Source organism: Beta vulgaris, chromosome 3, assembly GCF_026745355.1.
Source record: "Beta vulgaris subsp. vulgaris cultivar EL10 chromosome 3, EL10.2, whole genome shotgun sequence".
Classification (NCBI taxonomy): Eukaryota; Viridiplantae; Streptophyta; class Magnoliopsida; order Caryophyllales; family Amaranthaceae; genus Beta; species Beta vulgaris.
This window is the reverse complement of record NC_079204.1, coordinates 21,463,145-21,522,483: the sequence shown is the minus strand read 5'-3', so window position 1 is coordinate 21,522,483 and position 59,339 is coordinate 21,463,145. Positions and strand designations below refer to the sequence as shown.

Below are 59,339 nucleotides of genomic sequence, written 5' to 3'. Positions count from 1 at the left end.
AGTGTCACTAATATATTTAGTTGTGCGATATGTGGGGACAGACTAAGTAGAGTATTATATTTCTTTGCAACTTGTGAGTATTGGATGATATTTGTGATGAGTTGAATATTCACAATACAAAATGACTCTAATCAACCAAGGGCATCATAAGCTATTTAGCCTTTGTGACAATGGTAACAAAAAGTGAAGATTATAAACTTTTTTGAACCCTTGAAAAATAGGAGTGAATGAGATAATAATTGTTCTTCTTCTAAACAAAAATTGAAAATTAAGTACAATTTTCATTTTCAAAACCTGTGTAAAATATTTGGAACCACTAAATATATTCTTGTTTACTTTGTGCTTATTGATTCTCAGTGAAACATATAAATATAATTTCTGATTAATGGTAAAATAGATTATTTAATACGTAAAAGCAATGGATCGATCCAAGTGTCTAATAACTAGGGTATTACAAGCTATTTAGTCGTTTGTGACAAACGGGGAACACATGTACAATTTAGAGAAAAATAAATTATGATAAAGTCAAAGGTATATGTATTATATTATTTGATCTCAATATAAGAAGTTAAACAATAACATAAGTTTTATACTGGTCACATGTGGATGATCATGCCGACTCATTATTCAACCGGTAATTTGATTAATTGACCCTAGAAAATCTTCATTTGAGATGTACTTGAACTAAATAAGATTGTAGAATATTATATAAAAGGTTACTTTGTAAAAAATGATTGGTGTGGGTTTCATGATGTGATAAAGTTATGCTACAAAGCTTTTTAATAACAATAAACAATAAATGGAAATAAGGTATACTTTTTCGGATTTCTTTAGCTTTGTTGAGCCTATATTGAATAAGTCATTTTTTTAATGTGTAATGGCGTGTTGAAACCCTAACATCTTGGTTCTCTAACCTTTTTTTTTTTGAAGGAGAAATTTCATTAATTGAAGGCCAAATGACATCTACAATAGATATTAAAGAAAAACAAGATACAATCAAACAGGGTTAAATCAAATTCGTCTTCAAAAAAACTATAATGAACCAGATCGAGCAATATAGCGCAACTCCCTTGTATTTGCTGAATCAAATAACTATTGATGAGGAAGTCTATCATTCTGACATAGTTTGGGAAGAACAATCTTGATCGAGCCATGTTTACCGCATCCGAGATTCCAATACCTTCATGTTGAGTCTCAAACTTCAACTAATGAGAACAATTTCTCATACCTAAAAACAAAAAAACCATACTCACAACTCCCATAGGGGAGAAGGAGATCTCGACAGCAGAGATTACTAAATAATCCCATAAACAGATACTAATTTATTCAACAATAATAAAAGAGGGAGAGGAGTTACCATGGATGAAAACATCCATGGCAGCCCCCTAACTGATGAAGAAAGGGTAAGGGAGGCTAGGGTTTAGAGAGAAAAAGAGAGAGAGGGGGAAGGGAGCGCCAACATTCTTGGTTCTCTATCTGGTTGCAAAACTATTGCTACTTTTGAGCATATTTGTTTTTGAATCTTGCTAAACCCACTTAAATGTGCTTCTTATTCTTTTCTTCATTTTAAAATGAAGGTAAAAAATGAAGGTAAAAAAAAGAAGCTATGAAGATAATAAGACTCGAACTCGGGTGAGAAGCTGTATGATTGAGGCAGGGAGCAGACATATCATGTGACCAATGACCATGTTAGCATGAGTTTTTGATAACCCCTTGAAAAACATATGTGATATAAATATAAACATTTTGTTAACAATTAAATACTTAATATTTTTACGAACTTAAAAACCATATGCTAAACTTTCAATATGGAAGAGGGAAAGCTGGTAGCTCAGTGGAGTACCACCCCAAATTTCAAGACATTGTCCAGGGTTCGAATCCTCATCCCAACAATATGTTGGGTATTTAATTTTGAGTTGTTTAGCCTTGTACCCAGCCTTTGAGCTGGTGTGCCCTACAGGCTAGTAGCCTAGCAAGGATTGGTTTTCGGATCAATTATCTTTTCTAATAAAAAAAACTTTCAATATGGAAAATCCATATGTTAAACTTTCATCTATGGAAATTCGTATATCCACTTTTTAATCAATTAATTTATGGAAATCCATATAATCAAATTTGTTCATCAATATTCAAAAAAAATTTTGTTTAAATGTTATTTATGAAAATTCATGTAAACACTTTGTATTAATCTGAAGATTCATTTTGTCATTATAGTAAACTTTAGAAAAATTTGTAAGAAATAACCTTTTATAAGCACTTTTGTGTGAAAAACAACCTTTTACAACTTTTTTGGCATTTAACAACCTTAATTTTTTTTTTTTTTTTTTTTTGCGAGATCAGACCTCAAGGTTGTTTTCCAGCATTGATTCTTGTCTCGAGGCTTTGATCAACACGTTTTCTATGTGCAATCCTCGCACCTAAAGGTGTTAAATGCCTTGACCAACGCTTGTGATCGAAAATTAACGTAGGAAAATAGCCTTGAGGTCTGATCTCGCAAAATAAATTTTGGTTAAGGTTGTAAAACGCCAAAAAAATTTAAAAGGTTGTTTCTCACAAAAAGGTGTTTATAAAATATTGTTTCTCACAAATTTTCCTAAACTTTATGGAGTTTTTCTAAAAACAATATTTATTTTCTCCATATTCATATACATACCATCTGGACTATAAATATAAATAAATTTACCCTATAAAGAAATAAAGATAAAAAGGATTTACTCGTCAAAAGGATAATTTTGTAAATGTATATAATTTTCATATATTCATCCTCAACCTTTGATTTTTTTACTCATAAAAATTTTGGCAGATCCTTTTGTGGCAATTGTTTTTCACATCTCTAGGCAATTGTTTTTCACATGGCTAAACGAAAGTGAGAAAAGGACTTGAGAGGAGAGAGAAAATGTACCTTGACTTCATGTGCCCATATTTTTAGATCGGATATCAGGTACCCGATATGACATCCAAATTAGAAAAATTATAATATTTTAATTCAGTTGTTATAATACTATTCAACACTATATGTATACCAACATTATCATATGATTTCCACTACATTACTAGCACTTGTTATGTACTCATATTATGAAATGATCCCCTAATCAAAATAAAAATATTGTTTAAAGTTTAAACTCATTAAATTTTCATATATATGAATGCAAGTCCCAAATTCATTCAATTGTAGATGATTATCAGATAATTCGAGTGTCGGGTATTGTAACGCCCCGATCTCTAAGCATATTTATTAGGTTAATTAATATTGATTATTAGCAGCGGAATAAGACCTAGCCTTTGGTCGGTACGTTACTGCCGTACTTACCGTTAGAAAAATATAAGGCAACATACTTTCATAATTCTAACATGTAATAATGTGAAAATTTAAACATGTTAGATTATAAAAATTTAAGTAAAACAGAGCTAATGTTAATTAAACTAACTGATAACTTAGGTTACAAAAACTATTTTGGGAGTCATTTAAATATCAATTCCTCACTGCTAAGCCATTCCATCATCCCCATCGGTACCTAAAATAAAAAAAAACAAAACGGCATGAGCGAGGCCCAGTAACATACTACTCTAACAACGTAAATTCGTTTCAACTCATTTTATTTGCAAAAAGAGAGGAGAGAATATAAGTTAAATCATTTCATAATTCATATCAGGAATTTAAAAGAAAGATTCGTATTGTCATTCATCATTATATCATATTAATTATCAGAAATCTTTCTTTGGTTACTTGACGAGTACAACAGAAGGCTAAGCCACCGAGGAAATATGTCCCCCATCAGAAGGTGGCATAAAGCCATACATCATAACATAAGGCAAATCCACCGAGGACCTTTGTCCCCCATCAGAAGGTGGCATATAATGCCAAACAGAATACGGGTACCACCGAAGACGTTGTCCCCCATCAAAAGGTGGCGTTGCCGCTATATAATAAAATGACACGTGCACGACCCACATAACATAATACTGCCATAAACCATCTTTCACTTTCATTTATCATGTTTCGTGATTTTAGAGTATATTTCATTGAACATCTTATAAGCATCATGAAAACAGATTTATTATCATATCATCATAATCATTATCTAGCAAAACATTTCATATCCCGCAATCCATAAATACATATCATCAAAACATTATGTAAAAGCGTCATAAAACATAGTTGGAAGAGGAGTGCGGGTGTTAGCAAAAAAAATTACCTCAAGTCGTGATTATTATACTTGATAGCTGGGGGAGGCTTGTAATATCCCTTTTTCCTTTCTAATCTTTACTAGGTGAACTAACAAGAAGAACACAGACAGTGCAGGGGGAGGGGGTCGGAGCTCCGATTTCAGGTGGTGTGGTGGCGGCGGAGCGAACATGGTTGGGGGCAGGGGAGGCGCGATAGCAGCCCAGGTGAGGCAGAGAGTGCAGTGAGGAAGAAAGGAGGGGGAAGAGGGGGAGGAAGAAGGAATGGGGGTGTTTTCGTGCAGGCCGCGGAGGAGGAAAAGGGAGGGTGGCACGCTGCTGGTTGGCGCCGGCGAGGGGGCAGACGAGTGGTGGTGGTTGCCAGAATTTATGAAGGTTGTGTTTGAGATTTTTTTTTTTCCTGATTTTTGGGTCGAGATGAATAGTAAAATCAGCACACTATTTATAGTAATCTTAGGAACAACACTCAATTAAAATAATGTAAGCTTAATGGTGAAATATACTTGGGGAGCAAGGAGTTCTAGAAGCCTTGGAGAACAAGAAGAGAAGGCTTAAGGAAGAAGATGAATTGTGTGGTCATGATGATTTTTCTTTTTTGAAAAATTTCTAATTCTTTTGTATTTACTAAAATTGGTACTTTCCAATTTTTCTTTTGTGCATAACTAAAATAACTTAGTTTGTTTATTTCAAACTTGATTTAAATAAATAAAAGGAGTAAACAATTCATACAAAAATCTTAAAAATAAATTATAAACAAATTTATTTAGCTTTTTATTAACATTAATCAAGCTTAAATTTTCGGGATATTATAAATATTATCTTAAGGATCTTTCGCCAATTGCAGCCTTTTATAATAGTGAGTTTGTTAATTGCAGCCTATTTATTTCAAACTCTCCAATTGCAGCCTATTTATTTCAAACTCTCCAATTGCAGCCTTATAAAATCAAGGTACCTTTAAGTTGCAGCCTAATTTCATTTTCAGACCAAATTAACCTGATTATGACGTCATACTTAACCAAAGTCTCAATCCTTTTCCACTTCCCTCCAAAACCCTAGACTTTTCTCTCTCTCTCTCCTCTAACCTTCATTTTCTCTCTCATCTCTCTCCTCTGACCTTCATTTTCTCTCTCCTCTCTCTCCTCTGACCTCCATTTTCTCTCTGCTCTCTCTCCTCTGACCTCCATTTTCTCTCTACTCTCTCTCCTCTAACCTCCATATTCTCTCTCCTCTAAGTCTCAGTGTCATCTCCCAAATGTCCTTCTCCACTAGTACCCTCATTCGACACCCTACGATTCCGAGTATATTCATCCTCACAAATTGCATCAAGTTTTTTGTGCTTCTTTAGTGTTCTTACACCCAATCGGATTCCATTCCTTCCCTTATTAGGTGAAATGGATGTTGATTGAGATTTTCGCATGACAAAATACTTATAAAATAGAGCAAAGACACCTATTTTCGAAAATGCCAGCATATAGATTAGAGAGGAGAGAGGAGATAAGATAGAGAAAATTGTGGTCCTGGAGAGAAAGGAGAGAGAAAATGGAGGTCAAAGGAGAGAGAGCAAATGGAGGTTAAAGGAGATAGAGAAGTAGAGGGTTTTGGCCTGAAAATGACCTTTGGACCTTAACTATGGTTAACATGACATCATTTTTGGCCTGAAAATGAAATTGGGCTGCAACTTAAAGTTACCTTAGCTTGATTTTATAAGGCTGCAATTGGAAAGTTTGAAATGAATAGGCTGCAATTAACAAACTCGCTATTATAAAAGACTGCAATTGGCGAAAAATTCTTATCTTAATAGGCACACAAATTTGATCCGACAACTTTGATTTCAAATCCGGTTCCAGGACCCGGTAATTTTATTATTTGGTTATCCAATTATTTGGATCGATATATCGAGTTTTCAGATAGTTTTGTTCAGCACTAGAGGTAGTGATCCTGTTTGACAAATTAGCGGCAGTCGTATTTGTTGGTTTAACGAACTAATTTATTCATTGTTTGTATAAATGTGTTTGATAAGTAGCTTGCTAATTGTTATTCCCTCTATCCTAACTTGTATTGGTTGTTTCTCATTTTGCACGGGAATTAATAAAATTATTATTTGCTTTAAATATTTATATTACTTACATTAGGAAGATAAGCGTTTCCATTGAAAGTACAAATATCAAATGTGGCTACAACTTCTCATGTAAAAACGAGGACATATATTAAATGTCGGCCATGTGGCTACTACGTTCTATGCAAAAATGAGGACAAAACAAGACTAAAATTGTTTAATGAGGGTATTTTAGGATAAAGTACCATTTTAAAAATAGAAATATGAGAAATAGGATGAACATTTTGGAACATCAAAATGGAATACAAACACTATTTATTAGGACAGAGGGAGTACTTGCTTATTAAATATGACCAATAAAGATATATGCATAATCCATGATTGCATTTAGATTTACCTTGGTAAGTGCGGTCATTTTCAAGAACTTCAAGACATAAGTGTAATTTAGAACACTTATTTCCAAATTTTTAATGTAAAACAACTACTCCTCCAACTTCCAAAAACGTTTTTCTAAGAACTATTTCAAATATCTTTTTCTAAATACATACTCAAGTTAGAGCATGTGCAATAGGGTTCTTGGGAGGGCTCTCCAAAAAGAGAGAAAACGGGGAGCTACTTTCTATCCAACAATGATGCTCTTGGATCTGTCTTGACTCTTGAGTGTATCTCCATGAAGACACTTTGAAAATTGTCGCTTGGATGAGATACCATTTGAGTGAAATGAGAAATGGCTCTCCATTGCCTTCACCAATCAATTAGTAACACATGATATAAAGGAATGAATATGATTAATTGATATGAGACCGTGAGAAATAAAATAAAGAATTTTATTATTACTAGGTGTTTTTTAAATTTAGATTTTAAAAGTAACTTGAAAGAAAGAATAGTAAATGCTTCATTGAAGAACCATTACCATGATACATGTTAATTAGTCAAATCTTTTAACATGAGTTCAAATTTCTCATTTTTTTTCTCGAACCATCACCAGTACTTGGTCTAGTGGTTTGGTTTGTATCTCACAACCTTGATGTTCTGGGATCAAACCCCAGTAGAGGCACTTTGGAGGTGACGTTTTCCCTTACCATTTCTCCTGAGCGAGATTCCGATCCGATTAGGACGCCTTCTCCTTATCTTAAAAAAAAAAGAACATATCATGATACATGTTAATTATGTTGAGTTGAATTCTATTATCACAACATTTAACAAATCTTTATTAATAATAGGTAATCTATCTAGTGGCTAGACAAAGTTTATTTTTTTATTTTTCCATAGATAGTAGATAGTAGATAGTAGATAGTAGATAGTAAGTCAATTTGCAAGGGGAGTAAAGCAAGAATATGGGAATCCGTACTCGTCACGGGGAAAACGATGAAAAGGCTAAAAATTAGTTGAATCCTACAAACATGAAACAATAAAAAGTAGAAAATTAAATTGATTAATCTTGGTCAAAGCGAAAGTCTAATACATACACACTTACACACACTCTCTCTCTCTCATCGATGTCTCTCTTGTCCTCAGCGCCCACCTGACCACGTCATCTCCGCCATTAAAATCAGTCTGATTTCTCAATTTCACCTCACTGCTCAACCGAACATCCGCCAATCTCAACCACACTACTTTATTTGGCTTCCTTCCTTTCTTCCATTCACTGAGCTTGCATGTCCCAATTTTAGTAATTCACCATCCTCCAATTCAATTATCGAGGTATGTACCAAACCCTAGTTTTTTTTGGCTAAGTTTGTGATTGTTTTTATCCTTCATTTTGATCTTTTTGTTTTGATTTTGCATGCAAACTTGGGTGTGATGGGACAGTGTTTGTGTTTGTTTTTTGGACAGAGATTAGGAGAATTGTTGTCATTAGTAAATGGTGATAAGCTTGTGTTTTGGGTGTTTTTTCTCGAATAAACCTCACGTATGTTCCCCTTCTTGAGATGAGATGGCGTTACTCAGGGAATTAGTCCTATTTCGAAATCCTCGTAGCTTACATTTCCTTTTTATGGTGGTGTAGAGATTTCGAAACAGGGTTAAAGAAGGAGAAACTTTGATAAGTAGTTGAAATTTTCGAAAGGTAATGTGGGGGTACGTACAAATAAAAGTTCGATTGGACTTGTTACGGCAAATGGTGGTAATGAGAATGAATTTTATGTGTAATGTTACAACACCTTTAAAATCTTCATGGTGAGGCAATTTCAATCCCCAAGTTTGTGTTTTTTTCTCCATGGAAAAGCAATTTCATCCCTAAGTTTGCTTTTTTTTTTTCCTCCAAGGGGAAGCAATTTTCATTATCACTCATTACCACCTACAAGGTAGTATTGGATGGGAATTTCGGTTCAGAGAGCACTTTTTTCGTTAAGAAGAAAAATACACATTTTAGGATAAATTAGCATTATTATAGGAATGAACAATGATCTTCTTAATAAATTTATTCCCATTACCACCATTTACAACCAACTACCAAATTGTGGGTTAATGTTTTATTGTTCATCATGTAACTTATCCATTTTTCAAGTTTAACTAATCCCTTTTGCAGGTCGAATTATTAAAATGTGAAGGTTAAGCGATTCAGCTCATTACACTTTTTTTCCCTCTTTATATACGGAGGAATTCGTGCATTCACCAGATAATAAAAGTAAAAGACAATAATGGAAGCAAAATATCACCTTTTTTCTCCTACCAGGAACACTTTTCACATATATATTTTCAGGATAGTGGAGAAGTATGCAACATTACGGGCTATTTGTAGAAGTGGTATACTATTAAGTTTCGTAGGAGACGTAACCCCCATGCCACATAATGGCTGTAGACCTCCTAAAAAAAGACGCGTGTAGAGAAAGAAGTGGGTGTATGATGCAGCTATAAAGAAATGTAGAGAGAAATGATTACCGAAAATGATATGCGGCAAATGTTTTTCATTTGTAAGTATGTAACTGAAAAAAGAATACTAGGAAAGAGATGGATTGAAATTATGTAAAGGGAACAAAGATAACAGGTATGAAAGCCGCTTGTTGTTTGAAATAACAAATAGAGTATTAAAAGAGCCTGGATACTGTCTTGACGCTTAGAACCATTTATAAGTTACAATACTAGCATAAGAGCAATACTTTCTGCATCGATTGCAAGCCAAAAAATCTCATAATCAAATCTGCACATGTAGTTCTTTATAGTGAAAAATTCTAATGGGGGTTCAGCTGTACCCACCGTAACCTCCGGCATCTGCCACTGCATACGTATTTAGATACTTATAATTCTATACTTAGTAATGTCAAGCCTAAGGTCGTTTGTTTGATGAAAATTTTCGAGTTGGGGTTACCTCAAGAATGTTTGTAAGAATGTAGTACGTTTTGTGTAAGACCACCTTACAATAAAAATATTGTAAGTTTACTTCACTTTTTGTCATAAAAGATCACTTTCTAAGTTAAAGGTGTCACATTTTAAGTTAAAGATGTCACTTTTAGTCTCTTAGACAAGGAGTCACCGTTACCTTGAGAAGGTAACTTTTTCTCTAAGTGACTCCTTTGGGGAATAAATGTTACCTCCGTCTTACCATAAATAATTGTGAGATGGTCTTATATAAGATTTTGTTGGGTTATTTGAGAAGAGCACCTAGAATACTGGTTAATTTGATATAAAGATCCTAATACTTAATCATAGGTAATTTTCATAGATAACCTAAAGCATCAACATGAATTCTTCGGTAGCGCTCCCATACATGATAATGTTTCAATCATAGACAAAGTTGTTGACTCTACATTTTTAGTTGTTGGTATTTAGAGATCCCTACAATTGCAACAGAAAATTGAAATTTGACCTTTATCTTAGATTTAGAACTCTTTCCCGACAATCTGAAAAATTTGCAAAAAAAGAAGAGATTAATTTTCTCGAATATACTGAAACAAAAAGGAAAATAAAAAACAGCATTGTAAATGGAGGAATATAGTTCAGGTTTAAATGACCACTCCTGGCCTAGAAAATTGTCAAAGATGAAGGCTAGGGTTTTGAGGTAGAGGGAGAGAAAGGAAAGAGAAGAGAGGAGGTGTTTGAAGAAAAATTAGACATGTGTGTGTGTGTGTGTTGTGTGCGCGCGCTTGATTTTGGTCTCTATTACTTTGTCCGATTCTATTTTTAGCTTCTTCCGAATTTCGGTTACAAAGGAAGAAAGAGGTGGTTGGCTACCGATGGGTTAAGCATGGTTGTTCAAATTCCCCCCTCCAAAAAAAAATAATTTTGGCATTGCTTTCTACTAGTTGTTCTTGGAAATGTACCCGTCTCCTTAAATATTAACCAAAGAGCTAATCTACGCAAGACACAAGAGTAAAGTATATCAAGATTCTTATAAGTTTTGCTTGGCTATATTTCAGGGTTTCCTAGAGAGTGCTCAGATTGTGCAGTTTGGGATCACCAATTGCACATCCTGAGCACTGTTGTCTCTGTTGTATAATAAGATGGTATGTTGTCCTTATATTTCCTTACTTTGAATTGAAATATACCCATTATACCTGTCTTTATTTTGCCTATAATTCTTTCAGCCTAAGGTTATGGACATCTCCGATACAGAAAGTTTTTCTGATGGGGAAGATGAAAGTCACAGCATCCAGAAAATAGATGGATTGGGATATGGGATGGCATCTGAGGTGGCAAGCTCCAGGCATCTTGGGGTAATGTGATTCTTTATGTGATTCACTTAATCTAATTATGATTTGGAGACATTAAAGTTTGAAATTTGTCTCTCCTCTCACATGAAATTTCATGTCCTTCCTAACACTTTATTTGTATAAGAAGTTAGAAGCGTAGAGAGCTAGATAGCATGATAAATTCATTTATAATTGATTAAGCATACGAGGAGAAATTCAAAATTGAAGCGGGAATGCTTGGAATAGGAAGAAATATATTGAAAGTGGGATGTAGTATTTCTCTTAATAGCTCTTTTTGTGAATTAGTGTAGCATATGTACATACAACTAGTTTTTAACCCATATAAATTGTGATTCCTCCGTAACAAAATAGATGTTACACTTTCTAAAAATGGTTGTAACAAAATAGATGTTACACTTCCTTTTTAGGCAACAATCTCTCTCTATCTCTCTCCTAAGTCCTATCACACGGGTCTTCTTTTTTCTTTCTCTCTATCTCTTTCCTCTTCAAAAAATTGCCTAGTAAAGTGTCTTTTGAAAAGTGTAACATCTATTTCGTTACAGAGGAAGTATGACTTATTATTTTTCAACAAAATTCAGGAGGTTTTGATAGATAAAAATGGCATTACAGAAGAAAAAAGAAGGTTGATGACAACATTTACTTGCACAAGAAAATATATTTGGGCAATTTAAGTGAAAAAACTAATTTGTCAAAAACAAATAGTAGTTTGAGCTCAAATAATCAACTAAGAAATTCATTCCGAAGGCTTCAAATATAGGTTGTGTTTGACAATTGGCGGTTGGCTGTTTTAACTTTTACATGGTTGGTTTCACCGACTGTTCTATTGGTTGTTTGACTATTAGCTGCTTATAATGTGTTTGGTAAAATTAGTTATCAATTTTGGCTGTTTATTGCAAAACGAGTGCAAAATACAAAAACCAACAGAAAAAGCTACTAAAACCAACTTTTGGCTTTAAAACTGACTTTACAACTACCTAAAAACCATTTTTTCTAACAACAATTGAACAAAAGACAACAAACTAGGGCTATACAGCCATTTTCTTGCCTTCACAGCAAGAGAATGGGCTTGGTGGACTGCTATTCTATTAAATTTAATACATCAAAAATTATTTAGAGAAAGAAAGATGTTTAAAGTTTAGAATGATGCTTAAGATCTCTTTGCTTCCTTGATGTGAAGATATGATAGCATTAATGACGTCTTGACAATCGGTTTATATTTTGACGTTTCTTCCTTTTGTGGTAGCTTAACGTAGCCTTTCAAGTAATACATAGGCTTACAATAAAGCTATTTACCAAACTCTACTTTTTGTTATTTGACCACATGAAAATGCAAAAAGCCAATTAAAAACACCCAAAAGCCATTTTAAAACACCCTCATAGTGTCTTTTCTTGCATAATATTGTTATATTCCCCGTATCTTTGGGATTGGGAGAAGGAGTGCTTTTCTATCTCATTCTATGGTTAGCGAAGTTCTCTTCATCAAATAACCTCCGTTTGTAAAAGATTGTTACACTTTGACATATTTCATTGTTCACAAATTTCACTTTGATCTTCGTTTGTGATTTAACGTAAGGAACAATATAGTCATGTGGGGATCTTGTTCGATTCGTCTTAATATATATTTTACAAATATCTACTTCTTACCATTTGTACAAATACATAACTAGAGATATTAGTCTTCAAAGTTTTGCGTTCGCAAGCGTGAAAAGTTTAAGTGTAACAATCTTTTAGAAACAGAGGTAGCACTTAACAGAGAAGACAGAACAATAAATCTTATTGCTTGAAATTAGTAGAGAAGGCAAATAAATTGTAATTGTAATTAAGTGCAATTAGCAGGAAATATAAATAAACTGGAATTGAGTATCTATTAATTGTTATTTTAGAAAATAGATAGAAATTGAGAATAGTTTTTGAAAGGTGGCACTTCATTTGGGTGGTTGCTTATAAATATAAGGTATAGACGAGAACCTAAATTAGAAGGGGAGTTGTCTCTGCTATAAGTTAGTTTCTCCAATTCCTTTTCCGAAAATGACATCTTAGCATTGTGTTGCCTTTTTTTTCTTAGGTTAAGTATTTAGTGGCATGCCAATTACATTATATTATGCATGTGTTATATGTGTTTAGTTCTAAAATTTGAGTGAACTTGCTTTTGTTTGCTGCAAATTGTATTGATGGTTGCTTGCACAATGCCATTATGTGCTTCTTTTTCCTCGCGGTGATGCAAATGTTTGGATATTAACTCATGTTTTAGAATCAAAAGGTTCATCCCTGGACATATTGACATCTTCTATCTATTCATTGTTGCATCTTTCTCAGGAAAATTTTGCGAGCTCATCAGGAACTAACTTGAGATCTTCCTTCATTGGCATGGGATTTTCACCTTCTCTAATAGACAAAGTAATTAAAGAGAAAGGTACCAACTATGATTTTATCTTTTGGATTTTTTCTGCAATGTATACTGCAAGTTGCCAATTTGATTGGAAATGGAAGTAGCAAAAGAAAGCAACAGAGTTGGGATAATTATGCTTGTGAATGGACTTTTGTGATTAACACTGATGGCAATATCTTTCTGAAAATCATAGGGGAGGAAGATGTTAGCTTGTTGTTGGACACTCTCTTTGCATATTCAGTAAGTAAGAATGTTTTGTTAGCTCTAGCCTCTATTATTTCTCTCTTGTTTTTGGTAATTTAATTTTTATGTTTATTTGAGGGATTGTCTATCCGGTGCATCTGACAATCATAAGACATGATTCACGATTGAGGAATTTCCATGCATTGTTATTCTTCTTAGTTTGCTTATCATGTATTACATCAATACATTTCCCATTTATGGACCTATTATTAAAACCTGTTAGATTGACATTCTCATATGATATACAAAAAGATAAAATAAAAACAAAAAATATATAAATCAAAATTCACAATGTATTGAAGTTCCGATGCTGCTAGTATTACTATGTTGTATATGAAGCTCAGCTGTTCCTTATCTCTTTATGATTTCATCCTTTTCCAATACTTGCCAGATGAAGGTTGTGGAATAATTGAACTTGACTCACCAACCTACTGGTTTTTGGTTCACAAGATCACTGAACCATGAAAAATTGGTGAACTGGAGTTTGCTTACTATCTTTTCTCTAGTCTCTGGTTTTTTAGTACTTACCAGAAGAAAATTGTGGAATTATGATGTAGTATTTGAAGCTCAACTGTACTTTATCTGCTTATGATTTAATCCTTTTTCAATACTTACCAGATGAAGATTGTGGTATAAATGATCTTGACTTACCAGCATACCTCGCCAAATTGATATTTGGTTAACTGGACTGAACTGAACAATGAAAAATTGGTGAACTGGAGTTTGCTTTCATCTCTTCTCTAGTCTCTGGTTTTTGTTCAGTTAAGGCTTTTGTCTTTTTTGCCTCTTTGCTTTTAGATCAGACCCAATTCTCATTGTGGTATTAGAGAGGCAATATTCTTTTGTGGAATGTCTAATTTGGAAGGAGTCTTTAGGACTAGTCTTCGAGCGAGCTTGCCAACTTTTTGGGGGTTTCTGTTCTTTTTCACAGTCATCGGATCCAAGAATTTGATTAAGGGATACTTTTAATTTCTAAACACTTTCAGCAGTCTCCATATTTATCTCCTGTTTCCAATATTCAATTTTATTAGCAGATCTGAGGTCCCAGAAAAGTTAAGGCTTCATGTCTGCAACTTATTTAGCAAACAAACTGCACATTCTGCAGCCAGAGATGTTATGAAGCCATCGAATCTAAGAATTTGATCAAGGGATTCTTTGTTTCTCCGGTGTTTGCATTTGTTATGTCTAACAATTTGAGAGGTCTCCATAAGTCCATACTAGAATTTTTTGCACGCGATGCGTGTTTGAATTTTTTTTCGAAACAGAAACTCGATTTTCTTCGGCATAAGAGTCAAAATTTGAACATTTTAGAAAAAAAAAATTATATATCATTGAAAATTTCAGAAAATGTCATTGCAAACATAATAATATTCTGGAAATGCGCGAATATTGTTAATCTAATCATGACCTAAAAAGTTATTAGCGTTTTAAATTTATTTTAGTTTTTTCCCTATTTTGTTTGGAGCTTCTCTTGTGAGTTATAAAAAATTTATTAGATCGTAGTATTGTGCAGTTATAAGCCCATAATCGAATTCACGCAACCTGTATGATATATGGCACGAAATATTTTTTTTCTTGGCTGTGGGAACTGGATATAGTAACATCTTTTTGAGGGAAAAAAAAGGAGGAATACAGTTTGCCAAATATAGGCAACTCTTAAATTTAGCAAAGTCAAAGATACAAACACTATTTTGTAATTTAGAAAGAGAAGGGGGGCAAAATTGGCATTTCAAAAGAGGACACCATTGCTCCCCCCTTCCCTTATATAATAGAGATATATATATATATACCTCTTCAAATATCCAATCCAAAAAGTTTAGGCTTCATGTCTGGCAACTTGTTTGGAAAGACAAACTGCACATTCTGCAGCCAGAGATGTGAGTTTTTTCTGTATTGCATATATTATTTTTTTTAAAAATGTGATAGTAATCCAGGAATCATATTTTCGGTCTAGTCAGGTGTCTGTTTGACTTTGGAACTGATTGGTTGAGATTTTATGGGAGTTCCATGGGCATGTTAGCAGTTTGTGTTGCATTTTTTCGATGAGATGCCATGCACAAGCTCTGGGACTAAGAACTGGACTAGGGAAGGAGGTCCTTTACAGGAAGTATGAACCTGGATTTTATTTGGTCTTAGTGGTTGTATATGATATGTTCTACTATAGTCCCATGGTTGGTGGGTTGGAGTAGTCTATGATGTCTATCTTAGTACCTTAGCTTTTGGCTGCTTTACATGGTTATACCTTAATGATATAAAGTGAGATAGTGATGCTGGATGCCCCATTAAGTTGTTTGCGCTTCTTTACTTTACAAATAGGTGTGGCAATTTGGATTATGGTAACTAGCTTTCGAAGCAATTTAATAGACATGCTAAGAATGAAAAGAAGAGTACTCATCTGACATTAGTGTTCTAGCATTTTTCTTTTATTTCATAGGTGAAAAGTGATACTACAATTCCAACTATGGCAGACTGCTTCAAAATGTCCCAACTTTTGATAATCTTATAGCGGTCTCAACTTTTGGGGATGTCTTTCGGAAATAGTGTAAATGATGCGAGTCGAGCTCGAGTTTGGCTAAACTCGACTTGAAAACTTGAAATCAAGCTCGAACTTGACTCGAAAATTCGCGAGCTTGAAAAAAATCAAACTCGACTCGAAATCTAAACTCAAGCTCGAACCCGTACTCGAACTCGAATCAAGCTCGAACTCGAATAAAGGCTCAACTCAAACTTGAGTCAATCCGTGTATCTTGAGTAGTTGAGTGAGGTATTTGGAGTAGCCTTTTATAGAGGAAAAAAAGTTAAGTGTTTCATTGTCCAATCAATGTGGGACTTTATGAAACAAACTTTGGTATAAAACAATAGTTCCCACTTTCCACGGAGAAATGCAACAAATAGTTTCTGTTCCATTTACAAAAGAACACAAACTTAAACTTTTGTTTCCCAACCAATGTGGGACAAGCCGGACAACATAGATTCAAACAATAAGTATAGCTATAATAGTAACATTTTATGTAGAAAAAAAAGCTATTGTTTACATTACTAACCAATGTAGGACATTTAATATTTTACATGAAAGATCGTTTTTAATAATTTTTTGGTTTGTTCATGACCTTTTGAGTCGAACCAAGGCTAAGGCTCTCTAAAGATCTTGAGCTCGACTTGTTAATTATCACTTAAAGACAAACTATAATTAAAGTCCACCATGAAAATATTTTCTATATTTGTATTAATTTGATTTCATGAATTAAATTTTTTGAAAAAGTTTTAGAATTATTTATTAAAATTACAAGTATTATATATATTTTTTTCGAGTTTCTTGCGAGCTTTTCGAGTTCAGTAGGTAGTAGTAGCTCAGCTCGACTCGTTAGTTACCGAGTCGATTTTTGACCGAGTCGATCTCGAGTAGCTCGCGAGTTGTCTCATCTTTTACACCCCTATTCAGAACGACCACTTATGTTAGTCTTCTGTTGATTTGTCATTTATCTAACTTGTACACAGATATGTGACATCAATCCTCACATTAAACTGATGGTAACTATCATTAATTTGTAGGAAGTCATGAATTCAAGTCTTATCAGACTCCATATGTTCAACATCTATCTATATTCATCTTAGGTTAGAAAATAATGTGCCACACTTTAGTCACTTGTGTTCGTGCCTTTGACAGGAGGAGTGTTATGTGGCATGTAGGCATTGTTGACAACGCCTTCTAATATATTAGTATAGAGCAGCTGTCCTGTAGAACACTGCATAATCATGAAGTATTATGGTAAGAAACGCTTAGAAAAAGTGAAGGTCTTTGTTAAGTCTCTGGGATTCCCCAGTATCCTCACATTTCTAGTCGTTCTTTTGCCAATTTCGACCCTTAAGGGCCAAAATGACCTCCAAAAACCTTAATCGAGCAATTTTCCAGCATGTAAATTGAGGCGATTTTTTGGGCACACAAACCGAGGTATTAAATCTAACGGAAAGTTGATGGGGTTAACGCTTTTTTGCTTCATAGTGTCATGTTTGACATTGGACAATAACTGAGGGTTATTTTTGATAATTAAAAAAATCGGTTTACCATTGAAAATCAGCCATAACTCAGGGTTAACCAGTGGGAATTTCCCAAATATTTAACATAATTGACTCATGACTGCCACAAATAAGTCACATATTTTTTTTTATCATAAAGTGCTTTACCTAATGTTTTTGTGGTAGATGGCTTTGTCGAAATATTTTATGGGTGTTGAATTGTCATGCAATGACGGCATTTGTTGGCATGGGGAAACAAATACCTAACGCTGCTTAGGAAAAAACATAGAAGAAAAATACTGCATTCTGTGACCATTCATTTGATGTAGAGATTATTTCATCTAGTCCCCCTTGGTTGTTAATATTGCATTATTTGTCACTATGTAATTTCATTAGTATATTTCCTTTTTTTTAAAGATATAATGGCTTGCTACGCGTGTAATAACTGTGCTCTGTACTTCTATAGGCTCATGAAAAGACACATTCTGAATCATCAGATTCGTTGGGTCCATTGCTTGATGAAAATAACTGCAGTAGAAGCCCTCTTGGGTGTGATGCTGAGAGTCATTTGCAGAAGGTATGCTCCAACTGTTATCTCAGCATCTTGATGTTAAACATTGTGTTCTATAGGTGCTTAGAAATTTCCAGTGGACTTATAGGAACTTTCTGATTCATCATTGACATGGCGATGACTGATGAGCCAATGGTCACGTTGTACACCTACGCATGAGATGAGATTTCTGCAACTCTGTTGTCATGATTGCCATTGTGACCATATTTTTTTCTCTATGCTTCCAATCTTAAAATGACAGTCTAAATGAATAAACATATAACATATGGTTCTTAAAGTGACACACTTTGGGCTATAGTGCTTTTTTTAGTTTTTGACCTGTATATACAATCTTTCACAAGCATTGATGTCACCCTAGTGTTTCTTTTTTTGGTCACGAGAAAGAGCATTTGCTAGATGATCTATGTGCGGATTTCCTATCTAAACATGTTTCCTGCTTATCAGAAAGTGATCAAATAGTAAATTTATTGGACCTAGAAAACGATTCATGACGCTACACCTGGTCAATGATCATTGCTAAGTAGATTGTCCTGCCTTGATCAATTATTGTTAGGAAAAATTGACATGAATAATCCCAACTTTCATCGGTCTTCTCAAAATAATCCCAACTTTAAATTATTTTAGAATAATTCCAACATTAGGGTGTACATTCTCAAAATAATCCGAACTATTAATTTTCAACGTATTATAGACCTAAAATGGATTAGTGCCGGTAAGGAAAAAGATAGTTTGGCTTATTTTGAGAAGGTCCTCTCAAAAGTTGGATTATTGTGGAATAATCTAAAGTTGGGATTATTTTGAGAAGACGGGTGAAAGTTGGGATTATTCATGTGAATTTTTCCTTATAGTTATTACCTTGCTTTATAGCTTATAGGCTGATGAACCACTGTAAAGTTCCCGTTTGCTGTCTCATCTTTCATACTGAATCAATTTTATTTTGTGTCATACTCCTTTATTTGGTGTTGTTTTTGTTTTGCACAGGTTCTGCAAGGAACAAAATCTATTTCATCAGATTCGTTGGATAGCTTGCTCGACGATGACAAGGATGTAGAAGCCGTTAGGTCCATTACACCAGCTGCAGAGCTTAGTGCAAAACAGGTTATTTGGGGTTTTTTTTTATTCAGTTTATTATCTTCGTGGTGTGAATCAGTGCCTTATATAGTTTTTACAATGAGAAAGAATGGTTGTTATACCAACATAAGACCGAAGGGATAGGCCAAAAGTTATAATGCCCTTAAGGGAAGGGGATGGTGATGAATTATGCCATCCACATTATGATCGGGCCAAAGGCAGGGTATTTTACTTATTTACATAGTGAAGCGGATACCAACATTTTGATGTGCGGAGTTTGATTCATCCATTAATTTTGTGAATTGACCTACATAATTTACTCCATAAACAATGGCATCTTCTAAGCTATGTTGATTTTAGTTTTGTTTTGGGGGAAAATCCTTGTTATATTTGATGGCTTTAGGTGCATGGTTTATTTTAATATTAATTGATGGCTCTCCCTTTGTTCTTGTAGTTGGTATCTATAAAATACTGTCATTACTATTGCGGTAGTTGTTCTTTAATTTGTAATTATGTGGTTGATGGTTTTCTTTCTTGTTTTTATTGTTGTTATCTTTTACTTTTTTTTTAATATGTTTGTTCTAGTCAAGGAAAAAAATTGCGGATGCGGTCACGATCGCGGTAATGTTTGCGTTGTCGTGCGGGTGGCTTGTAACGGATGGATGGATCGCGGTAATTGTGTGAATTGACCTACATAATTTACTCCATAAATAATGCGTTCTATAACGGGATTTCGCAGAACGACAAATCCAAAATCCGTAAAGAACGGGAGAATCTGGTAGACTTTTCACATAAATATCAAGAAAAGTTGGAAAAATCAAGTGGAAATTGCCTTTTGCACTTCTGCTTTTAACAAACTATATAGAATTAATAGTATAGATCCATCCAACATGTATGGAACCTTTATCTATGTTACATGTTTAAGGAATTGATATCAGATTTGGGTGCATATCAAGGGTTCGACGTGCTGAAGGAAACTTTAAATTCGGGAGACTGTATTATATTGGAATACGGGGGTAGGGGTGCGACCTTATGGAAATTACGTGGTGTCTTCTCTTTTTGAAGTGTTTTTAGACACCTTCGATTGAAAGAATGAGTTGTGGTTGAGTTGTCGGATGTCACTTGGAGATTGAATGCTTCTAAGTACCACGTTTATAATAAAGTTATGAACTAGATTCTCTTCTTCATTGGTGGCCTTTGAGTTTACCAAGAATTAGCTCAATTATTTTTGATGCTATCTTGACAAATAATGGGACACTACTACATAGTGAAAGCGTCAAGCTTGGATGACTTGCTCTAAAAAATATATTGAATCAAGGATGAGGTCTTGCATATATGTTAGTTGGCTGTGTTAGCCTAAAACTTGAGCTATGAGGTGGATGAGATACTTCTTAATGGCAAGATGCCTCTTTGATCAAGAGTAGATATGTGGAGCAAAACGTTGCTGCCATGTCAGGCTTGGCTCACCTAGTCTACTATTCTTGCAGGCACACATGAGCAATACCAGATGAGAGCATGACAAGCTCTAATAAGCATGTGTGATGCACCTTGTGAGCAACTGCATAGGAGCATGATATACTAGATGTGAGGATGTGAGCTTGACTTTGAGATGGTGAGTAAGGCATAATTATGATGGATCATAAAGAAATGCCGTAGAAGGATTCATGACTGGATTTGCAGAATCCATCTCTAGCGGACTCAACGGGCAGGGCTTGATGCATATAAGTCTTTGGAAGTTTGCTAGGAGCATAGTTCGAAAATACTGTTTCGGTCGCAGTTGCGGTAACGGTCACGGTGATGCGGGAACGGGGATGATGGGTTGTCGTACCGTTGAATATCGGCTTAAACCATGAAATATCCCTAAAACCCGCCTAAAATGCGGTTTTTTTACACCTTTATGATGCGGGTAATATCGGTTCGGTAGATTTGAAAACCTTTGCGACACGAGCGATACGATACGATGCGGCCTTGTTTTGACACCATGGCTAGGAGACCTATTGACAGGGCTAGTCACTAGTGTTCAACTATGTGATTGTGATACTGTAAAGGAGCTAACACAATGTGTGGTGAATGGGGATGCTTGTGGTGCATAGAATTCTCGTAAGTGGATACTTTTATCTTTTGCTTCTTCAATGAGGGTACAACTCACGTGGCCATGCATATATAATAACTAGAGACCTTCCGTATCCACAAAATTTTTTATAGATCAGTGAAGTCATAATGACATGTTCCAAATAGTCCATTTCAATCCAGAGCTGTAAGTATATTTAATTGTTCACTTTTTATTTCTACTAATAACTTGGTTAGAGTGTGAATGGAATAATTTAACTCAGCATTAAACTTAAGAAAAGAGTAGAAGTCTTTATTAATGTAAAGGGAAAAGAAATACTGATAGTAATTTGTTTTTTTTGATTTTCTTTATCAAAGGAACAATCTGATTTCAAGGTAAAGGAAATCCCTTTAATTGTCAGAGCTTCTGTTCAGTCAGTTCATCCTTTTTTCACTGCTTTCCTCTCTGTTTTAGCCGTTATGCTGTTCGCACCAGCCACTACCCATTATGAACTCGCTGTTGTGCCCTTGCAAAATAACAAGCCTAGACGTCTTTCATAGGTGAATCAATGTCCTAAGCACTAGTTTTGTATCTTAGTTAGTTCTTTTTTACAGTTTTATGGGGTTGTTTAAAATCCCAATTCATGGTCTCTAATTACTGTTGGTTCTGCATATAACAATATCTAGTATCTAGCATTACGGAGAATCTTAGGGATTAAGTTGTCTATAACAGAACTCATCCGAGCCATTTCACATTATATCCTTCATTGTACATGATACTCTATTTTTGCCAATTGCAGCTTACCCTAACTAAAGTTGTATATGATTTGCTAAAATTGCTCCATTTATTGTTTGTTGATCTTGATGTAAGTCTAAAAACACCATCCAAAGAGTTGGATGATGAATCTAAACTTATGGGAACAAGAACACTCACAATTCAACTCAAAGTCACTCGAAACAAGGGATAGTGCCAAAACACAAGGACAAACTCAATGTTTTGGGGTTTTAGGCCAGAGGCAAGACCCACTCAACCTATCCTAAGCTTATTACTCAAGAACTCACTCAAAGTAATAAGGGTAAGTTTTCACTTGAGACACACTCAAAGCTACTTGAAAACACTAGTTTTTTTTTTTTTATGGTCACCCAAAGCTGATTTTCATTGATCCTTTGCTCACATTATATAGGAGAATGGAGCAGTAAAACGAAGCCAAAAACCCCCTTGAAAACTGTCCACAATGAACAGCCACAAGGAGTTACAAAACTCCTTAAATCACGGTCATCATTATGATCAATTAATGAGCTGTTACAACCATACTCCTAATTAGCTAATGATGACTAAATAAGCTCCTAATCACACTCTAAATAGCTAGCCAAATGGAGATACTTTAAGAGTAATATCTTGGCTTTATTACAAGCTAAAAATAAACAACAAAAGCAATTAAAACACTCCTGCCCATAACAGAACTATGGGTTGCTCATATTACGCCTATATCATGCTAAGCTTTGTTGTTGTTGTTGTTGTTGTTGCATTGACTTCAATCATTAACCCATGATGTAACACTCGTGACAAATTTGGGCTTGAAATCAACACTAAAACACCACATGCAACCTTGGATTTTAAGATGATACAAATCCAATAATTTGAAAGATCATCTAATTTTAATATCTTGGGTTGCCTTGATGCACATGTATAGAGCTCCACTTCTTTTTATTTTTAAGATCCCTTAAATTTTTTGTATTATCTAAATCTCCTTGGGTTTCTCCTTTGGTATTATTGTGTATAGGAGCCTGATGTAGTTCTGGATCTTGATGATGACAAGAGAGCATCATTATTGATGATGAACTTCCCTGTTGCTGAGGTTGACTTTGCAATTGATAAACTTGGTAAGTTGAAGGTTTTTAATTTTTGACTATACTGGAAAATGCTGTTTTTTTCTAGCTTCTGTTGATCTGTTCTGTTTGATCTTCTAATTAATTCTTTCAGTAATCTAAGCTTCCTTCATTCGAAATCTTTTTAGACTTTCTATTTGAGGCTGATACCTACTATATTCACTTGTGGTACTTCAAGCATCTCATAATTTCAGTTATCATAATTCACTCAGCTGATTTTCCTCTTGCCAACATTCAGTTTTTTTTTCTTTTCTCAGTTGTCTTTAATATATGCAGTTTTCTTTTCCCTATGTATAGGTGCATCCAAGTCCATGTCTTGTAGATAACCTTTCTTTTACAATTGATCCGTCTGGCTTGGTCTTTTTTTTTTTTTTTTTTTTTTTTTTCTTTTAAATCATTTTTCAGACCTACAACAGTCTATATGGATCTCTGGAGATTACCCCTGATGATAACAAAATCAATTATGCAGCTGAAATTTCAGCACTCTGAAAGCATTTTTAGCTGTATATCAGCATTAGTCAAGAAGTTACGCCCTAATACTATGTGGATTTATTTAGTTGGAAGGACTTTGAAGTTGGTATCCTTCTAATCGTCATAACTTGGTTCCATCATATACAATTCTGTGAACACTTTCGTTACTGTGAATCTGTACATCTGATGTTCGTGACCGGTCTAAAAAGAACCCTTGTTTGAGGCATTAGGATTATTTATAATAGTACGGACTACGGACAGTTAAACAGTACTACATCTATTATGTAAATAGGGTTTCTAATTACAGAAAGGACAAAAGCATTTTTATAATTAGTTTTCGGGAGAAGTAAGATATTGGGGAGAATGAAGCATAGTTACCAACTTTTCTTGCAACAGTAATCACAGTTCTTTTTCCGTTTGTGATCTAAACCAGGTAGAAGTGCTCCAATCAATGAACTGGTGGACTTCATTATTGCAGCTCAGATAGCTGAGAGTGAAAATTGTGATGACTTGCCAAATGATGTTCATGTCGACAGAAATGAGGTCTGTTGGTTGCTTATGCTGTATGATATAACTTTTAAACCTTAGGGTATTATAGGTCTCTCTTGGAAAGTGTATACAACTTATTGTTATGTCTTGGTGCTTTAGTTGCTCGTATTTGCAAGTTCATTTCATTGAATTATCCCTTATTCTAGATCATTGAGTCAATGATGCTATCTTGTGCTAATGATTCTTTGACCATGCCATTATCCATTTTGTTAGCCATAGGCTTTTATCGTAGTCCTTTTATTGTGATGTATATCTGTACTTTCAGCTATCCCTCATTCCCTCTGTTTCGCCTGGTGTTCTATTTGACAAAACATGTGTATTGATACTAAAACTGAGTGGCATCTTTGACTGGTGTTGTGCACTAATTTTGCATGATGATAATAAGGATATAGGAATTTCAATATGAAACACTCTCTACAGAAAATTGGACGAACAAGATGAAACTGGGAGAGTATCAATTAGTGGTCTAATGGTACTATATCTGTCATAGCAGTTTTAGATTTTCTGGAGCATCCCTAAGGCTTTGAATGACAATGTTCCAAAGTAGTGTCTTATTAAAATATTTTTTCTATTCAATAATTGTTTTGTAGTGGTTAACAATTTTGGGACTCTGCTTTGGAGTTTGGACATTGGACGGGCTTTTAAGATTTAAGATCATGGGATCTGCTGATAATATTATAGGCAATTAAAAAACATAATAATGCTGATATGCTGTCTTAGAAATAGAGTTCAAAATACATTCAAGTACAAATTTTATAGTGTATGGTCTCCTAATTTGCTAAGGTTCAAGTACTTAATTCTATCACTCACATTCCATGCATCAACACAACATATCAAGGCAAACCAACCAGAGACAAATATAGAGGAGGTCTTCTCATCCTTAGTACTGTATACTGCTAAGAAAAGACCCAACTGTTTCCCTTGCATTCTAGAAATCTTTTATTCGAGTTGGATGATGTCTATAAATGATTGAACAATTGCTGAATTTTGTTATTTGATCAAGATGTCCACTCCAATTGTTCTGTTGGAGTAGAATTGAAATATCTTATGAACATTAGATTTTGATAGGATTTGGAATGGCTTTCACTTTTGTGGATCATTGAATTACAAGATCCAAATTAAGACTTCAGCAATCATGTTTTGTATGATCAAAAGAGTTAAGTAAACAGTGCATTTCTGTTTCTACCTTGTCCCCCTTACCTCATCATGGTTGAAGCCTTATGCGTGAGGGTGGAAATAATTGACCCAACTCGTACCTAGCCCGAACTGGGTTTAGGATGTTTAATCCATCTAAGTAAATGGGTTGACATGAAAGTCCCACTTGGTTGTGGGGGTTCAGTTAAGGTTGACATATCAAAAACCAAAATTAACTTGCAGTGATCCATTTAGCTCATATGTATGTAAACATCTTAGGTAATTGTGAAAATTCGTGATAACTACCAGAAATTCTAAAGCTAAACCATAATTATTTTAGTAATTTCATTATACATGCATAACTTTTGTAGTAAATATGTTAGTCAAGTTTGTTTACAAATAGTTAAATTAATATGAATAATAATACTGATAAATTAATGGATTAAACGGGTCTTTGGGGTAATTGGATAATTAAAAAGTTGTGTTAGGGTAGGGTTTTCCAAGTCGTTTAATAAATGGATTAGGTTTGGGTTGTGGAATTTTTCAATTTTCGACCCGGTTATAATTGACACAGGGTAGATTTTAAGAGTTGGGTATCGTTTTTATTTTTATTAGTACTTTTTGAAATTTGAACCACAGGATTGCAATACGGAAGCTTTATTTGGAACCATGGACAAAACTCTGCAATTGCTTGAGATGGGATTTAACGAGCATGAAGTTTCATTAGCTATTGAAAAACTGGGTAAGTTTTTTGTATGGTTATTCCAGATGCATGGGCATTGTCCTTTTTGAAGAAATTAGCCGCTGGGGGGGGGTGCGGGATGTGTTAATTATTTTCTGTTAGCTTTCTATCTTTGCCACTGAGAATTCGAGAAGGCTATTCTATTTAGTTTCAAACAGAAGGTATATATATGCTTTTATGTGGTTGTGGAGCAAAGTAGGATTGTAATTCCAACTTTATCACGGAGAAGAGCAAAGGCTATTTTCTTTTTTGTACAATCCGTAGCTAAGTTCATAATTATGCCAACAACTATGCTGCTAATGCTGACTGTCAATTTTCTTGTTCTTTTAGGTGCGGAAGTTCCCGTCATAGAGCTTGCCAACTGCATTTGTGCTGGCCAAATGGGTGAATCGTATCTCCTGAATCCCAAGGTTTGTAATTTTTTTCCCTCTCATATTGTTTATGTTTAAAATGACTTAATTGTGTGTAATTGTGCAAAAACTGTGAGAACTTTGTTCATAGTTTGCTGCGGTATGCTTCAAAGGCCCTTAAGTGCACAGACAAGGTGGCCATGGGCCGGGCTGGCCCGCGGGCTTCCCGAGCCCGGCCCGTTTTCGGCTCGGCCCGGCCCGCTGGCCATAACATGGGCCGTGGGCCTTGCACGTTTGGAGATTTTAGATTTCGGCCCGGGCCCGGCACGAGCCCGTGGGCCTTGCAATTTTTTTTTTTTCAAAAACTGTGATTTTTGGACCAGGCCCGCGGTGAGCACGAGCCCGGCCCGTGGGCCGGGCCGGGCCATGGACAAGTTTCCTGGCACAATTTCAGCACGGCTCAGTACGGCACGAGTTTGATGGGCCACGGGCCTGGCCCGTCCCGTATTCCACTTCAGCCCGCGGGCCTGGCCCGTGGTCAGGCCTTCCACGGCCCGTGGCCAGCTCTATGCACAGTTGCTCTTTGCTTTAAAGTTCAGTTCATTTTTTCTTTTTCCATTTTGTATTTCCTAAATTTTGACTTCATTGGGTATGTTTCTGGAGGTTACATCTGTCCGGTTGTTGTTATTGGACTTTGTAAATTTGGGGAAAACAAGCTCATTGCAAAAGTAGTCTGTGACTTTGCTATGTGCTGAAGGATGCTTTAGCTAAAATAGAGACATGTATTAGAGGAGGTTGAGTATCATCCTAATTTACATTTTTAACCTTTAGAAGTTAGAGTTCATTGTTTAGTATTGAGTCAGATTATGAAGTACTACAGAGAGAGACGAAAGATCTGCACATCATTTTCATTGACTTAGAGAAGCATATGGCAATCCCTCAAAAAGTAAGCATATGGCAAGGTACCTAGGACATGCTTGGTGGCAGTAGAACGCCATACCACCTTAGTGTATTGAGGTATTGACCTAATTAAGGATATTTGCAGAGAAGAATCAATATTAGGACATATGGAGGAATAATGAAGGATTTCCTTTTCATGATTTGGGCTACAATAATAGATGTATTAACTTGGTCTATTATGAAGAGATACAGGGGTGTGTTGTTTGCAAATGATATTGTATAGGTGGATGAGATTGATCTGGGATTATGAAGCTGGTGTTATGGAGACCAAAGTTGAAGTTCGAGCAAAATGGGTGTATTGGAATGTCATTTAGTATTGATTAAGGAGTCAAGCAAGGATGTAGTGACATTAGGTGGTAAAGAGGTACTCCTAAGGGAGTGCTAGACCGTTGCTAACTTGCTATTATATGGTTCAAAATGTTAGGCATTTAGAAGGATCATAAGAAGATCGGTGTATTAGAGATGGATATTTTGAGATGAATTAGTGGAAAAAGTACCTCAAGGTATAGAACTCAGAGTGAATGTTCAGAATAAGGCTCGAGTTGTTACTATTAAAGATAATTTGAGGCTTGACTCCTGAGGGAGAACATGCTATATTGGTATGGGCACTTGAGACGTGCCAGAAGCTATCGGACCAGAATTATCGTTTTTAGTGGAACCGGTTGGACCAGATAATAAGGATTTTAGAGAAAGTTGAGGGAGAGTAGAGATACTTGGGCTCCGTGGGGTAGGGCGTAAAACATTTTCCTGGAAAACTGTTTTCCTCTATTTTCAGTTTTACATTGTTTGGTTTGCAAAGGAGTGTAAAACCATTTTCCTTTGGAGTAAAATTTCTCTCCTAATGATGGAAAACCATTTTTCTTTCAAAATGAAGGGAAAACTGTTTTCCTTCCTTTTTCTTGTATCTTTTGTACACTCCTCTCACAACCTCCTTACTTTTCCTTTTGATTTTCTTTCATTTCATCAATTTTCTTTCATTGAACCAAACAACGGAAAACTAATTTTGAAATTGTGTTTTTCATTGTAAATTGTTTTCCACGAAAATCATTTTACACTGAAAATGTTTTACGTCCAACCAAACGGAGCCTTGGATTAGGAGAGTTAGAAAGGAAATGAAGAAAGTGAGTATACAGATGAGATGATCTTTGTGGATGGAAGATAATTTCTTGGTTCATATGGCCCATCTCATCTTCTGGTATTAAGTCTTTGACGTTGTTATTGAGTTTTTCTATTATTACGGAAGTTCCTAGAATATGCCCTTCACTACCTCTTTCAATTGGAGCACCATGATTCGGCATTCGTGCGCTCGTAAGAGATTGAAGAGTTTATGAAAGGTTAAGAGTGACAGCGTATGAAATTAATTGCTTGTGATCCTAGATGGAAGGCATAGAATAAGATGGTCAGATCTATTTGTTTTTAGCATATTTAATTTACTTCTTTCACTTATAAATTGATGTCACTTTCCAAGTGATGTGGTATTCTAAGGAGCACTCAAGTAAATTAAGAATAGGATATTATATCGGTGGTTTGATAAAATTATCCCTCTTTCTGAAATTAACTGGAATCGGAAAGTAACATTCACTTGAGATTCATGAAGCATATCTACGACCATGTCTTTCATGTTATTAGGGCTTGGCAATATTCTTTGAGTATTCAAAATTTAATATGAAATCTGATTCCAAATTTTGGATACACAATCCTGAATACCTTTTCTCCTTCCTTAGTAAATAGTACCTATCACCAACACCTAATCAACAGTTTTTTCCCCCTTCTCTGCTTTCATCCCTACTTAATCTGCATGGCGTACCTAGGTCAATGGTAAACTTTGAGACAGGTTGGAGGTAGTAATTTTTATATATATGTTGAGGATTAAGTAGTCAGAATGTTGCTCGAACCTTCCATGGCCTGAAAATTGGAAATCTATGCATAAATATGTGTTTAGCCAATATCCGATGCTTTCCACTCCGAAATGTTTGGATATCTGAAAAATGATAGATTTGATAAAAATGCCTGATTTGCAAATTTTATAACACTGGATATCCGATTCATGGTCTGCCCTAGTTTTCTCTGATGTTAACATTGTGATAGGCTCATATAGACATGGCTTGTTAACTGACAAATTTATGGCACCCTTTCAAAATTAGGGTCACAATATCATAACCGACATTTTAAATGCCCTTGCAAGGCGAGATTGGTAAACTGTTCGGTCCGAGTTTGATTACTTATTTTGTTTTGCCTTATATTGCATGCAGAATACTTTCGTGCCCTCCAAGACAAAACGTCCGTCTCAAGATGGGAACTGGTACCATATCAAGGGAATGCCTGGCCACTGTATTGATTTATTTTCCATTAAAGCTGAGAAACTTGATGAAAACTATTCTTCTCAAAGGAGTAGCATGGGCCTTGGGAATATGTACGAAAATATAAAGCCAAAAGAAGAATATTATGATGATTATAACTTAGACGATATAAAGGGTAAAAGGCCAAAAGAAGAATATGAAGATGGCTTGAGCACTTTTGGTGGCTATACTCGGAAAAAATCAAGAACCCTGACTATTAGTAATAACCCATTACCACCTAGAAAAATGCCAGGTGACAAATATGGGATGCCCAAGTTAAATCCCACTGGGAGAAGTATCGATAAAGTGGTTTATGGACCTCCTTATTTCTTATATGGAAATGTCGTGAATCTATCAACCGATGGTTGGCAAAAGGTGTCTCAATTTTTATATGCACTTCAACCAGAATTTGTTAATACTCAAGACTTCTCAGCATTAAGCAGAACGGAGGGATACATACATAACCTTCCTACTGACGACCGGTTTCACATTAACCCACCATCTCCAATGACAATCGAAGAAGCTATACCACACACGAAGAAGTGGTGGCCATCATGGGACACAAGGAAGCACTTAGGCTGTATAAGTTCAGATGCTGCGCGGTCATCTTCGATATGTAGTAGCTTGGGAAAGATGTTGGTGGGCTCTCAAGGTGTACTTTCAGGTGAAAAGCAAACAAAAGTACTATATTATTGTCGTACTATGAATCTTGTTTGGGTCGGCCCACAAAAACTCGCTCCCATGGAACCTGAACATTTGGAACGTATTTTGGGTTATCCAATTAACCATACTCGAAATCCTGATATGACTCTGGCAGAGAGGCTCGATTCCTTGAAGAATTGCTTCCAAACTGATACATTAGGATATTATCTTTCTGTTTTGAAGCCTCTTTTCCCTGGCGGAATAACTATGTTGTCTCTTTACAGTGGGATTGGCGGAGCAGAAGTGACGTTGCATCGCCTTGGACTATATCTCAAAGCTGTTGTTTCTGTGGAGTCTTCTGAGACTAGACGCAAGGTTTTGAGAAGGTGGTGGCAGAACACAGACCAAGCAGGGGAGTTGGTACAGATTGAAGGCATCCAGAAGCTGACCAGTAACAAGTTGGAATACCTCATGAAAAAGTTTGGTGGTGGTTTTGACCTTGTTATTTGTCAAAACCCATGCACATATACAGAAAAATGCTCCACGGTGGTTCCTGGAAGTAGTGAGGTTGCAGCTTTGGACTATACATTGTTTTATGAATTTGTTCGTGTTCTACAAAGAGTTAGAACCATGAAAGGAAGAACATAATAAGCATTGAAGTTTTAGTTCTGCTGGACTCAGGTAATCTTTAAGATTATTTGCTTTGGAGTAGATTCAGAATGGTGTGGAAAAGCATTTTTCGGAGCTTGAGAACGTAATAAGCTTATGTAGTTTTTTGTGTTTTTTGTACTATGATTTTTTTAGTTTAGTGGTTAACAAAGCAAATGTAACAGTAGCATCACATGTTTATAAAGGAGCTGCTCTGCAATGTTGTTCAAAGAAGCATGCTCCCCAGTTTGCTAACGTATGTTTGACATTAGTTTGTACTATTAAATTAATAATTAGTTTTAGTTGATAAATTCAGATGTGTGATTCGGGGTTCTCTCTTTTTTTTTTTTCTTTTTTTTTCATACTTCCTCCATTTCACAATATTTGCAACAATTTTCAAACTGTAGACTTTGACGTAATTTTTCTCAAGGGGCGATTAAAGTGTTGGAGAAAGAATTAATTAGGTGGTGGGGACCAAAAGTAAAGGTGGAGTTGGAGGGAGAATTTTGGGACCATCAAAATTTTGAGAGGGAAACAAAACCCACGTGGCCTAGGGGGGGTTTTTTTTTTGCATTAGTACAGCTAGTTGGAGGGATAATTTCTCTCTAAAACATTTTACCCAAAAGTTGCAGCAGTATTTTTTCATTAGCTGCATGGGTTTTTGTTTTAGAGGGAATTGTTACCTCCAAAATCGAAAAAATTTGCTGATTATGCACAAAGTTGTCCAAAAATCAAGGCAGGAAATTTTACCTTCAAAACATAAATTATCCCACCAAATTCCTACATTTGGGCATTAAATTAACAACCCTATATAAAGACCACCCCAAGGAGGCAACCATTAATGTTTTACCAACCATAAAAACCACCAAATGTTTAAAAGAGTGTAATCCCAAAAAAATTAACACCGTAATTACAGAAAATACAACACTAATTTAGTCATTACCATCCCAAATTCAACAGAAAAAAAGACAAAATTATCGTCTTCAATTCCAGTTAAGGGCTAAATGCAGAGTCAGCAAGATGATGAGTTTTATAGTGTTGATCAGTTGTTAGAGGAGGGATGACATGCTTGTGGGAGCAGATATTCAACAACATGCAACACAAGAGGTCACAGTTAATGGCCCAACAATGAATGAAAAATTAATTCCAATGAAGAAAAGACACTTAGCGGAGCAACTGTTTCAACTTCAAAATGGTGATAAGTTACCTTGGGACACACAAAGAAAACTTTCTACAGAATTTTGGATACACAGAACTACTGTCCACAGACTTTGAAAACTTGCAAAAAAAATGCAAGGATCAAGATGTTCCACTTGATGTGACCTCAAAGAGAACATGCAATTGTGGAAGAAAGACCATAAATTATGTTGAGGAATGACTTCAGTCATGTCCCCTAAGCTACAAACCAACTATGAGGGCATTTGTAGGGTACCTTAAGGTTTCACCAGTATTATTTTCAGGCTACTTAAGAAGGAAAAACTTAGATCACACACTGTCAGCAACCACCCAGCCCTCACAGAGGCACATAAACTTGCAAGGATGAAGTGAGTTTTTTTTCCCACATCATACCTGCCACTGTAGCTGAACCAGCAGTGTTTGACCCCATAGAAAATGTGATTCACATTGATGAAAAATGGTTTTATTTAAACCCAGGCATGAGAAGGTTCTACTTACTGCTTAGGGAAGAAGACCATACAAATGTACACAGTCAAAGAGGTTCAAGATCAAGGCTATGTTTATGGTGTAAATTCAAGGGTCATTTTATGACAAAGAAGGTCATATGATCCATGATGGGAAATTTAGCATCTATCTTTTTGTGGAAAGGGTTGCAGCAAAAAAAAAAAACAAGCAAAAATAGAGTTGCAGGTACTATTGATACCAAATGAATAGAGAGAATAACCCAAGTGGTCATCAGAGATGTGATTATCAACCAAGTCATACTAGCAATCATGAGGAAATGGCATGCTCATCTCTCAAAAAACATTATCATATAGCAAGATAATGTAAGGCCACACAGAAGTCCAACTGATCCAACTTTCATGGAAGCAGCCATAAGAAATGGGTTTAACATCAAATTAGTATGTTAGCCTCCCCAATCCCTTGATTTAAACATTTTAGACCTAGGTTTCTTTAATGCCTACAAGCACGGCAGTATAGGTCATTTCTTAAGAACATTGATGAGTTAATTGAAAAAGTGCAAGCATCATATGAGTTATTTGACCCGCAGTTGTTAAAGTTTACATGGTTACAACTTCAATACTGCATGGTTGAAATTTTACAAGTGAAAGGGGGCAACAACTATAAGAACCCTCACCATGGGAAGATCAGATTAGAAAGGTTAGGGCTGCTACCTAAAAATGTGACAGTAGATCAAGAACTTATTGATGATGCAGTGGACTACTTGAGTGACAAGGTGATGTTGGTTGAAGATGATCCAATGGAGTTTTTTTGAAGTGGATGCAGACTTATGGGTGTATGTGCAATGGTGTGATGCATAGAAGAAGTTAGATGTAAGTTTTTGTTTTCACTGCTACACTATAAGGTTGACTGCTGCACAAACCTTATTCTTAGTGTGAAATTTGATATGCATTTTTTTTGTAAACTGAAATTGGATGGACATCAACATTTTGTGTTTTAAGAATGATTTAGGTTGATGCATACCAACTTTTGTGCTGTTAATGTTATGCATCTGAAGATAGGTAAGGAAAATCTTTTATATAGATTAGAGGTATGCATATCAACCTAAGTTTGTTGATGCAGTGAATTTTATTCAGTTTAAGTTTTTTGAAAAATGTTTAGTCCACTTTGTTCCTACATTAATCCATCAGGGTTATGGTTCTTTTACTCATTAAAAACAGGGTATGTTACCTCAACAAAGTTAACTCTGGAGCAAATCAGTCACTGTTTTAAGAGTTAATGAGTCCCTTCATCATTTGGATGTAATTTTGTACTGGGGACTGATAATTACAACTCTAACTAAGGCAGGGGTGAAAACAAACTCACATCATAGATCATCACTTGACCTCTAATAATCCATTAGGGATTTAAAACATTTAACTCATTGAATACAAGGTTTATTACCTCAACAGAGTAAACTCTGGAGCAAATCAAACCTTGGTTCAGAGTTTTGAGTCCCTTCATCATATGGATTGGGTGGCTATAAGGGACTCTAAAGTAGTGCATGTATTAGGGACAGTAAAAAGCCAACCATTTACATCATTAGCCAACAACCTCAGCACACAATTCATGGACTCATCACAATTGGGCCAATAAAATTAGGTATAGGGACAATCAATAATGAACCTTTAACATCATAAGCTAAAATCCTCAACATACTAACAAGCCTTACCCAACACAGTGAGATACAAAGTTCAGGGAGTCATCACAATTACAACCACAAATATTAGGGATAGTAAAAACTTAACCTTTAACAACATAAGCCACAAAGTTCAGGGACTCATCACAAGTAAAGCCAAAAATATTAGGGACAATAGATATTGAATCTTTAACAACATAAGGCATAAATTTCATGGAATAATCACAATAAAAGCCACAGAAATTAGGGATAGTAGAAATTGAACTTTTAACAACATAATGAACCTTTAACAACATAATCTAACTTTTTCAACATACTAACACAACCTTAACCAACACAGTGAGGCATAAAGTTCATGGAGTAATCACAAGTAAAGCCACATGAATTTGGGACAATACAAATTGAACTTTTAAAACATAATCCAACATCTTCAATGTAGTACTTAGAGACTCATCACAAGTAAATCCTTAACCAAAACAGTGAGGAAGAAAGTTCAGGGACTCATCATCACAAGTAAAGCCACAAAATATTAGGAGTAAGAAATATTATCAAAAACATTAAAGGAGTAAGAAATCACCAAATTAGGCTGTTGTTTGATGTGGGACTCATCACATGGAATGCTTCCTGAATAAAGGGACATTCCCCTTCATGAATTGCAACACCACTGAATCACATGCATCCTCATCAATTCCATTCCATGGCCCAACCCTATTCTTCCGGGGCTGTTGTGTTTCACAGGAGGGAGTGGAGTGGCGCTGCACTCCATTTTTCCTTTTTCTGGGAAAGAAGCTAAGGTTAGCTTCCTCTTCAATCTACCTGAGCCCAACAGTGGCTGTAGGGCTAGAAGCGCAAACATAACAATCCTTCTCCCACCATCAACAACAACCCCCTTCCCTTTACCCACAACTAACTCCTTCCCTTTACCCACATCAACCCCCTTCGCTTTACCCACAACAACCCCTTCCCTTTACCCACATCCTCACCCCCTTTTTTCATTAACATGCAGATCTCACTACAATACCTGAGCATATAGGGCCTACGCACTAAGCATCCTTGTTTCTTCTCCTCCACCACATCATGCTTAACTTCATCCTCCATAATTTGTTCTAACTTGACCATCCTCTCTAAAAACCCTAATTTTTCTTCTTCCTCCTCACTGTCAATTTCAATAAGCTCCCTCTTACCCTCAAAAGACGAGTCATCAAAATAATTAAATCGTCCAAGATCTGACAGTCACTACCCTCACGTTTTCCACAGCCAAATTGGGTGGCAATTTGGGCCTTGCCTCCCCCAATTCATACCCCTTCATCTCCTCTAACTGCTCATCCAACGTAGATTGAAGCGCCTTCTTTGCGCTTCAACCCATATGATGTTCCGCACTCCCAGACTAAAAAAAGGACGAGGCTAAAGGGATCTACGCTCAAATGAGACACATATGTGTTTGATTAACAGCGTCTCCCCATCGTCATCAGTCTCAAATAACGCATCAGTCAAGAGACTCAAATTGGGGATGAATTTTTCAGCCATAATCTCAATTGAGTGTTTAAGGAAGGAGATGAGAGAAAGAGATCTGGGTTTGGGTACGAGAAAATATAGGGTTACTGATTAAGGCTTCATGAACAGTGAGGAGAAAAGAGGAGAGACAGAGAGATGAGAGAGACGAGAAAGATCAATTTTTTGGGGGAGTTAATCTGAAATGTGTATGTATTGTGTGTGTGTGTGTGGGGGGGGTGGTTGATTTAATGTTGGGGGGTGTTTTTAGTTTTGGGGGTTTGAATTTGAAAAGTGGTTGGGTTCAATGAATTGTGGTAGGAATCATTAAATTGGGTAGTGTGTTTAGGGATTTATTTAGGGCATACAAATCAGGTTTTATTTTTTAAGTAAGGGTATTATTGTCTTTTTACACCCCTAAACTTACTAAAAAAGGAAACACTAGTGGAAAAAACTGCTTTTGCTGCTTATCAAATGCTCCGGTTGACTAATTAACCCGAGCATTTGTGAGTATTTTGAATTAAAATTTTCACAAATGCTCCGGTGGATTAGTCAACCCGAGCATTTGGACCCTCTCTCAATTCATGAAACCTCACATTGAACGTGCTAAAATAATTTTCATCTCTCTTCATCAGCCATCATTCTCTCTCTCCATTGTTTTCCCTCCCTCCCAAGTCCCCTGACTCTCTCAATTGGACCCTCTCTTAATTGAAACCTCCATCGTTCCTCCCTCCGACATCCCTCCTTCCCAAGTCCCCCTATCTCTCAAGTCCGTCGCAGTTCAATAGGTTGCATGACAAGGCGTCAACCTCGCTATTTCTTTAATCAAATTGCCAAGCTCCTTTAGGTTTGATTTTCTCCTAATTTCTAGGTTTTTTTTGAATTACTCGAATCAATTTTAGGGTTTAATCTAATGGACCAATCGAAGAGAGAGAGTATTGGCCAATCGAAGAAATCGAAGCATGAAACCCCAAATCAGAAGAAAATCTAGAGCACGAAGCATGAAACCGTAGATTCGAAAAGAAATCAAAACTAGTAAAAAAGCCGATAAAGAAAGGGAAAAGGAGAAGAAGAGACTCTGAATTAGTTGAACCTGTTGTTCATTTGAAGCTTAAAAAGCCTTAATTAATGGATGAGAGGCGGATGAAGAAGAAGAAGCGCAGAACCCTAATTCACTTTCGAATTTTCATTTTTTTTTACAGCCGTTGAAATATATTTTCCCTTTTTTAATGGATGGCCTTTGGTATGGCTATGAATGGTTGTGATTTGGTCGCTCGTGCGCGAATTGGCCAGGTTTGTTTTCATTGTTGTTCATTAGTTCAGTGATTGATTTTATGTTTGTTTGCGAAATTTAGTTTCTTCTTTTCTTTACGAAGTTAGTAGGATTAATTTTGGTTGAATGATTCTAACTTAGGGTTCAGTTTTTGCAGAACTTCTGGGACTACATATGCAAACATTTTTAACGAGTAGGTGGCTATCTGTCTGTTGCCAGAGATGCTTGATAGAGCTTGCAGATTACAACAGCAACAGAAGATTATTAGTTAGTGAAGATTGACGCATAAACTCTTCTGGTAACAACTTCTCTGCAAAGTGTTGTGTAAGTTATATAATGATGTTGAGAAACATCAAAGCAGTTATGTATTGCTACAAATTTGCAATGTGGATGTTGATTATAACTATTAAAATAATTTATTATGGGTTGCTATCTTGCCTACAGAGTCATTAATGTTCTCTTGCATTGTTATCTGGTTATGGTGGACAAAAGCTATTTAAATGAAACATGGGTAACCATACTATTTACCTAACTAGCGAGCTAAAAAATGAAGTATAAAACAACAACCTTAACATCAACCAACCTGTATAATACCTAGCATGTTTGTTTACGAGCAATTATTACTCTGCTAGTAACTTATAACTCGTGTTCGGTTATCTAAAATCCCTTATTCAACAACCTTTATACTACTAGTAACTTATAATTAACTCGTTTAAGTGTAGTTTATATAATGAATTTGATGGATGCGGCAAATAGAGCTAAAAATGACAAACTTTATACAACTACTTTCAAGGAGAAAGCAAAGGAGCCGTAAGAAGTAAAAAACATTTCTGGAATTCTAGCAATATGTTCAATTACTCACTTATTGGATCTTGATTCATACATCTCACTAGCTACTACCTTTGTATTAGCAAAATCAAGCCCCACTGAAGTCTCGCTAGCACTATATAACCCGAGTCCTTTGGTGGTGGCTCTAAGATTTTTTATGCTTCCAGATTCTTTTTTCATAATATTGCTAGAAGCTCATTCTAGTCTAATTATTTCACATATCCTCTAGTGTTTCAATCGCTAATTAATATTATTGTTGTTTCAAAATGTTAACACAATATATGGATTTAAGAACCATATGCTTGAATTGTATGCTTGGTGTTGCTGTTTCAATCTCTTACTAACATAATATTGTTGGTCTTGTTTGAGTGGACTCATAGTTATTGGTGCATATTAGCGTTTTATCCTCTTCACTCTCGATCGACTCCTTTAGAAAGCATGTCCAGGTTATTTCGTTCGAACTTTATTGCTGTATTGTAAGTTCGTTTTTTTGATTTCTGAGATTCGGGGATTTTTAGGGTTTTCTTTAATTTTTTTAGGATTTTCTTTCATTCAAAAACTTTGTCTCTCACCTCGATTCACCATTCTGGTATTAGATTCCCTAATGATGTTTGTGATTAAATTGTTTTAACACTGATACCTTTAAAATTAGGGTTTCTGTTTGTTTTGTGGTTCGTGAAATTAGGGATTAGGACTTGCAGTGGCTAATTTTGTTGATTCTTAGTAATTTTATCACTTGATCTTGATGCCTGAAAACCCTAATTTCATGTACCATTTTATTTTGATGAATTAGATTAAGAACAGACCTTGGAACGAAGTGCGAGTCAGCAGCGACAGCAGGAAGCGGCGGCAATGTTGGTGCAGCAGTAGCAACAGAAGATCTAAAGATAAGCCTAATTCTTGCTTTCTCTCTCCTTGTTCTTAGATCTAAAGGCAACCCTAATTCTGTCGCCTCTTTTCTGTAGATTTCTTATTGCTTCACCCAATTTATTGCGTAAAATTGTACATTCATATACTAATATATAATTTATTTTGTTGATTGTTAGGAAATTCATTATAGTGGATCAACTAGGATGCATTAGAACTTTCGATATAAGGTATGATATCATTAACTCATTTTTTCAGTGGTAATATTGGATTGTCTGTAAGTCCATCTTGTACGATTTTTTTGGTTAATATGGCTCTGCATATTTTATTTTGCTAAAGAGAATGCATTTTCTTTTGTTAGTATCATGTTTCTATGAATTTCTGTCATTGGATGATGCTTATGTGATGATTTGATTTTATGGCTGCATTGATATTATGTTCTAGTGAGGGTTCACAATTGGATCATTGCCTTACTAACATAATATTGTTGGTCTTGTTTGAGTGGACTCATGTTTATTGGTGCACATTAGCGTTTTATCCTATAAATTCACTTGATCATGCTATGTTTACGCTTGATGATACTAGACTTAGAACTTAATTTTTTTTTTAACTTTAGTAGTAGTTTCATAAGTGTTTGCAGTCCTGTATGATAAATGCAAGGTCTTTGATTCATTTTTCACCATGAGGGGGGGGGGGGAATCATGATCTCAAATCTCAATGAGCTATGTTTATGATTTACCTTCGGAGAAACCAAGTCATGGCTCGTTAACTATATATAAACTGAATTATAGCTTTAACCTTTAAGAACCATGTGTCTTGTATTATATTTTGTGGAAATGTTTTTTTTTTTTTTTGTCTTTTTTAATCGTAATATACTTATATTGACTATAGGGAGTCGCGATCTTCATGTTGCATTGCCTTGTGCTATAGCATGCTTCATACCAACCAGTCAACTTATCTTCTTTATTTCACCATCTTGAAGACTTGAAAATTTGGCCCACTACCTAAATGCATAGGATACCTTTGTTATCCATCACTTTTAGGGTTATGTTGCTCCTTGCATATGTGCATTATGCTGGAAGTTGATTGTTGTCTTTTATTTGCATGTAATTTCTTAAAATAGTGGATCCTACTTTGTCCTTTTTCTGTGTAGGGCTATGTTGTCATATAATCCTATAATTCTATCAACATTCTGAACCTCGATATTGTAAGATCGAGTGCTCTTAAGTCTTAAAAGAAAAACAAGTCTTCTGGAATTTGTTTCTCTTCTGATAAGCTGCAAAGATGGTTCCTTGTATCTTGATGATATGGTGATACCCTATGCTCTGACCATGTGTTTTGCTGACATGGATTTTTTTCCCCTTTATAGGTGCGATGATGTTGCTGCTGTTGATATTAACATGGGTTGTCCTAGGTCATTTTCAATCAGTGGGGGCATGGATGTTGCACTGCTGGCAAAGTCAGACATCATTCATGATGTACGTCACTGAGTTCACTCTACTTCATTAGCTTGTTGTCTCCACTTCTGCAAAGTAGCTTGTTTCTCGATGCTGTATCTTACTTTAAATTCATTCATAGCCTTTTCTCATTATTCTTGTCCCATCTTCTTTGGTTTGTTTTTATTATTTGTTGCTAATTATACAACATTGGCTCCCCCCTTTCGAATTTAGATATTGACAACATTAAAGAGGAACCTAAATACTTATGTGACATGTAAAATTTGACTTTTGCGAACATCTCATGACACGTGGAATTGGCAAGACGGATTAAGAAAACATGTGTTTCTGCTGTTGTTGTCCATGGAATGTTGTTTTTGCCTTCTTTGCATCTGTTTCCCCATCTTTGAGACTATATGTTACTGTTATACTAGATCATGTCTTTTTATTTAAGGTAGTATGACCTAAATCAAATTACTAGTAAGATATATGTCCTGGTATTGTATCTTATACCCCTCCCTTCTTTGTATCCTCTCTTTCAAATATATTGCAGAAGAGTTCTGGATAGACCAAGGAATCCTGCAAAGTGAAATGAGATTGCTGATGTAGTTGCTGCTTTATCAATTCTAGTGGTACCAAATGGAGATGTTTTCATTCATGAAGATATTCAACGCATCAAAATTTCTCATATGATTGTTAACTTTTCAGGGTCTTAAGGATAAGAAGAAGGCTAACTAGAAAATTGAGGAAGAAATTACTGCAACTATAATAACCAAGGAGACTAACGAAATTGCAAATTCAAATTCTGATGATTCTATTCCCCGTGCTTTAGAAGAGATTATTGAAACTAAAGACTCGAATTCCAATATAAGTGTCTCAGTCTTCTAACGGTAACAATAAGAGCCAACAGGGATGCTGCAACTGTTCCTCAGAGCCTATATGCACGGGTACATTGCTAAAAACTCGTCTCATTCTCAATAAAAAAATTAAATTTGTAGTTTTGCCGTTCATGATTTGCTAAACTTTCTTCTATTGGAACATTACAGAAGAGGAGGATGAGGATCAATGAGAGATTTAGAATCTTATGAAACCTGGTATGTAATGGAACCAAGGTAATGCACCTAACAGTATTGCGAAAAGTTGACCTGAATTAATCTCAGTTTTCACCCATGTTCTAAAAATATTATCGATCCCAACTTTTGATTATTCTGAGTAATTCCATTTTTTTGGCGATCTTCTAAAAAAGATCCTAAGTGTTATTTTTCTCATATTTGATCCGTCTGATCCTTTTGGGTAACACTTTGTATTATATTGAGAAAGGTCCTTCAAAGATTTGGTTTGAAAATAGGCTTTCCTACGAAAGGGCATATTAGTTGTTAATGTTTATCTGGGTTTGCAAGTTTTAGTGGTGTAAATCAGAGTTGCAATCTAGTTAAATATGCATGTATGACGATCTAGATCCTCTATGTTTAGTTGAATATATTTGTATCTCATATGATGTGTTGTTTTGGTTTTGTTGAAGCTTTTGTTTTTTTGCATTTTTATTCTTTTATTTTCCCGACCATTATAATTTATTATAGTAAATGTATCAGTTCATTCTTTATGTTCTTTCATAATTTATTGTCTTGATCGTCTTGTTATGACTAATTGATACTCCCTCCGTCCCTTAATAGAGTGCCCATTTCTTCAATGCGCGTTTGCCAATGCACGTTTTGTATCGTTAATATCTTTAATTTCATATTAGTAAAAATTATAAAAGTTTGATTTTCTTAATGTACGTAATGAGACGAATCAAACAAGACCCCACATGACTATGTTTTTTTTCTTATATATTAGAAATATTTTTTGAGGGTTTTCTTTACCTTTGAATAGTGTCCAAAAAAGAAATGGGCACTCTATTAAGGGACGGAGGGAGTATATGAATATATTATATAGTGACTTAAAATCATGTTTGCGTGCCTTGTTCTAACTTTAAACAAATGTATTTGCTGCTTTGCTAATGTAGTTTTGTTTTGCTGCTACCCAGCAGGTAGCTGGTTTTAATTTTTTTTAATTTAAAAAAGAGCAAATGCTCCGGTTGTTAGGGAAAACCGGAGCATTTGTGAGACCAAATGCTCCGGGTTTTCCTTTACAACCAGAGCATTTGAACTTTTTTTGCTACTAAAAGAAGCTCAAATGCTCCAGTTTTTTAAAGAACCGGAGCATTTGAGATACCAAATGCTCCGGGGTATAACCAGAGCATTTGTAAATGGTCAAATACTCGTATGACGTCTGCTACGAGCTAAATACGGAGCATTTGTGGGGGGGGGGGTTTAACCGGAGCATTTGAGCATTTTTCCACTAGTGAAAGAAAAAAAGTGTTGCAAATATTTTGGAACATCCCAAAATAAAAAGTGTTGGAAATATTGTGAAATGAAGGAAGTATTTATTTTGATAGTATTTGTTGTGTTTATTTGGTGTCTTCATGTTGAAACCTTTTTTGAACCAAGTTCACTTCGAATTTTGGTCATTGAAATATTATTACGTTAGTTTATGTTATTAGGTGTATTTGACAATTGGTTGTAATTGACTGTTTATTAGAGTTAATTTGACCAGTTGTTTGAACTTTGTATTAGTTGTTTATAAATTTGTTTGGTGAAATTAGCAGGTGGCGGTGTTTAATGAAAAAAGAATGCAAGATCCAACATAATATCCACAACGAAAATAAGACTAGCTATAAAATTTGATGGAAATTTGTCCTTTTATCTAACTAAATAGCCATTTAACGAACACTTTTTTTTGTTGTTTAACCACATGAAAAATTTAAAAGCCAAAGGCTAATGAAAAGCCACCAAATAGTTGTTAAACAAACACTGTAATTCAAGAAAAAATCAAAAGCCACCGAAAAGAGGTTAAGCAAAACGATGTCATTCAAGAAAAACATCAGCTACCCAAAATTAATCCGGCCATGACAGTAGCCCAAGAGTCATCTAGCTTCATAACTTCCTATAACATGAGTATGCTCCAAAAAAAAAACATGAGTATGATCAAGCTAATTCCAAAATACTAATATAAACTCAACATCCACAATACATATCCTTCTTCTTGCTAATTTCAACAATCCATCATCCTAATTACATTAAGTAGAGTATTATACTACTATATATACTAATAATACTATATACTTTTCAAAAAATAAAACCAAGCTAATTACGATATATGTGTACTTATATAATCAAACTCAAACTCCATCAACTTGGTTGGTGCGCTTGTTAGCCCTCAACCTTTTCCTTCTCTTTCCTCTTGCTCTTTTTTTTTTTGTTGAGATTTAGAAACAAGTGCTAACTAGTTTGTGTAATATAATCAACGATAACCAAGAAGGAACATGAAATTGAAACAACAACCACGTAACACTAGTGGAAAAAACCTTATATCTCACTTAGTAACAGAAGCGATTTTAGTAAGACCACATGCGAAAATCAACATTAAAAAAGGGAGGAATAGTTGGGAGTACAATCCGATGCAGTCCGCTTGTGGACCGCATCAGATCAAATAAACCGATGCAGTTTTTTTAAAATCTGATGCGGTTTAGTAGACCGCATCAGATTTGTGTGATTTTTTCGCTCATTTTGGCCCAGCGCAATAAATGCCCAACACAACAATAGCCCAACTCGCTGATTTTAAGAGTCCTCACCCATACCCCTAACTCCCTCTCATCTCTCTCTATCCTCTAACCGCATAACCCTAAGTCCCTCTTATCTCTCTCTATCCTCTAACCGTATAACCCTAACTCCCTTTCATCTCTCTCTCCTCTAACCGCATAACCCTAACTCCATATCTCCTCTAACCGCATAACCCTAACTCCTCCCAACGTCGTTTCTCTCTCCTCCTTCCTCCTTCCTCCTCCCTCCTCCCTCCTCCTTTAGCGTCGGTAATCGCTATAAAGAGTCTCAGAGCTTCTCGCCGTCGTCGTTCTTCCATCTCGGAGCTATAAAGCGTCGTCGTCTCGGAGCTTCGACGGACTGCACCTCTCGTCTTCACGAACTCGCCGTCGTTCTTCCATTTCTCGTCTTCATCATTCTTTCTTCCAGCTATCGTCTGCAACTCTCGTCTGCGCCTCTCGTCTTCACGAACTCGCCAGAGCCTTCATCCTTCAACGGATTCCAGATCTAGTTAGATTTTTTTGTATTATAATTTTCTTTTCGTTTTTGTTTCATTTTTTTATATTTCCTTTCATTTTCTGTAATTTATGTTTTTAGTTAGATTTAGTTCATTTTTTTTTTCAATTTTCGTTCATTTTCTGTAATTTATAGTTTTAGTTAGATTAAGTTCATTTTTTTTTTCAATTTTCGTTCATATTTTTCAATTTTCGTTCATTTTCTGTAATTTATGTTTTTTAGTTAGATCTATTTTGGTTTTTACTGTCATTTTCAATTTTCGTTTATTTACTATCATTTTTTTTCCTTTTTTTTGTAACTTTTGTTTGTTTTCATTGTTGAATTGGAATTGTGTATGCATTTTTAGAGGTATATATATGTATTGTTACGGTATATATATGTATAGAAGATTTTTTTTATACAAATCTGTTTTTCATCATATATATATTGTTATTGTGATGGCTGGGTATGAAAGTTGTTGTGAGATGTTGTGAGTGTTGTGATATGAAAAAGGTTGCAGACCTGCAGGTGGCAGGTCTGCATCTTTGTTTTTGGCAATCTGATGCGGTTTAAAAGTAAATCCGCATCAATAAATGTGATTTACTGATCCGGTTTTGGACCGAATCAATAAATAAATGGATCTGCTGTGAGTCTATTTGATGCGGACCAAAACCGCATTCGTAAGGCCGATTTTGACCGCATCAAATGTACTTTCTACTAGTGTAATGCAAAGAGGAAAGAAAATAAGAAAGAACACACCAAAATAAACGTGGGAAATCCGAGCTCTGGGACAAAAACCCACAAACTTGCACTATGGAATCAATGGTGAACATACAATTTCTCACAAACTCTTTCTCTCTCCTAAGACCCTAGAAAAGATGAGGCTTAAAGTTTGAACTTTGAAATATGTGTGTTACTCTCTCTAAAACCATTAAATTAGAGTATTTATACTACAGCGAACAAAAGCAATCCAACGGCCACAATTGAAACTTAAACCATAAAAAACATGTGCAGACCGGGTGGGCCGAAGAGTCGCCCGTTCGGGCCCAGTCGCCCCAGCCCGATGCAGGGTGTGAGGATGCATTCTACCTTTGAGGCAGAATTTAAGAGTAGTGTAGCGCCCGCTTGGGCTCATCACTGCCCGCCCGGGCTGCTGGGCCTGCAGCTCTTCTTGAGCGCTCCTTCTTCTCGAAGCTTGATCACCCATCTCCACCAAACCCAACAATCTCCCACTTGGAGATTAAATTAACCAAGAGAACATCCTACCATAAATACCCATGGCCATCACCATGATCTCTCCATATATTAGCCATAGCCAATCCCACTTCCTTTTCACCAAAGGAAAACAACACCCAGGTTTCAACCATCCCCGTTTCAACATCTCTCCAAACCCATCACAGTCATGCTCCCACCTAGACGAAACCCGAGCATTATCACCATCTCCCACCTAGACTAAGCATAACCATTATAAATCTCATCTCCTCTACACCAAGGAAATGACATTAAAGTTTGCACCAACTCCAATACAAAGACTTTAAGGTCTACACTGGCTTTGATTCTCAAATAACACCTCCAAATAATTGCACCATCACTCCATGAACCTACACACCCCCCTACCCTGGAGTTCGGATCACCAAGAGACAAACACAACCAAATGAGGATCTCTTCCTATACAACTAAGGAAGATCAACCACTTCCTCTCCAACCAAGGAAGACCATTGAAATCCCATCCAACTTTAATAAAGCAAATTACCATCTAAGCCAAATAAGTTTCTTATTGTTCTAAAAGCAAACTCACCTTGATCCCACCCGAAGAAAACACCCTTTGCTCCACTTAGGATTTCCGGCACAAAATGCTTGTATGCCACCCTTCACCTTGTGTGTTTACCGGTCAATTTGCCAATGGGACACCGATTCACCACGATTCTCATTCCTTGGCCCACTATCGATAGACTTACTACCGAATGACACCCTACACGAAGTTCCCACCCCAATTCCGAGCCCCTTTCTTGTGCTCCCAATGGTGTAAAGTGTTCCAATTCTTGTTCTCCTAGCTATGACCATAGCTCACTTGACAAGCTTCCAAGAACCACCATCAAACACAACCTTGTGACCCGATGTAGCAAGTTGGGTCACCGATATCAAGCTTTTCTTCAACCTTGGGATGTAGTTGACATCCATCAACTCTAATGAGCCACCATGAGTGAGTTTCACACTCACATCACCTTTCCCCATAACTTTCACTACCTCGACGTCCGCAAGATAGACTTTTCCAAGCTTTTCGGATTTGAAGTTTCTAAAATACTCCTTGCATAGTGAGGAATCATGAGAAGAACCCGAATCCAAGACCCATGATCCCGAGCACCCAACCAACTCTTACGGATCATCCATGCTTATCATCAAAACATCGAAATCGTACTCCAAAATCAAGTTGTTTGATGCATCTTCTTCATCATCACTTTCTTGAACCTTCTTCTTCCCTTTTCCATTCACTCTCTTTGGAAAATCTCTCTTCAAGTGCCCTTCATCACCACAACCCCCAACATACCACATGAGCTCTCTACTTCAAATGCTCTCACTCAAAATCAAGTCTCTCACATCATCATACTTCAACTTCTCTTTTCCAGAGGAGTTGCTAATTGCGGTCACCATAGTTTCCCATGACAAGGACAAATAAGACAATAAAATCAATGCCTTCACTTTATCCTCAAATTTGATATCCACCAAAGAAAATTGACCCAAAACCGAATCGATCTCATTGATGTGTTCGGCGGCCGAATTACCATCAACCATCTCCATATCAAACAAACGATGCATCAAGTATACTTTATTGATAGCCGACGGTTTCTCATACATACTTGAAAAAGTTTCCATCAAACCCGCCGTTGTTTTAGCATCCTTGACATTGAAAGCCACACTCCGGGCTAATGTCAACCTCATAACTCCAAGTGCTTTCCTATCATGAACTTTCCATTCATCCTCAAGCATACCACTTGGTCTCTTTCCCTCAAGAGGCAAGTAAAGATTCTTTTGATACAAAAGATCCTCCATTTGCATTTTCTAAAGTCTAAAATCTTTACCATCAAACCTCTCATACTCAATTTCCCTACTTCCATTGTTAAGTTTACCCAAAAAATTCAAAATTTGATTTTTCTACATCAAAAAATCCAAACTTTGATTTTTCAACCACAAATCCTAGTTTACCAACACAACACTAAATCACTTTCTGCAAGTTAAAACCTTAGCGCTAATACCAATTGTTGGTAGAAACAAGTGCTAACTAGTTTGTGCAATAATAAAAAATAACCAAGAAGGAACATAAATTGAAACAACAACCAAGGAATGCAAAGAGGAAAGAAAATAAGAAAGAACACACCAAAATTAACATGGGAAACTCGAGCTCCGGGAGAGAAACCCACAAACTTGCACTATGGAATCAATGGTGAACATATAATTTCTCACAAACTCTCTCTTTCTTCTAAAACCCTGGAATAGACGAGGCTCAAAGTTTGAACTTTGAAATATGTGTGTTACTCTCTCTAAAAGCAGAAAAATAGAGTATTTATACTACAACGAACAAAAGCATTCCAACGGCCACGATTGAAACTTAAATCGTAAAAACACGTGCAGACTGGGTAGCCTGAGGCCATCCTGGCCCAGTCGCTCGCCAGCTTAGTGCAGGGTGTGAGGATGCATTCTGCCTTCGAGGTAGAGTTTAGGAGTAATGCATCTCCCGCCTGGGCTCTTGTGCAACCCGCTCGGGCTGCTGGGCCGGCAGCTCTTCTTGAGCGCTCCTTCTCCTCACAGCTTGCTCACCATCTCCACCAAACCCAACATTTTCTCTTGCTTGATTCTCAAACCTGATAATCTTTCATGTAACAGATTGAGTTAGGAAGTTCACGATCAACAATCAATGTCCTAATCCTTTCGACGTACTCCAAGAGTATGTTGTAATGCATGTACACTTTAGCCTCTAGATTAGCGAGAAACAAAATCGATCAAAATTATGTGGTGCAAGTGACATTAAAGACGTCCAACTTTTGACTTCTAAAAACGTACCTTCAAATTGATAATCATAAGAAATTTAATACACTAAATTAACAACTATACAGTAATAGTAGACAAGTAAACATATTATACCTCTCATCTCTTACTATTAAGTCACGGATCCGAGCCTTCAATTCCTCAATTTTACTAACATAGTACAGAATGTACTCAAGCTTCTTTATGCGATGCTGCTGTACCACTAATTCATGTGTCACCGAACTCATAACGTTACACATTTCTTGAGGTGGTTGTAGCGAGTCTTCAAGCGACGTTGATAATTGCATGTGGTAATTAAGAGTTCATGGTGCTTTCGGACAAGATCAATGGTGGTGTCATGGAGGTAAATCGACGTTGGGTGATGAGTGAGAATTGAGTCTCAATCATGTGTATATTTTCATAGTTTTTGCATGCTATTTTTTGTATTTATTAAGTGCATTTTCTCCCTTTATTCTCCTCATTTTCATCCTCTGTTGGTGCATGCTAAGTATTTAAGGATCCCTAGCCTTTCCCTCTCCTCTTTGATTACTAACATCCACGTTAATGTTTATTTTTGGAAAGAAAAGAGCAAAGTAGGGGGCTCCTTGTAAAATAGGACCAGGCGCTCCCAAAAGTTGCAGGCCAAAGCACAACGAGGCTCGAGGTTTGGAGCGTAGGGTGAGCGACCAAGGAGCTGACGCTCTAAACATGAAGATGAAAGAAGCAGACGCCTCTTAGGAAATAGGAGCCGACGCTCCTATTCGTGCTGATTACTGAAGACCATAAAAAAAAAACAGAAGGTTGAAGCGACCCAGGAGCTCCCATTGAGCAAGCGTTCCTGGCGCTTCTTTACTAGGAGGGGGCGCTTTTTTTAACATAGCTGTGCACACAACCTATTGTCAGTAATCTTGGAGCGACCCATGAGCCCTCGCTCCATCACCTACATTTGTTAGGAGCGGACTCTCATAATTAACAAGGAGCGAACGCTCCCGATTCACAAGGAGCGGCCGCTCCTTGTTATTTCTGTCGACTTTTTTTTTTTCTTCTTTAAACGTTGTCTTTGTAAGTTTACATAATAATATAAATACGCTTTTTACTTAATGAGAGATTAACTTTTATTCTAGAAAACCATTTTTATAGAGTTTTTAGCTTAAACTAGCGAGAGAAGGTGAAACACTAGAGAAAGTAGATTGTCAAGGTTTTGTAGCTTGGATAATGACAAATTTCTGATTTTTATGCAAGATGTTCATTACTTCTTCCTAGTTTAAGTAATATCTCTTATTCTCTCCATCTTTTATTCTTTCATTTTCTAGTTTTCTTAAATTTGTTTTACTTAGCTTAACCCATGTTTAGATCTTGGTTCTATTAGCTTAATCTCTTGTTAATCTTTAATTTCTTAGCTTATTCCTATGGTCAATCTTGTGTTGGTTATTTTTAGTTGTTTAATCTTTCCCTTTTTCGTCCTTGTGTCAAGTAATGAAGTTTCATTTATCTGCCCCTTTGATTAGCGTTACTAAGATTAGTAGTGAGTATTTGATTAGTTAGGATTTGGGGGGGGGGGTGATAACCCATCCATGATTGAATTGGGCATTGAGATTAGATTTGGATTTTTACGTGATTAAATTATTACTTGTTTTGCTTTTCCAATCAATGTTGCATTCTAATTGATCATTTGAATTGTTGTATTGGATTAGAGTAGATTATTGATCTAGATTGGCATGAGAGCATGGACTATTGATTTCTATTATTTACTTGGGCTTATTTGAACCTCGGAATATGTTAGTAATGGACGTGAGTCCTTTTGATATCTTTGAGAATTTCTTCGCCTATGAGACTAGGATGGGAGTTGTATGTTAGGTCAATTAGCTAATGCATGTAGTGTTCGCGCATTTATCTCCATATTTATTATGTTTATGCCTATTTCATGATAGGTTGGTGTTTAACCCCATCTCCTAACGTTTTTATCATTTGGTATCTTGTTTAATCGTGGTGTGCGTCTTTCTAAAGTTTTAATTAATTATTTATTTTGGCTCTTAGCCTAGTATAACAATCCTTTTGCCTAAATCTTCGACTTAACTGGCAATAATATTGATGTTTGTCTTGCTATGCTTTGTGGATCTCGACCCTTGCATACGACTCTATTTAGATTAGTGGTTAGTTAGGTATTATAGCCTTAGGTGTTTTGTCCAACGACCAAAATATCCTTTGTCAAACTGGTGCCGTTGCCGGATAATTTTGCCATCGACGTTAGCAATAATTTTACTACTATAGTGAGTCTTCAGGCGACGATGATTATTACATGTGACAGTTAACAGATCATGGTGCTTTCGCACAAGAGCAACGGTGGTGTCATGGAGATAAATCGATGGTGGGTTGTGATTAATTGGCAGTTGACACAAGGTTTTTTTTTTTTTTTTGCTGTTTGTAGCCCCGTTTATGAAGTTTTGGCCTAAAGATGAACCTATAAATTGGGGCTCTAATTAGGTTATTCATCTTCCATGTGAACCAAAAAAGTAGACCAATGTTCGGTCCAAGCTTTTTAAAACTTTCGGTTATTTGTCTGGACTAGTTATACAATGTGCAACTTTAACTCTATATACTTAAGCAATGAAATTAACTATTTTTTATTGAAATCAACTCATTTTTGCTAAAGTTTATTTGAAAAAGTTGAAGATAACAAATCTTAAGCATATAAATTTAAAGATGCACATTGTACAACAAAAATAAGCTAAGTTCACCAAAAAGATAAGCAAAATTCAATGAAAATATGTTCGGTTCAGCAAAAATAAGTTCAATAAAAATACAATTTTTTCACCAAATACCACGAGTTTTCACAAAATTCACCGGGTACCCTCGCACTTTTGAAAATACACGGGGTACCGGCCCCTCAGTTTCAACAGAATACACCCAAATGCCCTTAATGACTAACGATGTTAACCGCCTTAGTCATTAACCCTAATTATCTAATTTAAATCCTAATTAACCCTAACCCCTAAACCTAAACCCTAACCCTCCTACACCCTCCCACCACGCTCCGCCAGTAACTCCTCCTCCCCATCCTTCTGCAGCTCCCCACCCCCGTCGACCCTCCCTCAGCTCCCCATCCCCCGTCAAATCCCCCCACCCACCCCACCCCTATTGAATTTCATCTCCCAGCTAATTTTCTCTTTTGGGCTGTTCACTTCAAAGAAAAACACCCACCTCAGCAGCCATGTACTAACGAAGAACAACGACGATGAGAATAGGATGAAACTATAACATCGACAAGGGGAGGGGGGCTGCGAGGGTGGGGGCTGCGATTGTGAGGGTGGGGGCTTCGAGGCTGCGGGGGGTGGGGAGGGGTGGAGGGCTGCTGGGGGTGAGGAAAGTGGGCTGCTTGGGTGGTGGGAGGGTGAAGGAGGGTTGGTGGGAAGGTGGTTAGGGTTAAGGTTAGGGTTAGGGTTAGGGGTTAGGGTTAGAAGTAAAGGTTAGGATTAGGTATCAACTAGGGTTTGTAATAGAAAATTAAGATTAATGACTAACGATGGTTAACGTCGTTCATCATTAAGGGCATTTGGGTGTATTATCGTAAAATTGAGGGGGTACCCCGTGTATTTCAAAAGTGCGAGGGTACCCAGTGAATTTTGTCAAAACTCGCGGGAATTTCTTGAAAAAATCGATAAAAATAATTTAAGTTCAACAAAATTAAGTTAAGGTAAGCAAAAGCTTAATAAAAGTTCAACAAAATTAAGTAAAGCTGTTGACCCAATATGGTTTTGATGATGACAAACTAAAGTAATTTAACTAACAAAGTTTATGAGTTTTATGTATGCAAGAATCATTGTAAAAGGTTGTGCCTATAGCATTGAGAATGCTTGTAATGAAAGGTGTGCGAGGTGCATTGTTCCTATGGATAAAGAGAATACTACAATCAAGGTTGGAGTGAAGAGGCTTGACTTGAAGATTGAAGTGAAGATATTCAAAGGAACAACTAATCCACATGAAGGAATCTTAGAATGCATGAGTTTGTATTTATAGAGTTCCTAAATGTAAAAAGGGAAATCCGGAAAGGTAAGGAACTTGAGTTATAAGTTGGAATGAAGGTTTAAAGTCTCTAGTTAAGTTCCTAGGTTTAATGAGTCTAAATGGTAAAAGGGTTGTGTCGGTTTCTATTAATTATGTCTACGAGTTCCTGTGGCATGGGAACCTAGTAGATGGGAACATGTTGTGGTAATAGAGGAACAAACACAAACACATAGGAACTTGAGTTAAAGATTAAGCAATGTTTCCAAAGTTTGAGAATTAGGCATTGAGTTTTGTTCCTATGTTGGGAACAGACGTTAGTACAGGTTGGGAACAGACTTAAAACGTCCTATGTTGTGCGCCTAACGTATATGAAGCGCTTAACTGATTTGTTTAGGAAACCTAGCTTAGTTTGACAAGATCCACTAAGTTAGGGATTAGTTAGGAGTTTGTTAGGAAAAGATTTTAAAATGATTTTCTGTTTTGAAAAGGATAATATCTTATTTTAAAATCTTATCTTTTTATTCTTAGTAAATCAAAAGATTTTCTTTTTAAATAAAATATGATTTTCAGTTTTTATTTAAATATTTTAAAAAGATACTTTTTCTTAAATCATTTATTTAAAAATGGTTTAATTGTTCTCCAAGCAACCATTAACTACGTAATGTTTGTGTTAACGTTTTATTTGTTTTAGTGGGTTTAGTGGTTGATATTATTTTCCCAAGTATAAATTAATTTATATGGTTTAATTACTCCCCAAGCAAACTAATATCACGTTTAAGCTTACTGCTACACGTTTACTGTTTGTGGAGTAATGGGCTTGATTATTTTATTAAAGCCTTAATTTATTTTAATTAGTTTCATTAGGCTTCAAGTTTTATAAACCACGGTATACTTTACAGCTTCTCCTATTAAGTTAAGTAGAGGGTTAGTGGTTATTTAATTCTCAAGTAAAGTTAAATAAAAACTAATTAATTAATTAAGTTATGGATATCATGGAGTTAGTGGGTTAATTAGTGGTAAGTTATTTCATGACTACTTATGTTATAAATAGGCGCTTAATATAAAGTTTAATGTGTTGGACTTTAAGTTATTCTTACATAAAGTGTCAAACTTTAGTAGTCCTTCCATAGTGTGTCTGACTTCGATTTTAATTGGGTTTAACTAAGATAGAGTCAGTACCGTCATTCCTTCAATATACTCTTGTGTTCCTTACGTATTTCCTACTTATTCCCTTATTGTTTTTATCGTTTGTAATCTTGGTTTTTGGGGTAAGGGGATTTTGAGTGAAATCCTGTATTGAGAAAAGCTTTGAGTAAAGCAAGAGAAAGGGAAGAAACTTGAGTGAGTTTCATTGTAAGTGTGAGAAGCTTTGAGTGAAGCAAGAGAAGAAAGAGAAAGAGAAGGAACTTCGAGTGAAGTTTGAGAGGAACGACAGTTGTGGGAACTGTCGTTGGGAACTTGAGTTTAGTAACTTAAGTTGTGGCTCGAGAGAAAAGTAATAGGATTGTAAAAGAGTTGTTTTGGCCTATTATAGTGGAAAGTTTGAGTTAAAATCCCTTGTGGTCGAGGTTGTTTCTTCCGATTGGGCCTAGGAAGTTTTTCCTCGCTAAAATCTCTGGTGTATTTCTCTTGTTCCTTTCGTTGTTTTATAATTCCGCAAAAAATAACGTATATTTGTCACACTATAATTCACCCCCCTCTTATAGTGTTCCCTTAGAAGTCAACAATTGGTATCAGAGCCAGATCTCACAAAAAGATAGGAAACCCTATTGAGAAAAGATCCTGATGGGAACACTATTTACTGAAAAGCTCGAAGAAGGTTATTCAACCTTACGACCTCCAATGTTCAACGGGAAATTCTTCACCTCTGGAAGATCAGAATGGAGATCTTCATCAAAGCACAAAACTATCAGGTATGGAAAGTCATAGAGGGTGGCGATTGCAAAGTCACAACCAAAAACGAGAAAAACGAGGTAGTTCCTAAACCTATATGTGATTTTGATGCTTTTGACTATAAGAAGTTAGAAATGAATGCTCAAGCTATTCAACTGTTGTATTGTGGTCTTGGACTCATGAATACAATCGTGTCATGGGGTGCAAAACTGCTAAACAAATATGGGATTTACTTGTAGTCACTCACGAAGGAACAAATGAGGTAAAAAGGTCTAAGATTGATCTTCTAATGAGTAAATATGAGCTCTTTTCAATGAAACCATATGAGACAATTCGTAATATGTTTAATCGATTTTCTAACATTATTAACAAGTTGGATTCTATTGGAAAGTATATTTCGTCTAAGAAACAGGTTCGAAAAAATTTTTAAGGAGCTTACCAAAGGAGAAGTGGATGGCCAAAGTAACTGCTCTCCAAGAAACGAAAGATTTCACCAAGTTCAATCTAGAGCAGCTAGCAGGTTCATTGTTGACCCATGAACTTCAGTTAGGAACTCAATATGGTGAAATTTCTACAAACCGGGTACTTGCTCTAAAGGCCTATGAAGAGGAAGAAGAGGACGAAGATTTTGATGCCGAAGAAACTATGAAACTTGTTCGAAAATTCAAGAAGATGTACAGACATCTCAAATCGAGCAAAACCAAAGGTAAAAAATATTCTACTTCAAAATATGAATCTGGTTGTTTCAAATGTGGTAGATTAGATCACTATATTAAAGAGTGTCTCTCATGGGGACAAGAGTCTGAATCTGAAGAGGAACTTTCAGATGAAGGAACTTCTCAGTTATGTTTATTGGCCAAATTTGATGTTAAGTCTAAAACTGAGTTACATGTCAAAAAGTCTAATATGTGTCATACTATGGAACCTAAACAAAGTTGGGTTCCTAATTCTAATTGCTAGACTTTATGGATGCCTTAGTGAGGCGGAATAACATATGGCACTCGTTGTTCCTTGAGCTTCTTTGGTTGATTTTTTTTTTAATTTCGCTCACTCAAAAAGGTTTATGAAAATAGTAGAGGTGATTTTGTTAAATGACTTAAGTTGTCTTGTCTTTCCCTAAATGTAAAATTCATCTAGCGCTTTTATGTAGAGTTTTTGTGAAATATCTTCCATATGAAAGTGTGTCACCACAATTGCTTCTATGTTTTATGCATAGTCATGAGTTAAAATGATAAGATGACTCACTGATGTCTTTGTAATATTTTCCTTATTGTCCATATTGCTAATTGTTAGTCAAGAGGAAGAAGGAGTAAAAAGCGTAGTTCCTTTCATCTAAGGAACTCATTTGTTATACATTCCACATGAATCAAGTGCATTACGTATGAATGTCCAATTCTTTTTTCACATGAGTTATATCATTCCCTAAATTCTCATATCTTTTATTCTACCATATATTTTTCTAAATCTCAAAAATTCCTCCAAAATAATTTCATCTCACATTTATATATATACTTTTTCTTTTCTAACCAATTCACCATAATTCCAAATCTTTCGGTTTGTGTTCCTCCACTATCATTTTGAATATTGATGATGATGCAAAAATTGAGGGGGAACAAAGAAAATAAAAGGAAAAGCTTGAGGAGAATAAGGTGATATGGAGAAGGAAAAGGAGAGTTTGAGAGAGACAAAGAAATATGAGAGAAAAATAGGAGAATAAAAGGAGAGATGTGTGAAAGGGAGTAATAGAAGAGAAAAAGTTCCAAAATTGTTCAAGTTCCTACTTCTACAAAGCTGTCAAAAGAAAAAAAAAAGGGGTTCTAGTAGTCCCAAGTGTGTTCCTTTAGTATCAAATCTAAAGTAAACAAAAGGAATCAGTTATTTCCTTGAATCTCAAAATAAGGAACATACAGTAGAATTATATTCAAAGTATTGAAAAAGAAGTAAGGAACTACATGTTATTTGAAACGAACGAGTGTGTGCTTCAAAGGCAAATCACAAGAAAACTAGAAGTTTAGGAAAGGTAATGGTGAAGGAACAAGTGACCAATTCATACATATATATCTTTGCCACTTAGCCTATACCAACCATTCCTTCACAAAATGAGCCTTTGATCCTCTCTTTTAATTCTATTGGACATTTTGTTTGTTTGCTTTTATATAGATTGCACTTTGGTAATAGTGGTGGTTTATGTTTAACATGCTTTAACTTCTTTGACTAATTGATCATCATGTGCATGAGGATGGCTAATATTACTAGATTGATGTTTGAGCTAATTGAAATTTTTAACTCATGTTTGACCATTAATTTTATGTTTATGGTGGTGTGGTGTCACTATAAGTTAGAAAGGTTGATCATGAATTCATTAAAAGTAATTCGCTTTTTGATGATGTCAAAAGGGGGAAGATTATGGAAAAGTAACATATTTATTATTCTTACTATGGTCTATTCTCTAAATATGATCTTGCATTATAATATTATATTCTAATTACGTTAGTTTTTATATTACTTTGCCTTGGTTTGTCATCACCAAAAAGGGGGAAATTGTTGACCCAATATGGTTTTGACGATGACAAACTAAAGTAATTTAACTAACAAAGTTTATGAGTTTAATGTATGCAAGAATCATTGTAAAAGGGTGTGCCTATAGCATTGAGAATGCTTGTTATGAAAGGTGTGCGAGGTGCATTGTTCCTATGGATAAAGAGAATACTACAATCAAGGTTGAAGTGAAGAGGCTTGACTTGAAAATTGAAGTGAAGATATTCAAAGGAACAACTATCCTAACATGAAGGAAGCTTAGAATGCATGAGTTTGTATTTAAGTTCCTAAATGTAAAAAGGGAACAAGATCCAGAAAGGGAAGGAAACTTGAGTTATAAAGTTGGAATGAAGGTTTAGAGTCTCTAGTTAAGTTCCTAGGTTTAATGAGTCTAAATGGTAAAAAAGTTATGTCGTTTTCTATTAATTAAGTCTACGAGTTCCTTTGGCATGGGAACCTAGTAGATGGGAACATGTTGTGGTAATATAGGAACACACACAAACACATAGGAACTTGAGTTAAATGTTAAGCAATGTTTCCAAAGTTTGAGAATTGGGAATTGAGTTCTGTTCCTATGTTGGGAACAGACGTTGGTACAGGTTGGGAACAGACCTAAAACGTCCTATGTTGTGCGCCTAACATATATGAAGCGCTTAACTGATTTGTTTAGGAGTCCTAGCTTAGTTTGACTAGATCCACTAATTTAGGGATTAGTTAGGAGTTTGTTAGGAAAAGATTTTAAAATGATTTTCTGTTTTGAAAAGGATAATATCTTATTTTAAAATCTTATCTTTTTATTCTTAGTAAATCAAAAGATTTTCTTTCTAAATAAAATATGATTTTCAGTTTTTATTTAAATCTTTTAAAAAGATACTTTTTCTTAAATCATTTATTTAAAAATGGTTTAATTGTTCTCCAAGCAACCATTAACTACGTAATGTTTGCTGTTAAACGTTTTATTTGTTTTAGTGGGTTTAGTGGGCTTGATTATTATTTCCCAAGTATAAATTAATTGATATGGTTTAATTACTCCCCAAGCAAACTAATATCACGTTTAAGCTTACTGCTACACGTTTACTGTTTGTGGAGTAATGGGCTTGATTATTTTATTAAAGCCTTAATTTATTTTAATTAGTTTCATTAGGCTTCAAGTTTTATAAACCACGGTATACTTTACAGCTTCTCCTATTAAGTTAAGTAGAGGGTTAGTGGTTATTTAATTCTCAAGTAAAGTTAAATAAAACTAATTAATTAATTAAGTTATGGATATCATGGGGTTAGTGGGTTAATTAGTGGTAAGTTATTTCATGACTACTTATGTTATAAATAGGCGCTTAATATAAAGTTTAATGTGTTGGACTTTAAGTTATTCTTACATAAAGTGTCAAACTTTAGTAGTCCTTCCATAGTGTGTCTGACTTCGATTTTAATTGGGTTTAACTAAGATAGAGTCAGTACCGTCATTCCTTCAATATACTCTGGTGTTCCTTACGTATTTCCTACTTATTCCCTTATTGTTTTTATCGTTTGTAATCTTGGTTTTTGGGTAAGGGGATTTTGAGTGAAATCCTGTATTGAGAAAAGCTTTGAGTAAAGCAAGAGAAAGGGAAGAAACTTGAGTGAGTTTCATTGTAAGTGTGAGAAGCTTTGAGTGAAGCAAGAGTAGAAAGAGAAAGAGCAAGGAACTTCGAGTGAAGTTTGAGAGGAACGACAGTTGTGGGAATTGTCGTTGGGAACTTGAGTTTAGTAACTTAAGTTGTGGCTCGAGAGAAAAGTAATAGGATTGTAAACATAGTTGTTTTGGTCTATTATAGTGGAAAGTTTGAGTTAAAATCCCTTGTGGTCGAGGTTGTTTCTTCCGATTGGGCCTAGGAAGTTTTTCATCGCTAAAATCTCTTGTGTATTTCTCTTGTTCCTTTCGTTGTTTTATTATTCCGCAAAAAATAACGTATATTTGTCACACTATAATTCATCCCCCCTCTTATAGTGTTCCCTTAGAAGTCAATACAAGCATAAAATAAGTTAAACTTAGCAAAAGGTTGTTGCTGCTCTAAATATATTTATTGTGAATGTCCATTATTCCCTTGACTTCTATATACATACTTGTTTTCCTCTTGAGTAAGATAACGGACAATTGAATACGTATACAGTTTCTCGTCCCGTCTTCTTTTTTTCTCTTTGTATTCATAACACGTTTTTAGCACCATTGCAAATTAATTGGCAAAGTAGAAGATTGACAACAACAAAGGAAAAGAGGAATTATCAAAACTAATGTAAGTTTACTTTGCTTATTTTATACTTAAAAATTTGGAAGCTGAAAATTTTAAAATTGAAATATTTGCATTAATAAAATTATTGTTTTACTTGAGTTTGTCAGACGATTCTTCAAAATTTTTGCCACTTGTAACGAATATTCATAAAAGTTACGGACTAAATAAGTGCGACACGATCAAATTTTTATTATTATCTTAGGACATATGTTGTGCTTTTGATTTGGTTCATGTGGTTTTGTTTTTTTTCTTTTCTATTTCGTGTATTAAAAAACTCTTATGAATCTAGTGCACACTAACTT

General features: G+C 35.6%; 1 protein-coding gene and 1 long non-coding RNA gene across 5 annotated transcripts; both read left to right on the top strand.

The window, feature by feature from the left end:
* Nucleotides 1-7,807: 7,807 nt before the first annotated feature.
* LOC104889137 (probable inactive DNA (cytosine-5)-methyltransferase DRM3) lies at nucleotides 7,808-31,272 on the top strand. 3 transcript variants are annotated; one of them, XM_010674283.4, is made up of 12 exons: nucleotides 7,808-7,948; nucleotides 10,603-10,689; nucleotides 10,771-10,899; nucleotides 13,213-13,309; nucleotides 13,479-13,525; nucleotides 18,012-18,122; nucleotides 19,098-19,214; nucleotides 23,021-23,120; nucleotides 24,031-24,140; nucleotides 25,920-26,022; nucleotides 26,353-26,432; nucleotides 29,585-31,272. In XM_010674283.4, exons 2-12 carry the CDS (start codon nucleotides 10,687-10,689, stop codon nucleotides 30,959-30,961), a joined length of 2,274 nt encoding a protein of 757 aa, XP_010672585.1. In that variant the 5' UTR covers nucleotides 7,808-7,948; nucleotides 10,603-10,686; the 3' UTR covers nucleotides 30,962-31,272. The 3 variants fall into 3 exon arrangements, with proteins under 3 accessions (XP_010672585.1, XP_057249645.1, XP_010672586.1); XM_057393662.1 differs by lacking the exons at nucleotides 7,808-7,948; nucleotides 10,603-10,689; nucleotides 10,771-10,899 and adding exons at nucleotides 13,920-14,000; nucleotides 22,108-22,312 and having other exon boundaries at nucleotides 13,215-13,309; nucleotides 18,194-19,214; XM_010674284.4 differs by lacking the exons at nucleotides 7,808-7,948; nucleotides 10,603-10,689; nucleotides 10,771-10,899 and adding an exon at nucleotides 22,108-22,312 and having other exon boundaries at nucleotides 13,220-13,309; nucleotides 13,479-13,529; nucleotides 18,194-19,214.
* Nucleotides 31,273-37,762: 6,490 nt separating this feature from the next.
* LOC109134595 (uncharacterized) lies at nucleotides 37,763-41,775 on the top strand. Of its 2 annotated transcripts, none has more exons than XR_007272613.2 (5): nucleotides 37,763-37,858; nucleotides 38,663-38,966; nucleotides 40,106-40,214; nucleotides 40,881-41,119; nucleotides 41,219-41,775. It is a non-coding gene; the product is annotated as an uncharacterized LOC109134595 (long non-coding RNA). The 2 variants fall into 2 exon arrangements; XR_002039431.3 differs by lacking the exon at nucleotides 37,763-37,858 and adding an exon at nucleotides 37,885-38,315.
* The last annotated feature ends 17,564 nt before the right edge of the window (nucleotides 41,776-59,339 follow it).

Bases quoted from the DNA above. Each gene is read 5' to 3' on its own strand.
- LOC104889137 (XM_010674283.4), top strand. The intron at 13,526-18,011 runs GTAAGTAAGAAT...GTACTTCTATAG, and splicing joins ACACTCTCTTTGCATATTCA to GCTCATGAAAAGACACATTC. The intron at 18,123-19,097 runs GTATGCTCCAAC...TGTTTTGCACAG, and splicing joins CTGAGAGTCATTTGCAGAAG to GTTCTGCAAGGAACAAAATC.